General features: G+C 38.9%; 3 long non-coding RNA genes and 6 other non-coding genes across 10 annotated transcripts; 2 read left to right on the top strand and 7 right to left on the bottom strand.

Annotated features, from left to right (window-relative positions):
- Positions 1 to 2,705: 2,705 nt before the first annotated feature.
- On the bottom strand, positions 2,706 to 2,821 carry LOC135771995 (U5 spliceosomal RNA). The gene has a single exon (XR_010543193.1). It is a non-coding gene; the product is annotated as a U5 spliceosomal RNA (small nuclear RNA).
- A 1,010-nt stretch (positions 2,822 to 3,831) lies between these two features.
- trnag-ucc (transfer RNA glycine (anticodon UCC)) lies at positions 3,832 to 3,903 on the bottom strand. Its single transcript has one exon. It is a non-coding gene; the product is annotated as a tRNA-Gly (tRNA).
- Positions 3,904 to 4,101: 198 nt separating this feature from the next.
- On the top strand, positions 4,102 to 4,173 carry trnad-guc (transfer RNA aspartic acid (anticodon GUC)). Its single transcript has one exon. It is a non-coding gene; the product is annotated as a tRNA-Asp (tRNA).
- A 2,770-nt stretch (positions 4,174 to 6,943) lies between these two features.
- On the bottom strand, positions 6,944 to 7,059 carry LOC135771975 (U5 spliceosomal RNA). The gene has a single exon (XR_010543176.1). It is a non-coding gene; the product is annotated as a U5 spliceosomal RNA (small nuclear RNA).
- A 1,013-nt stretch (positions 7,060 to 8,072) lies between these two features.
- On the bottom strand, positions 8,073 to 8,144 carry trnag-ucc (transfer RNA glycine (anticodon UCC)). Its single transcript has one exon. It is a non-coding gene; the product is annotated as a tRNA-Gly (tRNA).
- Positions 8,145 to 9,234: 1,090 nt separating this feature from the next.
- LOC135771994 (U5 spliceosomal RNA) lies at positions 9,235 to 9,350 on the bottom strand. Its single transcript, XR_010543191.1, has one exon. It is a non-coding gene; the product is annotated as a U5 spliceosomal RNA (small nuclear RNA).
- Positions 9,351 to 42,030: 32,680 nt separating this feature from the next.
- On the bottom strand, positions 42,031 to 45,073 carry LOC135770521 (uncharacterized). 2 transcript variants are annotated; one of them, XR_010542670.2, is made up of 5 exons: positions 44,650 to 45,073; positions 44,003 to 44,062; positions 43,805 to 43,895; positions 43,626 to 43,705; positions 42,031 to 43,242 (listed from the first exon to the last, which is right to left on the bottom strand). It is a non-coding gene; the product is annotated as an uncharacterized lncRNA (long non-coding RNA). The 2 variants fall into 2 exon arrangements; XR_012337175.1 differs by lacking the exon at positions 44,650 to 45,073 and having other exon boundaries at positions 42,033 to 43,242; positions 44,003 to 44,624.
- Positions 45,074 to 49,071: 3,998 nt separating this feature from the next.
- LOC141282486 (uncharacterized) lies at positions 49,072 to 50,694 on the top strand. Its single transcript, XR_012337174.1, has 3 exons — positions 49,072 to 49,121; positions 50,095 to 50,231; positions 50,555 to 50,694. It is a non-coding gene; the product is annotated as an uncharacterized lncRNA (long non-coding RNA).
- LOC135770520 (uncharacterized) lies at positions 50,637 to 51,393 on the bottom strand. Its single transcript, XR_010542669.2, has 3 exons — positions 51,046 to 51,393; positions 50,860 to 50,963; positions 50,637 to 50,749 (listed from the first exon to the last, which is right to left on the bottom strand). It is a non-coding gene; the product is annotated as an uncharacterized lncRNA (long non-coding RNA).
- Positions 51,394 to 72,089: the final 20,696 nt, after the last annotated feature.

The following is a 72,089-nucleotide window of genomic DNA, read 5'->3' as shown; positions in this document are numbered from 1 at the left end:
GGGTTTCAGAAGTTTGTCTACAGTCCTAAATAAGGTTTTTGGCCTGGACAGGGAGGAGGTGATGAGTGATGAGTAGTAGTTTGAGCGGGCAGTGTTGAGGGCATCCCTATAGGTCTGGGTATGTTCAGTGTAGAGCAAAGAATGGATTGTAAGGCCAGTTTTTTTATATAGCCGTTCAAGACGGCGGCCATTTGCCTTTAGATGCCTGAGCTCAGGGGTAAACCAGGGACACCTACGGTTTATTGGGACAAGCCTAGACCTGACAGGGGCTAAGCCATCAAGCAGGCTGTTCAGGGAGTCATTATACATTTTAACCAGGTTATCCGGGGATGAGTTCTCATCCAGGGCAGATAATGGTGAGGCCTGTATGGAGGCAGCTAGCATACTGTTGTCCATTGACCTGATATTACGACCAGTAATAGTTGTTTTCTCAGAGGAGGTTGAAGTTTTGACAGAATGAAAACAGCATTCAATTAACTTATGGTCAGATATACCAGAGAGGGAACCAGAAACAGAGATGTCATTAATGCCAGAGGAGCAGAGCAGATCGAGAGTGTGGCCATGGTTATGGGTAGGAAAATCAACATGCTGTGTTAGATTAAAACAGTCCAACACAGAGTTAAACTCAGAGGTGTAAGAGCAATTAACATCCACATGTATGTTAAAATCCCCTAACATAATCATGGCAGAGCAGAGAGATGAGATAACAGTGAGAAGTTCATTCAATTCAGACAGAAAATTAACAGATGGTTTTGGGGGGCGGTAGATTAACAGTAGTAAAATGGGTATGGTGATAACAACCTTCACAGCAATGTATTCAAAAGATGTCACTTCGAATGGCCTGAGTTCTTTAACAGTCAGATCAGAGCGGTGTACTACTGCCAACCCGCCTCCTCTCCCTACCAATCTTGGTTTGGCTATATAACAATAGCCAGGGGGAGTCAGCCTATTTAAATGAATAAAATCGCCAGGTTGCTGCCAAGTCTCTGAGATACAAAGCAAATTCAATTTTTTCTCAAGGATAAGATCATTTATTATGGATGTTTTGTTTGTGATTGATCGCCCATTTAGAAGAGAAATGTTAAAGTTCTAATTTGACGTCGAGGGAGCTGCTGACAGTCTGGTGGGATAACGCAGGTTTTCGAAGTTAATTCCACTGTTCTTATGCTGGTGGCGCCTACAGCGATCGGGCGTGAACGTAGATGGAATGGGCGCATCATGTCCATAAATAAGAGTCGGTCTTCTTTTACCGCGATGAATATAGCGTGGATGACGAGTAATACCGAGCGAGCTACAGAGTTTATACAGCGTTGAATCCAAAGGGGTGTAGCAGCGTAGAAGTTTGAGAGAAGTGGGGGTGTAAACATGCTCCATTTCCAAATTGTAAAAAATACACACACACAGTATAGAGCAAGCTGAGAGGACTTTAGTACAAGTGCCAGCGGAGAACATGACAGCGACACGGCAAAGTTTCCACAAATAACTCTGCAAACGTAAATGCTACAATGCTAACATGAATAGCTCACAACACAAACAGTAGGGTTTACACAGGCAACACAACCACAACCCGCTAAAGCTACATGTTAGCCAACCAGGCTCACAACACACACCAGTCCGCGAAGTAATCAGCATATAGTAGTACGCAAACCACAAAACAGACCGGGGACAACAATGAGACAAGTGGGTCACAACACACTTACCACAAAGTAGTCGCAGTGAAGGGAGAGAGGAAGAAAGCTCATGCAGAAAAGGAGCCGGTGTGCTGGTCCGTAGCAAAACAGAACGAGTGTGTTTTCAGGTGTGTTAAAGTTTGTGGCAGAGGTCCACGGATGAAAGTTTGTAGCAGTAGTCCACAGATTGGAAGTTTGTAGCAATAGTCCACGGATTGAGAGTTTGTAGGAATAATCCACAATAGTCCACGGAAGGAAAGTTTGTAGCAATAATCCACGGATTGACACAAGCAGCGATGCTTCCGGGAAAATTCGGGATGAGCTGAGAAAAGATACGATCCACAAGAGTAGTTCAACAAAAAAATAAAAAATAGTCCAGCAGGGCAAGAAAGCCCCGGTTTATAGTGGCAGGCACACGTAGATAGATCAACACAACGAAGATCAACACAACGAAGTCCAACAGAAGAAAATAGACGAGAACAGTAGGGACCGGCGAGCAGCGGCAGACACACACGCACAGCGTTCACTCAACCGGAAATGACACACAACAAAAGCGGGCAATGAAGCGGGTTGTGATCTTTCCAAAGCATTGGATTTTTAGTTTTATTTAGGGCAAACAAATCATTAAAACTATCTCCCCTTTTAATTATGCACATTTCTGTCATTAAATCTGTCTATAAACAAAAAGTAAACAAAATGGTAGTGTTATTAGTCAGAAGGATGCATGATCAAACTGACCCGAGTTCACCTAACCATATTAGACACTGGTCATTTGTGACCAAGTCCGCCTAAGCGGTGAACCATCGGATTTCCGCAACGTTTCCAAACGGTTATTACGCAATGAAGCCTCTTTTGCTAAAATCACGTGACTTGGCCAGTTTGAAACACGCTCCGCACCAATGATTCGAAAACAAACGCTACGTAAAAGTCTCGAGGCCTCACGAAGAAGTGCTGCGAAAGCGACCAACACGTCTGAACACCTCGCGAGAAACTAAACCTTAATGAAAGACTTTCTAGAATTGACAAAAGTGAGGCAGCTCTGCTGTGAGCAGAGCATCCAAAAATACAACAAACTCACAATGGTTCCCCTCCACGGAAATCTTTAGTAAAAGGCGAAAGATTTATGCGTAGTTGAAGGAAAACTTGAGTTACGCCCAACAAACCTCGACCCAGTGTGCTCCCCTTGCCACACCATAATGTTCAAAAAGGGTAATTTCTGGATCAGGATCCACCCAGACCTTTCCACCTGGGAGGAGCAAAAGAAGTAGAAATGCCATCCTGCGCAAAATAAAGACACAGGCTACTAACATGTCACAGTGAGATCTTTTGCTGAGAGGTTTTGGGGAATGAAACTCTGCACATTGCACAGAGGATGCACCGGCACAGGTTACCTACAATCTACATCCCTTAGGTTCTCAAATCTCAAAAAATATAATAATAAAAGCCACCCCAAAAATAACAGAAGAGGAATTTTCTTCCAGGACTGGGGAATCGTCATTAATTTCCATAGCCTCTAGAAAAAAAGAAAAGATAGGGCCCCAACAGAAGAACAATGTCTAAGACCTTCAGCTTAAGAGGTAATTTTCACTTCAAAAATTCTTCTTGGGTTTATGATAGCCGGTGTTAGGACAGGGTGTAGTTTAGGGTTCATTTATTTCAGATAAATAGTAAAAAAGCAAGGGGAGGGATTGGGTTAAGGTTCACAACGGGATAGGGTTGTCCTTTTAAAGGAGCTATCTAGGGGGGTTTACTGATTTTGGGGTACGGATGGTAGTTGGCTGGGGCAGTGGAAGGGAATGCTTTTTTAAAAAAGAAGGTAAAGAAACTGTTTAAAATATAAACAAACACACAAAATAAACAAAAAACAAGAGGAATAAACAGGAAGGCTGTCCTCACAAATGGGGAGTATGTGTGTGTTATAAGCTGCGGTATGGATCGGCGATTCGGCTCGACGACTCCGCTCGTGCGCCAGGTCCTCGTTAGTATAGTGGACAGTATTTCCGTGTCACGCGGAAGACCGGGGTTCGATTCCCCGACGGGGAGATCTCCTTTTCGTTTGACTTCTCAAACAGCTTGGACGCGCCACCTTTGCGCATCAAAATCGGCTGAAGAAGTGCGCTGCGTTGCTCTCGTTCTCACGATGGCGTCGAGCAAAAAGCAATGCGTTGGCCGGGAATCGAACCCGGGTCAACTGCTTGGAAGGCAGCTATGCTCACCACTATACCACCAACGCACTCATACGGGTGTTGCTCCACAGGACTTGTGGATGTTCTGAACAACTGTTGTTTCAGTGCTGCACTGAATTGATCACGGATTCAGTCGTTTTCTTTACATGCCTCCTGCTGGTGTCTGTAAATTGATAACCACAGAATACCAAGAGTTTTCTTTCGAAGGGCAGGTTGGCCGGCGTGACGCCCGTGCGAGTGCGAAGTCCTCGTTAGTATAGTGGACAGTATCTCCGCCTGTCACGCGGAAGACCGGGGTTCGATTCCCCGACGGGGAGGTTTACTTTGTCTCTGGACTGCCGACTGAAATGCACGAGCTGAACACTGCTGCCCCTTTGCCGTTTTCGCACCTCTTGCCGTCCCTATGATGGAGTTACCCGGCACCTTTGTTTAAAGCCACTGAACACTAGTGAAGGGAGAAAGCAAGCTTTTAGAAGCTTCGAATCAATTGAACCAATTGCTTCGAAAATGTATTCAGTTTTTCTAAGCGTTCGTAACACCACACTCGCTGGCGACACCTGCTGTTCAATATAGTGTAAAAGCAGATCTGTCCAAACATTTTACACTTCATTTTACAAAGTAATAGCAAGATTTTTATTAAAATATGTTTAAAAAATGATTTAACTTAAGAAATAATTAAAAGTGTATTATGTGTGATTTTTAGTTTTATTTAGGGCAAACAAATCATTAAAACTATCTCCCCTTTTAATTATGCACATTTCTGTCATTAAATCTGTCTATAAACAAAAAGTAAACAAAATGGTAGTGTTATTAGTCAGAAGGATGCATGATCAAACTGACCCGAGTTCACCTAACCATATTAGACACTGGTCATTTGTGACCAAGTCCGCCTAAGCGGTGAACCATCAGATTTCCGCAACGTTTCCAAACGGTTATAACGCAATGAAGCCTCTTTTGCTAAAATCACGTGACTTGGCCAGTTTGAAACACGCTCCGCACCAATGATTCGAAAACAAACGCTACGTAAAAGTCTCGAGGCCTCACGAAGAAGTGCTGCGAAAGCGACCAACACTTCTGAACACCTCGCGAGAAACTAGGGATGGCTCCCGCGAAACTGACATTTCGACACTGTGTCGAGATCCCGAAGCGTAAATGTTTCGAAACACTGCTCCGAAATGTGATTCGAAACACCCATGTCACGTGATGAAGTGATTCGAAACACCAAGCGGTGCATTTCACAAGTATTTCGAAAGGTGGCGTACCTGTCGAATCTGCTTCGAATCTTAAACTGACAGGGTAGGAAACAAAACTGACAATACCTCATAGATGCGTTTTTGGCAAGATCAAATACTATAAATTACTGAAAAGAAGTAAATTTTCCTCATAGGTATGTAACACTTAGGCTACTTACAAAAAATGCATGCCAGCAAGTGTCCCTTGTGTGAGAATGTTTTCAAAGGCTGGAGAAATTATATGTAAAAAAGTAGCTGGTTGAGTTTATCAACACAGAACAATTTATATATTTGAATAAAGATCTTTATATGTAAACAATGTGGCATATTATGGCTTGATATATTTTATGAATCTCTTATTATTTATTCGGTATATCTCTATTCTATTTATTTTTTCATTAAATAGACCCGAATAGCCTATAGTTATCGACAACTGTGAGCCTAAAAGCTCATGTAGTTGTCAAACAGATGTTAAAACAACAACAAAACTATTTTATTATGATGACGTAGCACATACATTTCCCAGGTTCGATCCTAAGATCTACGAATGAGAGTCGAGAGCACTATCCACTCTCCCATTCTATCACTTGTGTGTCAATTAAACAACATGTGGGATACAATTTGTCAGCGCTCGTCTAAAATCTTGTCAATGCTGCTTCATGTAAAGACATGCAAACGACCGCTAGGTGTCACTGTGGAGGCGGTTTCGGATTGATGTTTCGAAGCCTCGAAACATACGGCACAATTGATTCAACTGTTTCAGTGTTTCACGAAGCCTCGCTCTGCCCACCACTACCTAAGCGTAGGGATGGCTGACGCGAAACAGTCGTTCCGAAGCTTTGCGAGATCCCGAAGCGCAGATGTGTCGAAACACTGATCCGAAGCGTGATTCAAAACACCCATGTCACGTGACTATGACCAAACGAAGCCTCGAAGTGTTTCATTAAATGTTTCATCAGGTGTGGTCTGCCGAATCAGCGTTTGATTGGCACGGTCGGGAACAGACAACACAATCGCACATCTGTATAAAAGTGAAATAAACGCATATTGACCTTGTGGGTTTTTGTGAGAGGAGTTTTTCAAAGGCTGGAGAAATTATCTGTAAAAAAGAAGTAGGCTAAGTCCTTCCACACACAGCAGATGTGACATGGTGGCTTGATATATTTTATTAATTTTTTAATGTTTATGTGGTATTTATCTCTATTCTATTTATTTATTAAATAGACCAGCTTATAGTTATTGACAAAGATGAGCCTAAAAGCTCATGTAGTTGTCAAACAGATGTTAAAACAACAACAAAAAATATGTAACTTAATTGTGACGACGGTAATAACAATGCGTTTCCCGGGGTTCGATCCAAAGGGCTTTTGCATGAGAGTCTAGGACACTATCCACTCTCCTACCTGATCACTTATACCAATTACACAACATGTGGGATACAATTTGTCAGTGCTCGTCTAAAACCTTGTCAAGGCTGCTCTATGGCAATACGTGCAAATGACCACTAGGTGTCACTGTGGAGGCGGTTTCGATCCATGTTTCGAAGCCTCGACACAATTGATTCAACTGTTTCAGTGTTTCACGAAGCCTCGCTCTGCCCATCACTACCTAAGCGGTGAACCATCGGATTTCCGCAACGTTTCCAAACGGTTATTACGCAATGAAGCCTCTTTTGCTAAAATCACGTGACTTGGCCAGTTTGAAACACGCTCCGCACCAATGATTCGAAAACAAACGCTACGTAAAAGTCTCGAGGCCTCACGAAGAAGTGCTGCGAAAGCGACCAACACTTCTGAACACCTCGCGAGAAACTAAACCTTAATGAAAGACTTTCTAGAATTGACAAAAGTGAGGCAGCTCTGCTGTGAGCAGAGCATCCAAAAATACAACAAACTCACAATGGTTCCCCTACACGGAAATCTTTAGTAAAAGGCGAAAGATTTATGCGTAGTTGAAGGAAAACTTGATTTACGCCCAACAAACCTCGACCCAGTGTGCTCCCCTTGCCACACCATAATGTTCAAAAAGGGTAATTTCTGGATCAGGATCCACCCAGACCTTTCCACCTGGGAGGAGCAAAACAAGTAGAAATGCCATCCTGCGCAAAATAAAGACACAGGCTACTAACATGTCACAGTGAGATCTTTTGCTGAGAGGTTTTGGGGAATGAAACTCTGCACATTACACAGAGGATGCACCGGCACAGGTTACCTACAATCTACATCCCATTAGGTTCTCAAATCTCAAAAAATATAATAATAAAAGCCACCCCAAAAATAACAGAAGAGGAATTTTCTTCCAGGACTAGGGAATCGTCATTAATTTCCATAGCCTCTAGAAAAAAAGGAAAGATAGGGCCCCAACAGAAGAACAATGTCTAAGACCTTCAGCTTAAGAGGTAATTTTCACTTCAAAAATTCTTCTTGGGTTTATGATAGCCGGTGTTGGGACAGGGTGTAGTTTAGGGTTCATTTATTTCAGATAAATAGTAAAAAAGCAAGGGGAGGGATTGGGTTAAGGTTCACAACGGGATAGGGTTGTCCTTTTAAAGGAGCTATCTAGGGGGGTTTACTGATTTTGGGGTAAGGATGGTAGTTGGCTGGGGCAGTGGAAGGGAATGCTTTTTTTAAAAAGAAGGTAAAGAAACTGTTTAAAATATAAACAAACACGCAAAATAAACAAAAAACAAGGGGAATAAACAGGAAGGCTGTCCTCACAAATGGGGAGTATGTGTGTGTTATAAGCTGCGGTATGGATCGGCGATTCGACTCGACGACTCCGCTTGTGCGCCAGGTCCTCGTTAGTATAGTGGACCGTATCTCCGCCTGTCACGCGGAAGACCGGGGTTCGATTCCCCGACGGGGAGATCTCCTTTTCGTTTGACTTCTCAAACAGCTTGGACGCGCCACCTTTGCGCATCAAAATCGGCTGAAGAAGTGCGCTGCGTTGCTCTCGTTCTCACGATGGCGTCGAGCAAAAAGCAATGCGTTGGCCGGGAATCGAACCCGGGTCAACTGCTTGGAAGGCAGCTATGCTCACCACTATACCACCAACGCACGCATACGGGTGTTGCTCCACAGGACTTGTGGATGTTCTGAACAACTGTTGTTTCAGTGCTGCACTGAATTGATCACGGATTCAGTCAATTTCCTTACATGCCTCCTGCTGGTGTCTGTAAATTGATAACCACAGAATACCAAGAGTTTTCTTTCGAATGGCAGGTTGGCCGGCGTGACGCTCGTGCGAGTGCGAAGTCCTCGTTAGTATAGTGGACAGTATCTCCGCCTGTCACGCGGAAGACCGGGGTTCGATTCGCCGACGGGGAGGTTTACTTTGTCTCTGGACTGCCGACTGAAATGCACGAGCTGAACACTGCTGCCCCTTTGCCGTTTTCGCACCTCTTGCCATCCCTATGATGGAGTTACCCGGCACCTTTGTTTAAAGCCACTGAACACTAGTGATGGGAGAAAGCAAGCTTTTAGAAGCTTCGAATCAATTGAACCAATTGCTTCGAAAATGTATTCAGTTTTTCTAAGCGTTCGTAACACCACACTCGCTGGCGACACCTGCTGTTCAATATAGTGTAAAAGCAGATCTGTCCAAACATTTTACACTTCATTTTACAAAGTAATAGCAAGATTTTTATTAAAATATGTTTAAAAAATGATTTAACTTAAGAAATAATTAAAAGTGTATTATGTGTGATTTTTAGTTTTATTTAGGGCAAACAAATCATTAAAACTATCTCCCCTTTTAATTATGCACATTTCTGTCATTAAATCTGTCTATAAACAAAAAGTAAACAAAATGGTAGTGTTATTAGTCAGAAGGATGCATGATCAAACTGACCCGAGTTCACCTAACCATATTAGACACTGGTCATTTGTGACCAAGTCCGCCTAAGCGGTGAACCATCGGATTTCCGCAACGTTTCCAAACGGTTATTACGCAATGAAGCCTCTTTTGCTAAAATCAAGTGACTTGGCCAGTTTGAAACACGCTCCGCACCAATGATTCGAAAACAAACGCTACGTAAAAGTCTCGAGGCCTCACGAAGAAGTGCTGCGAAAGCGACCAACACGTCTGAACACCTCGCGAGAAACTAAACCTTAATGAAAGACTTTCTAGAATTGACAAAAGTGAGGCAGCTCTGCTGTGAGCAGAGCATCCAAAAATACAACAAACTCACAATGGTTCCCCTCCACGGAAATCTTTAGTAAAAGGCGAAAGATTTATGCGTAGTTGAAGGAAAACTTGAGTTACGCCCAACAAACCTCGACCCAGTGTGCTCCCCTTGCCACACCATAATGTTCAAAAAGGGTAATTTCTGGATCAGGATCCACCCAGACCTTTCCACCTGGGAGGAGCAAAAGAAGTAGAAATGCCATCCTGCGCAAAATAAAGACACAGGCTACTAACATGTCACAGTGAGATATTTTGCTGAGAGGTTTTGGGGAATGAAACTCTGCACATTGCACAGAGGATGCACCGGCACAGGTTACCTACAATCTACATCCCTTAGGTTCTCAAATCTCAAAAAATATAATAATAAAAGCCACCCCAAAAATAACAGAAGAGGAATTTTCTTCCAGGACTGGGGAATCGGCATTAATTTCCATAGCCTCTAGAAAAAAAGGAAAGATAGGGCCCCAACAGAAGAACAATGTCTAAGACCTTCAGCTTAAGAGGTAATTTTCACTTCAAAAATTCTTCTTGGGTTTATGATAGCCGGTGTTAGGACAGGGTGTAGTTTAGGGTTCATTTATTTCAGATAAATAGTAAAAAAGCAAGGGGAGGGATTGGGTTAAGGTTCACAACGGGATAGGGTTGTCCTTTTAAAGGAGCTATCTAGGGGGGTTTACTGATTTTGGGGTAAGGATGGTAGTTGGCTGGGGCAGTGGAAGGGAATGCTTTTTTTAAAAAGAAGGTAAAGAAACTGTTTAAAATATAAACAAACACACAAAATAAACAAAAAACAAGGGGAATAAACAGGAAGGCTGTCCTCACAAATGGGGAGTATGTGTGTGTTATAAGCTGCGGTATGGATCGGCGATTCGGCTCGACGACTCCGCTCGTGTGCCAGGCTCGTTAGTATAGTGGACAGTATCTCCGCCTGTCACGCGGAAGACCGGGGTTCGATTCCCCGATGGGGAGATCTCCTTTTTGTTTGACTTCTCAAACAGCTTGGACGCGCCACCTTTGCTCATCAAAATCGGCTGAAGAAGTGCGCTGCGTTGCTCTCGTTCTCACGATGGCGTCGAGCAAAAAGCAATGCGTTGGCCGGGAATCGAACCCGGGTCAACTGCATGGAAGGCAGCTATGCTCACCACTATACCACCAACCAGGCAGACAGGTGTTGCTATGGAACGAATTTTGTGCCAAAATCTTACAAACAAATCCAGCATTTTGCTAACAAACTCAATCTGCTTTGCAAAGGGAAAACTTGACTAGCAAACAAACAGAAAACGCTTTGCAGATAATAAAGGCGATTTGAGAGTGTGAGTGTGTGTGTGTGTGTGTGTGCGTGTGTGTGTGTAAATAAGTGTCTTTTTTTCACTTTTCTCTTCGGTAAGTGCAAGTAATTTGACATTACAAGCCATTAAATTAATAAACAACCAATTTATTGAAATTCATTTTACAGTACCAGTAAGTAAGGCAAATATGTGCATAAGCAGGGCAACGTGATAATTACTAATTAACTATAAATATAAAATTTACCTACTCAGGTTATTTCATGGACATGTAAAATAATAAATGGGTAAATGCAACTGATTAATAAAAACCATTCCCATTACAGAAAATATTTTAAAAGACAAAGGGCCCTATTTTAATGATCTAAGCGCATGGTTTAGAGCGCACGGTCTAAATGGGCGTGTCTAAATCCACTTTTACTAATTTAACGACGGTCAAAAGGGGTTGTTCCTATTCTTTTAATGAGTAATGGGAGTGTTTTGGGCGTAACATGAAGCAGCTCTTTGTGCCTTCTAACGTCTAATAATCGGTCCTGATTTATGTCCAAGAGACTCAATAATAATCTTTTATATTTGAATGCTTTACTTTTTCATATTTAAAAGCGTTTTTCTGCTGCTGCTGTGCATCCATGTGTGTGATAAGCAAACCCGCGTTGTCGCCCCGTTTATAGGTGCATATCTCTAACATGCTCATTAAATAACAAAAACACTATTGCGCAAAGTTGTCTATGAAAGCAGTGGGTTTATGTCAGGTGCAAGTTTGTATTAGCCAACTTACCACCCTAAAGAAAAACATGACTTAATTTTATATTCTTTCATTATGGCTTATTCAAATCTTGAACATGACAGGCAGAAATATAGTTTTTTTAAGCAGATTACCGTTTTTTCCATCATTAGGCTAATTGACACTCTGAGACCCATGCGGGTATAAATATAAGTATGCCAGACTGCTTATGATGGCAAATGAAAATGATCTGGTAGCATCAGCTGTAGAAACATCTGGCAAATTTGTACCAAAATAGAAAAGACTGATGCATCGGTAAAGTCAAGAGATTTAATTGTAAACTACTCTGTGGATGAATGTTTGTTGGGAAATGTTGTATTGTTTTTGAGATCTTCAAGCATGAAGAAGTTTTGAAGTCTCCGACAAAGTCTGTAATCCCATGTAGCAACTTGTAAGCAATCATGTTTTAAAGAAACTTTAAAGCTTTAAAAAGTTACAAGTGGGGTATTACTGGTGTGCTTTATGTCATAGAATAAAACTTGAAAATGCATTGGGCTTATGTTAACCAAAAATCTTAAGTTTAAGTAAAACCCCATAAAAAACAATTGACTTGGGGATGATGAAACCAGAAGTCCTAAAATGTAAACTCGCTTATAGGCTTTGCCTACAAAAATACATCATCTCTGCGGCTAGTGGCTGCTGGTGATTTCTTTTTAGAGGGCGCATGATGCGAAGGGTTAATAATAAATGAGACGCTCACGTTTGCCAGATACTCACTTAATCTCATGTGTAATAAGAGTTTAGTGTTAAGTTACTGTAGTGTCTTTTTCATCTGTGGGTAACTGATGTTAAATTAAATGACTCTGAAGGAAATAAGTCTAAATATACTTCAAACACATCAAGACTTTTAATAGTTATTCTCCTATTTATCGGAAATGTTGAACTCAATCCTGGGCCTAGTTTTAATATTTTTTGTCAACTTTGGGAATATTGCATTTATGGGGACTGTTTGCATATGCAAACTACAACAGACTTGTTACTGCTACATCTCAACTCCCGTGTATGTTTTTATCTACAACTCAAAATGATTTACCCTATTCTAGAATTCCAGTTCCGACTCTTGCTCCTTCATCTCCTCCGACTCTGCCTTTTGTAACGTCTTTTGCCAGTCCGAAAGTTAAAAAAATTGAAGCACAAAGAAAAAAACTCACTTCAATAAAGCCCAATTAATTTAAGATTAATTTAAGGCTTTAAGATTTGCCATTTAAATATTCGAAGTCTTGTTCCCAAAATAGATGAATTTAAAATCATGCTTATGCAATCGAAGGCGCATGTAATGGCAATATCAGAATCATGGTTGACTCCTAGTATCCCTGACTCCTTCCTTTCCATAGAAAATTATAAAATGTATCTTAAAGACCGTACTATTAAAACTGGCGGAGGAGTGGTTTTCTATGTGAGCCAAAATTATGTACACCAAATATTAAAAGCTGAGACTGAATCTGAAACTTTAAAACTTCTAGTACATTTTACCCCACAACATGCAATAACTATTGTTGTGACTTATAAGCCTCCAAATGTTACTACTAGTGCTTATTTATCTCAGTTTTCTAATATAATTAAATCTATTACAACCAAGGAGTTTGTAATTCTGGGCGATATTAACCTTGACTGGAATGACGGTTCGTCAAAATCTCTAAAAGACATTGCAATGAAATACGGACTTAATCAATTAATTAAGGAGCCAACAAGAATTTGTAATACTCGTAACTCAATCTTAGATCTTATTTTTACAAATCAGCCTTCAACATATGTAATGTCTGGTGTTAAAGATTTGGCTATTTCAGATCATTTTTTTAATTTATACAGTTAGGTCAATTTTAAAACCCTCAAAAACTCATGCTCCTTATTATGTAGGCCTACCAAAAGTTCCAACTTCCAAACTACCGCAATTTAATTTAATGCGGAATTTAGTGCTACTGACTGAAGCGATGAGATGTCAATGGAAAATCCGAATCAAATTTTGACGCAATTCCACACTAAATTTCAGACATTACAAAAGAAATAAATAACTACCAGTAAGGTCCGACCTTGGCAGTGCAAAATACCATGGATAAACACTGATATATTACAACTCCTAAAACAGAAGGCTTGTCTTTTAAAAATATAAAGGTTAAAACGAACAACGGAGAGTAAAAATAATTTTGCACAAATTAGAAATAGATGTACTGCTGAACTGCGTAAGGCTAAGACGGTCTATTTTCAACAACAGATTGTTTTATCCGCCACAGATCCAAAGGCGTTGTGGCAGACCCTCAAAGTCATCACCGGTGAAAATGTGAGGAAAAAGAATGTCAATATTCAAATTTCTCTACAGGGTACTCATATCAGATTCAGACAAGATTGCAGATAGCACATGTACGTCGCGGAGACGTCTGCTAAATATCGCTTCATCTTCTGTAGATCGGCTGCGAACATTGAAAAGTAAGACGTCTGCAATATCTCTGCAAGACGTCTTGGCGAAGTCTCGAAACATTCGAAATCTTTGTGAGCTGCATGCATCTTCTGGAGATCTTGAATCCGAGCAAACGCAGACGAATCAGCTGACCTCAATGCCAACTCATTTCATTGTTAACACTTATTTCTTGTTTAATTGTATTGAACACAAACTAAAGATGAAAAAAACCCAGCTGCATATAATTTGCCAGTTTATTAAGAGTTTGGCATTTATTTTGCATTCATAAAATATAATTTTTATATACCCTACCTCGTATCACGTGTAATATAGAAACCTAATATATGAAATCATACCCGTATGTATACTGTATGCGTTTAGTCCAGTTTCACTTTCATATTTTGCAGTAAGGACGAGAGGACTCCTGCATTTAAATTGCGTTTATGCTTTAAGTGCAGAATAAAACACATAAAGGTACTCAAAGAAAGTACCTTGTGCACGAAAATAATCTCACTGGCAACATTTTAACAAATATACTGTAACCAATAATAGCAGTCTCTGCACCGTTCTCTAAAGCCCTATTCGGACGGGATTAGTTTTACAGGGGTAGATGGCGTAATGTAATTTTACCACAGGACGTCGGTAATATTAATGGTCAATTCGGACGGGATTAGAATTCTCAGTAAAACATTCAGAAGTGGGAGGGGTAACTCGTTTGCGCAGCGCGTCACCTCTCATCTTCATGTGCACGTTACCTTGCCTCTTGATATCAGATGTGCAAACAACATGAAACAGACAAGGAAAACGCGAAACACTGTGATTAATTTCAGTTTGGGGAGAACGTCAGTTTCGTACACAGTTCCGCGAATCTGAGAAGTGAATTTGACTTTTTTTTTTTAAGTTTGTGTCGTGTTTTATTCAGAAACTGACCTGCCACTGACTTGTTTCCCGTCTAGAACGCAAGTAAATGCTTCTTTAAGCGCTTCTATATTTAAAAGAAACCCGCAAATTGAAAGGAAATGACGCGATTTACGTGGATATTTACAGCTGGTCTATTCGCACTGGATTAGTATTACCTGAGGTAATTTCTCCGGACCTTTTTACAGAAGGTAAAAGACGCCGTAATCTTTACTGACATTGTCCGTAATGATTACTGACATAGAGCATTCGGACTGGACTAAAATCACTGAGAAGCTCTGATAAAAACTTGCTTTACCCCACCTCCCTATGTAAAACTAATCCCGTCCGAATAGTACTTAACAGATGTCTGTATAGATGAAGAAACCTTATACAATGTCGAAACACATTATACATGTATTAATTTGACCAAGTATTATCCAGCATCACAGCATGAATTGTTCTGACAAGTTTGTTTACCAAATTAAATTTATGAAACCTATGTGCTGAATGTTCTTTACATCCAGAGCCTCCTACCCAATATACTGCAAAGCTATGACATTTACTACCTGCTCTTTTAATCACTGCACAAGACCCAGAGCAGATCATGACACTTTACATTTTAGACTTTGCATGTTCTACATAAAGAAGGAATTCTTTAAAAATGAATGAATTTATAATAAACCTAAAAATTAAAGCATTAAAAACACTGTGATGTAGTAAGTGCTGAAAGTACCATGTGACACTGTGCATATAATCACAAATATTGGAGACTGTTACACAAGACTTTGATGCGACTTTAATTACAATACAACATTCAGTACACCAGGGGATTTTATTTAAACTGTGGGTCAGGAGGACCCACTTGTCGGTCACACAGTAGGTTAAGGTGTGTTGCACACCTTAATGATGCAACAATAGTTTGGCCAATTAATAATTAACAATGACAATGTTTTTGAAAGAATATACCATAAAATATTTGGTATTGCAAATAAACTTATATTTACTTTTCAGTGGTTCTCAACGTTATTCCTCGAGGCCCACTGCCCTGCACATTTTGTATGTCTCTCTTATTTAACACACCTGATTCAAATCATCAGCTCATTAGAAGACATCTCAATGAACTGAACCGAGTCTGTCAGATAAAAGAGACATACAAAATGTGCAGAGCAGTGGGCCTCGAGGAATAACGTTAAGAACCACTTCTTTACATTATGAAATATTATGAAAATAAGATGACACCACTGAAAGAGAACAAATGTGTTTTAAAAAAATGTATATTTAAAATATTTTAGTAGGTCTAGAATAGATTACACTAGTCTAATAGGTTTTAAAATGAAAAGTTTGGAAACCCCAGCTTTACACAATACTAGTCTCAATTAAAGTTAATATTAAGTTGTAATTTTCATGACTGCTGGGTGATCGATGGCTGTGTGATATCTGTGTGTGTGTGTTAGTGATGTTACGTTCATGAACGAATCGTTCTTTTTGAACGAATCTTATAGGTGAACGAATCGTTCTCGTTCACGCCATCCATTGACTCATATTTCTCATTCACTGAAATTTCCCTTCCTTCTTGAGGAGCACGGACAAATGAAGCGCGGCTTTCTTTCTCCCTTCAAAGAGTGACAAAAGTACGAGCCAATGGCAATCGAGTATAAACTGTGGCCGAGCATATGATTAGCTTAACGTACTGAATGAATACGCCCTTCACTGACCGAGCCGCTGTTTCGAGTCTGAACGAACGAGAGAGAGAGAGAGAGAGAGCGAGAGAGAGATAGATCGCGTTTTTAAAGAAACTGAATGACTGGTACAAGAAACAACCTAATGAATGAGAGGGATCGTATAGAAAGCGAGTGCAACGTAATAATCTTGTGAAAGAATCATGTGGTTTTATTTTAGTTAAGTTATAGTAACCATGTTTAGGCGGACTATTTACCTTAATACAAATGATAATCAAGGTAATTACTGTTGAAAAATTTGGTATTTCTGTTTAATACTGTATAGTTATCTATATAGTTTAATCCACCCTTTCACTGAACTTAAATCAGTCATCTGCGTCTGAACGAAGTTTTGAACAACATGACTGAAATTATATGATTCGTGAACGAGGATCTGATGACTGACTGAACCAGAGGAGGCATGCACGGGAGTCTTTATTTACAACAAATCCAGATTAGATGTACTATAAATGTACGTGTGTCTTAATATATTCTTTAGCTTGATAAAATTATGCTTAGTATTTCACAATTTGAGCTTTATTAAAAACTAATGAGTTTTTGCAAAAAGTCTTTCATTGTCTTATAACACATAATGACACACATCTTCGCCACCTATTGGCGTATTTATGTAAAATTAAGAAATGGTCACTGAACGAATCAGTGAACGAGTCTGAACGAATCATTTTGGTGAACGAACTGAAAATGAACGAGTCACCTAAATGAACGAAAATTTCCATCACTAGTGTGTGTTGTTTACCTGTGGTGCCGGTTCCTCGTGTGTTCACTAACTCCGCCCCCTTGTTTCGGTAATTGTTCACCGGTGGTGTCTCGTTTACCTTTTCCTTTATATTGCACGTAGTCCTGTCTTTCGTTGCGCGCTCATTGTTTTATCACAGTCCTGCTGCCCTGCCTTGTCTTGTCAGTCGCTTTCTGTCCCTTCCTCTTGTTACCCCAGGTTTGGTTTTCGGCGTCCGGGGACTCGTCTTCGTCCGGACCGCTCGCTTGTGGATTACTGGAACTCATTGACTTTGTTTGTCTCTCAGAACAGCTGGTTCGCTTCGTTTCTAGGCGGTACACCAGCTGTCTCTGTTTCTCATCGGTTTGCATCATCACCCGTGAGTGGAGTACACCTTTTTACCATTGTGGATTACATTGACTCTTATGACTGTTGTTTCTCGGAACCGCTGGTTCGCTTCGTTTTTAGGCGGTGACCAGTTGTTTCCGGGTGGCTTCATCTACATCAGGATTTCACAGTGGATTACCCGTCTGAGAACTTGGATTTTCCACCTTCCATCTCCGCCTGTCATCCACCTTCAGGGCGGCGTGTTTCATCCCTCTGTTGCGTGTGGTGACTGTGCTGGTGTTCTTGACGGAGTGCGTGGGTGGCTCTCTCTCTCCCTTCGGATCTATACTGGACTATCGTGTAGCGCCGACTCACTCTCTCCTACTGTGGGAGTGCTTCATTCCCACAGTAGTGTTGTCATCCAGAGTGAGTCAAAGGGTGTGTGCCGTGTGTGGTTCTACCAGTGACTTTGCTCTCCAGATCTCTCATTCTATTTTCAAAAAAAATATTGTTAACTTGCACTTGACTCCGAAGTTTTTCCTGACAGATGAGCGCGCCACTAATGGAGTCAGCAAGTTTAGAGAGTCTGGAGGTGCAGACCGCCCTTCACCAGCAGGGGGCGGCCATCAATCAACATTCCTCATTATTGTCTGCTGCTGCCAGAGATTTCAGTATTTTGTCTGAGCAACTTAAGGAGCTCAGTAATCGCTTTGACCAAGTGACTCCTCACTATGAAGCTCCAGCCTCATCCGGAGGAGCCGTTTCGATTGAACGGGAGCCACACACGGCAACACCTCCCACCTACAATGGCGACCCCAACACCTGCAGATCCTTTTTGCAACAGTGCTCTCTCGTCTTTGCGCTCCAACCCCGTCGATTTTCTTCATCCACTTCCAAGGTGGCCTATGTTCTGACGTTACTCACGGGAAAAGCGAGAGACTGGGGTATGGCCGCCTGGGGGGCTAAAACTCCATTTACATTTTCATTCGAGGCTCTTGAGGAGGAGATGTTAAAATTGTTTCATCGGTCACTCAAGGGAGACATGGCAGCGGCTGAGTTGGTGAGATTACGTCAACTTAATGACTCCGTTACTGACTTTGCTATCAGATTTAAGACTCTCGCTATTTGCTGCAACTGGAACGACGCGGCATTAAGAGCTCAATTTCTCGAGGGTCTCACACCGGGCATTCAAGACGAGATTGCACTGAGGGAGCCACCCACGTCACTGGAAGCTGCCATCGATCTGGCTCTGAGGGTTGAGTCTCGCCATCGGCAGAGAGATCTGCGTCGCTCATTTTGCCATCTGATGTCGGAACCAGGGGAGACCGCTTCAGAGAAGCCCTCCAAGGAGCCTATGCAGCTGGGCAAGTTTCGTATCTCTGCTGGTGAGAGAAGTCGTCGTCTGTCAAATGGCCTCTGCTTATACTGTGGCAAGCCGGGGCATCTGGCGGCTACCTGTCCGGTAAAAGCTCACGCCCGCCGATGAACCTGGGAGTCTCGGTGGGCGCATCGTCATTTAAATCTCCCGTAAGCAGCACTACATTAGCTGTTATTATTAACTCTTTCCCGTCACAGGCGTTGCTGGATTCCGGTGCGGAGGCGTGTCTTTTGGATGCTGGGTTGGCCAAGTCCTGGGGTATCCCATTCAATCCTCTCTCCTCTCCTTTGTCTGCCTGGACATTGAAGGGCCAGCATATGGCTGTGATCACGCACCGTACACCCCCTGTGAGTTTGTTTGTTTCTGGCAATCATCGTGAGGAGATCGAGTTTTACATTTTAGAAGATTCTCAATCACCAGTCATATTAGGTCATGACTGGTTATCCAAACATAATCCTCACGTTGATTGGCAGAACAATGTTGTGTTATCTTGGAAGTCTTCGTGTTATGTTTCTTGTCTTGGTCCTGCTCCTTCTCTTGTCTCTTGTTCTGTCTCGCAGGTTCCGGCTGTCGATCTCTCAGGGGTCCCGGCGGAGTACTCGGATCTGTATCAGGTTTTCAGTAAGTCCCGGGCCACTTCTCTGCCTCCTCATCGGTCGTATGATTGCGAGATCAAACTACTTCCCAACACTTCTCCGCCTAAGGGTCGCATATTTTCCCTAGCTAAACCAGAAAGAGAGGCTATGGATAAATACATTAATGACGCTCTTAAAGCCGGTCTCATTCGCCGCTCCTCGTCTCCAGCTGGTGCTGGATTTTTCTTTGTTAAGAAGAAAGACGGGTCCCTTCATCCGTGCATTGATTATCGAGGGCTGAATGACATTACTGTTAAGAATAAATACCCCTTGCCATTAATGTCATCAGCATTCGAGTTGTTACAGGGAGCGCGCGTATTTACCAAGCTAGATCTGCGCAACGCTTATCACTTGGTATGAATTAAAAAAGGGCGATGAGTGGAAGACAGCCTTTAATACACCCTCAGGACACTGGGAATATTCCGTTCTGCCGTTCGGTCTTTGTAACGCTCCGGCTGTCTTCCAGACCATGGTCAATGAAGTTCTGGGTGACATGATTAACAGATTTGTCTTTGTGTATCTCGATGACATTCTCATCTTTTCTCCCTTCATGCAGATACACACTCAGCACGTTCGCATGGTATTACAACGGCTTTTAGAGAATCAACTATTCGTTAAGGCGGAGAAGTGCGAGTTCCACAGGAAGTCGGTTTCGTTTCTGGGTTTTGTTATTGCCGAGGGAGAAATTCGTCCCGATCCCACTAAGGTTAAGACGGTTGCCGATTGGCCAGTACCCGACACTCGGAAGGAGCTTCAGTGATTTCTGGGGTTCGCCAATTTTTATCGGCGTTTCATCAGAAATTTTGGTCAGATCGCTAAGCCTCTTACTGCTCTCACTTCACCTAACGTATGTTTCCGTTGGAATAGAGAGGCTCAGGAGGCCTTTGATGTGTTAAAGTCCCGGTTCATCTCTGCGCCTGTCCTCTCTATTCCCGATCCGGCTAAACAATTTATAGTGGAAGTGGATGCATCTGATGTCAGGGTAGGCGCCATTTTATCACAGCGATCGTCTATTGATGTGAAAGTAAATCCGTGTGCTTTTTTCTCTCACCGGTTAAACCCAGCAGAACGTAATTACGACATAGGGAATCGTGAGCTGTTGGCGGTTAGACTCGCTTTGGGTGAATGGCGTCACTGGTTGGAGGGAACCTCGGAGCCCTTTCTGGTCTGGACGGATCATAAAAATCTTGAATATATCCGTTCGGCCAGAAGACTAACATCTAGGCAGGCTCGTTGGGCACTCTTCTTTGATCGTTTCAACTTCACCCTCTCGTACCGGCCTGGCTCGAAAAATACCAAACCTGATGCTCTCTCCCGTCTGTTCGAGAAGTCCGATTCGGAGAGGGCGGAGACCATTCTCCCGGAGGGGAGGGTGGTCGGCGCCCTCGTATGGGGAATCGAACAGCGGGTGAGAGAGGCCGGCCGGGACGGGGAAGTTCCGGAGGGGTGTCCAGCGGGTCGCCTATGGGTTCCTGAGCGGTTACGTTCCGATGTCATCCGGTGGGGTCACGAGTCCAAATTTGTCGGCCATCCAGGTATTCGGAGAACGTTGGCTGCCGTCCGTCAGCGTTTTTGGTGGCCTTCTATGTCCACTGACGTCAGACAGTTTGTACTAGCCTGTTCGGTTTGTGCTCGTAATAAAGCATCTAATTTACCACCCGCTGGTCTGCTTAAATCTTTGCCCGTGCCCTCCCGCCCCTGGTCTCATATAGCCCTTGATTTTGTCACTGGCTTACCGGCATCTAATGGTAACACTGTTGTTCTAACTGTGGTGGATCGTTTTTCGAAGGCGGTTCATTTCATTCCCCTGCCCAAGCTACCTTCTGCAAAAGAGATGGCTCAGGTTTTGATTAATCACGTCTTTCGGTTACATGGTATTCCGACTGACGTAGTGTCAGATAGGGGTCCTCAGTTCATCTCTCGTTTTTGGCAGGAGTTTTGTAGACAAATTGGTGCCACGGCCAGCTTGTCTTCTGGTTATCACCCGCAGACCAATGGGCAATGCGAACGGGCTAATCAGGATCTCGGTAGAACGCTCCGCTGTCTGTCGTCACAATATCCGAATTCCTGGTGCGATCAGCTCCCGTGGGTTGAGTATTCTCATAATTCTCTTCCCGTTACGTCTACCAATTTATCCCCGTTTGAACTTTCCATCGGTTATCAACCTCCCCTGTTTCCATCACAGGAGCCCGAGGCAGCGGTTCCGTCTGCGTTAGCTTTCGTACGCAGGTGCAGACGCACCTGGAGGAGAGCTAAGACACTGTTATTATCTAATTCCAGACGAACCAAAGCTGCAGCTGATCGTCATCGGCGACCCCCACCCCGTTACGTTTGTGGTCAAAAGGTATGGCTTTCTACCAAGGATATGTCTCTCCGTGAGCCTTCTCGTAAGCTAGCTCCGAGATTCATTGGGCCATACAGTATTTCTAAGGTCATTAATCCGGTGACGATAAAGCTTAAGTTACCCCTTTCTCTTGGTCGGGTTCACCCTGTTTTTCATGTATCCAAGGTTAAACCTGTGATGTTTGCTCGCTATAACCCTCCTGTCTCTGCCCCTAATCCCCCCGCCCCTCGTCTAGTGGATGGTGCCCCTGTCTATACTGTTAAGAGGTTACTAGACTCCCGCCGCAGGGGCAGAGTATTTCAGTATTTAGTGGATTGGGAAGGATACGGTCCGGATGAGAGGAGCTGGGTTCCGGGTCGGGATTTACTGGATCCTGGGTTGATCGAGGACCTCCGTCGGCGACAGGGTGAGTCTCCCGGTCCGTCTGGTGCCGGTCGTGGAGGGGGGGCTACTGTCATGACTGCTGGGTGATCGATGGCTGTGTGATATCTGTGTTTGTGTGTTGTTTGCCTGTGGTGCCGGTTCCTTGTGTGTTCACTAACTCCGCCCCCTTGTTTCGGTAATTGTTCACCGGTGGTGTCTCGTTTACCTTTTCCTTTATATTGCACGTAGTCCTGTCTTTCGTTGCGCGCTCATTATTTTATCACAGTCCTGCTGCCCTGCCTTGTCTTGTCAGTCGCTTTCTGTCCCTTCCTCTTGTTACCCCAGGTTTGGTTTTCGGCGTCCGGGGACTCGTCTTCGTCCGGACCGCTCGCTTGTGGATTACTGGAACTCATTGACTTTGTTTGTCTCTCGGAACAGCTGGTTCGCTTCGTTTCTAGGCGGTACACCAGCTGTCTCTGTTTCTCATCGGTTTGCATCATCACCCGTGAGTGGAGTACACCTTTTTACCATTGTGGATTACATTGACTCTTATGACTGTTGTTTCTCGGAACCGCTGGTTCGCTTCGTTTTTAGGCGGTGACCAGTTGTTTCCGGGTGGCTTCATCTACATCAGGATTTCACAGTGGATTACCCGTCTGAGAACTTGGATTTTCCACCTTCCATCTCCGCCTGTCATCCACCTTCAGGGCGGCGTGTTTCATCCCTCTGTTGCGTGTGGTACGGAGTGCGTGGGTGGCTCTCTCTCTCCCTTCGGATCTATACTGGACTATCGTGTAGCGCCGACTCACTCTCTCCTACTGTGGGAGTGCTTCATTCCCACAGTAGTGTTGTCATCCAGAGTGAGTCAAAGGGTGTGTGCCGTGTGTGGTTCTACCAGTGACTTTGCTCTCCAGATCTCTCATTCTATTTTCAAAAAAAATATTGTTAACTTGCACTTGACTCCGAAGTTTTTCCTGACAGTAATATAAGTGAAATAAATAGCATTTGCAATTGACAGACATTAAATTAAACTGATGGCAGATGAGGTGTGGGGATGATGCTGGGCCAGAGTTGAATCTGTGCATCTTAGTAGATCAGGGTGGTTCATCCTTAAGAGCTGCATAAAAAAAGAGATAGGATCTAAAAAGAAAAAGAAAAAAATATTTCTCTCAAATCAACATTGGACTATCAACCCCAATTTAATAATAATGCAATAACATGCAAACAAACCTGTCAACCGTCAATATATAACAGATACTACACACCTGTGTCCAATACATCAAGATTCTCACAACATTTTAGGGCTAGCTTAATACCACAGTTTTGGCTATTCTTCATATTCTGTGTGGTTGTTAGTTTGCAACTGTGACAAAAATGAACTTTTCATTAACAATACTATTTGTTCACTTAAACTGACTTCCAAGAGCACAGTTATCTAACACAGTCTACTGTTAAGTGTTTTTTAACATTAAATATAGATTTCTTTTTTCCTTTTTTTTTTGAGAGATACAAAGGACAAATGTCTCTGCTTGCCGCCTTCATCCGTGTGACCAATCAATGGTTGTGTTAAAAACATGGGAGGATAATCAGGTGATGACAATTAGGTGAAATATTGTGCAATGTTACAGACAACTCGGATTTCTGATGTTACGTCATTAAATATCCTACCTCCGACCTCAATGCATTCCAGTCAATCACGTATCACATTGGCGTGTTTACCACATAATGAGAAGCCAGGAGAAGTTTGTGCTCTTGTGCCAATTATGGCAGAAAACGGTTACTGGATAATTTAACATTCATGTTCATAAATATTATTTGCTGTAAAAATAGTTTAAAGTTTGTTTGCGGTTCATGTAAGGCTGTGAAGGGCTAGCCACCACCTTGTCTGCAATGTCAAATGACGCATCTTGTTGAGGTCGGTGTTGATCGATCTGTCCCAAGTTGAGAGGTCGGATACTCAACTTTGTTTGCTGTTCCAGACTTCTTACGGGTTTGAGGTCAATAATATCCAACATCCAAGTTGTCTCGAACACAGCATTAGTTCACAGACTCCAGTTCAGTTCTATCTGTAACAATCTGTAACAACACAATGAGAACATCATCACATCAGAGTATTTCATTTATATAAATTGCACCCAAAGAAAAACCAAAATATTAAAAAACATGAAAGATCAAAATCTTCATTTAAACCCAAAGGACTAGCGTGGTAATACCATTCTCTGCTACTTTGCTTGAGCGGAAGTACGAAGTCTGACGTAGTCAGGCTAAACGGGGACATGGTCTTTAAATAAAACACCCAAAATGACTCTTTGTAAGAGTTTTCACTATCTCCACCACAGTAAGAATTCATTTCTTTCTCAATACTTAAACATTAAAGGTCACGTTTTTCCTGATCCCATATTTCAAACTTTAGGTAGTGTGTAATGTTGCTGTAATAGCATAAATAATACCTGTAAATGATAAAGCTCAAAGTTCACTGCCAGCCAGGCGATGTATTATCTTTAAGAGAATTCCCCTTTTCAATACAGTGAACGGCCGGTTTGGACTACAGCCCTTTACTTCCCGGTTGAATGACGTCAAAGCAAGTGTGTTTGACTAAACTCCGCCCTGGCTAAGCTAAGCTGCTGTCAAATCACAACACACTGAACCAGTGGTTTTCAATTTGTCCTAGGGGACCCACAGCTCTGCATATTTTGTTTGTCTCCCTTAACTGACACACCCAGTTTTGTTCATGGATCTGTCCCTTAATGAGCTGATCATCTGAATCAGGTGTGTTAGATAAGGGAGACATGCAAAATGTGCAGGGCAGTGGGTCCCCTAGGACAGTGGTTCTCAACTCCAGTCCCCGGGACCCACTGCTCTGCATATTGTGCATGTCTCCCTTATTTAACACACCTGATTCAGATCATCAGCTCGTTAGGATAGATTCCATGAACTGAACTGAGTGTGTCAGATATGAGAGACATCCAAAATGTGCAGAGCAGTGGGTCCCGAGGACTGGAGTTGAGAACCACTGGCCTAGGACAAGATTGAAAACCACTGCACTAAACAAGCTACACAATCAGAACTCGTTACGTATTTCTGAAGGAGGGACTTCATAGGACAAAGAAGACATCAGCCTGTTTTTAGGACAGTGAAAGCACTATATAGATAAGTAGATTGTGTGAAAAATACCGCATGTGAAACATGAACACATGTTATATTGCGCACTGTAAACACAATCAAAGCTTCAAAAACACAGGAAAAACGGGACCTTTAAAGTTGTTCAGTATTATGGTTGTAATCAATAAAATGACAGGCAATTTTATTTAAAGATCATATCCCCTTTGGGTTTAAATGCAGATTTTAATCTTTCATGCCATGAAGGCAATAACGCCGAAACATCTGTCCTTGTATTGTTTGATTAGAAAAACAGGTCTAAGCACCAACAGCTGGGAGAGCATGGTGAGGGTGTTGATTGAACTAGATCTATTGACCCCCATTGATCTCATAGACTATGTTTACACTGTCAGTTTAAATCTGATTTTTGTGTATATCCAATTTGAATGACTGACTGTACACACTGTGTATGACAACTCTTTGTGTTTGATTTGTGTGACCTGAGGCGCATTATCTTGTATCCAAAATAGCTGCATCGGTTTATAGTTCATGCAGCAACAACCAGTTGTCATAAATGAAAAATAAAATAATGTATTTTTATCCAATTCATCCGAGAAATCATTTGGTAATTAAAATAATGTACCCTAAAAAAACCTTTCATTTGTAAGACTGCATTAATTACTTTACTACATGTGGGAAGAGACTCATAGGTGGAGGCAGAGTTTGGTCTACACTTTACATAGCTGGTGCACAGGGATTGTGGTAGGCTAGTGACACAATTTAAGAAGACTGGTTCAAAATCTGCTTAACAACCAGAGGTTGAATTAAACTTTCTTATTGGCTGTCATTTTGACAGATAAGGCTGTAACAAATCTGTCATAATCAATCAGGACTAAAATATCAACAAAACATTTAGAAAATGAACAAAACCAACTACCTGAATCTGTTTGAACTCTAACCTTGAGGTCTGGATAGACAAAGTGAGTGTTTATCTGTGTAAAAGTTAAACCATCATTGAAGACTGATGCAGTTGTCATTAAGGCTGATTTAGTCAGACCTACCCCAATGCCTCTACACAGTAGGCTATGCGCCACTTTTCATTTACACGTTTGCGTCGTTGTTCGCATCGATGTGCATTTACACATGCAGAACGCTAGTAGCCAATGTCCATAGGCATTTACCAATGTAAAATACAATATCAAGGCAAATGCTGAAAAAATAAAAAGCGGCAGAAAAAAACCTTGTTGGGGGCCAATCACACCAAATGCGTTTTAAAGATGTGGAAACGCAAGCTGCACCTTGATTTGGTCACTTTATAAAAAGCAGTGCAGCTTTTTATATTGCTAGGCAACCACCGAGGCAGCTGTCCTGTCAATCAAATGTTGAAGCGTGAGCGCTCTTTTGCTGTTAACTGTCATATAAGCAGAAACTTTAAAAAGAGGATGCTTGCACTGACTTTGAACGAAGGTGAGTGGTGCATAAACACACAGGAGACAGTAAGTGACTGAAGTACGGTTGTTTCAAATAACTGTAAACATCGGTCCCTACAACGAAAGGCCCGCCTCTCCCCATATTCAATTGGACAAAGGAAAGACACAAATGACGTCGGGTGCTTTTCCGCTCTTAGCGCTCCTTAAAATACGCATGTTGCAGGAGAGGGCAAAAGGCATTCAGTGCGCATAAACCGTGCACATAACGCTCAATGCTGCAGTTAAAAAAGATTTACCTCATAGTAAAGACCACTGGATCTGCAGCGTAATGATGGTCTTCAGAAGGCCTCTCATGGTGGCCTTGATTCAGAGGTTTGAGAAGACTACCAAGCACCAGAGCCAGCTAACAGGTGGACCAAACATCAAGCCAGAATTCTGCATGAGTCAGGTAAGCAGAATAAAAGACACTGTAAATAAACAATAATAAAAGATGGTCATTTGTGACTTTCATATTCATGTTAATGCTTTGAAAATTATCTTATTTCTTTCAGAATCTTTTGATAATATTGCCAAATTAAACAAATGGAAAAAAGCATGCTTTATGACAACCTCAGCAGCAGAACCCATGACTTTCTACTGGGTAGACCAGAAAAAAAAGTTTGGTATCAACACCCATCTAACAATTAAGGTAAAAGATAAAGTTTTTTGATCCCTGCATTCAGGTTAGAGTATGGGGTAAGTTGATCGTTCTATGGGTGTTTCTCAAATGCAAGGTTGCATCCTATGGAGGCTGCGTCCATCTTAGACCTGTCCTTCTGAGATTTCGAGGTTAGAAATAGCCAGAATGAGATGGTTTAGTTTGAAGTCCAAGGCAACGTCATGGTTTCCGCCCCAGTGGTCATGGCATGAAAACTTTAAAGAGAGAAGTTGAAAATTAGCAATGCATCACCAAAAAAAATCCAATACTGTACAGTGAATAAAAGTCATGTATCAACTGTCTTTACAACATGGACAGTTGAACATTTTGTAATTAAATTAAAAAAAAGAGAAAACAAGCAGATTGAGATGTCCCTCGACGATGCTTGATGACGTGGCAGCCGAGACTTTTTTTTATTAAACAAATATTCATGTACAAACAATAAGGCAATAATAATAGTTGTTAACATAAAACGTACAAACCAGGTGCAGATGTTTAAAACAACAATACACTTACACAAAAATATAAATAAATATAAAAATTAAATAATAATTAAACGCAAAATAATAATAATAATAATAAGGGGCTAGGGTTTTTCTTCTAAATCATATTCACATATGATGGACAAAAGACTAGTTGCATTTTTCTTCTTAATCACTTTAAGGGCTTTTATAAATGAAACAAATTCAGCATGAAATGCATAAAACGTGGCAGCCGAGACATGCAGCCTTCTAGGACGGAGCATTTTTCAAAAAAAAAATAAAAAAATAAAAAAAGGACGGAGCATTATTTATTTTTATTTTATATATGTATAAGGGTACCCCTGACTGAACTTGTATTTCTTATTATTTAAAAAAAATAATATTAAAAATAATTTTAATAGGACGCAGCTGTGCGGTTGAGAAACGACCGGAAACGACTTATATGTCGCGAGGCCATCACGTGACTACAATATTTACCAGAAGACCGTTATTTGCTCGATTACCCTCAACTTTTTTGTCGCAAATAACATCATTAATAACCTGTAAATAATCAAATTTGTACACATTACGTTCCTCTTCACTTTGTAATAGTATGTTTTTGGTTTAATAGTCGGCTTTTAGTTAGTTTTTCTGACAGTTTGATCGTCAAAATCTTGGTAAGTAGCTTGTCATTCCTGGGTTTTAATTGTTAGAAATACGAATTAAGAACAGATATAACTAATATAACTGAGACAATTAATAAATACAATTATCGAACCACTCCAATAGAACAATGTTAACGGTTTTGAGTGGTTTAAGGTCTGACTGACAGTAAGGTTATCCGTATAAGGGCCATTTTAACGTAACGTTACAGGGCGGGAAAGGTTTGAGACATTTAATAACTCTATTAAACTGGCTGGTTTATCCCCACCAGTGCGTAACATATAAAGTTAACGTTCCAACGTGGCTTCGGGAATTCGCAGCGGCCTGAATAGCATTGTATTGGGAAACGTTAATAAGCTTTTAATCGCGTATAGAACGCGATAATTAAGACGATAATTCTGTAGGTCGACTAACTTACATGCATGCATAACATATTTTCTGTTTAATGGTTAACTTACATTGACACTGAAACTCCGTCACTGAAGCACTGTTGCTTCACCCGTTGGAACATCCTACTAGTTTAGGGAGTTAAAAATCGAGTTGGAAAAGAACAAAAAATCGTTCTGTGATCGTTCGACACGACACCCAGAAGCTGCAAAAACCGATTGAGGTTACACTCTACTGAATGATCGCAACGTTGAGTGCAGGCAGCCCACACATCTTTCAGATGTGTTCGACTTCATGCTGATCTACGCGCAAACCGATCGTGACATCAAGTACCGCGAGTTCAAACCTTTTCCGGGGCTTTCCCAAGACTCTCGCGGTACTTTGATGTCATACCACGTGCTGTCTGCGCATCTCGGTGTTGGCTGCACTCCCTTTCACTCAGTGATGTAGGTGTAACGAAATAATTGTATTAAATTGATATTATATAAATAAATATTGTAATAAAAATTATTAGCTGTCATTAATAAATTCATCTTTGATTTGAAACATCAGTATACGTAAATTTCCCTCAAGTTATGAAATGCCTAAATAAGATCAAAATGGTGGAAATACAACAATGTATATTTGAACAATCCAGCATTTATTAACTTTTGTCTTTTTAAATTGACTTCAGAAAGTTATCTACAGCCACACATCCACTGTATACCAAGTTATGATGATCAATTATGAGAATGCAAAAGGATTGATAGATTAGTAAACAAGCAACAAAAAGGTAATGTCTTAATATATTTCTGCTTTTGTTACTTATTCATGTATTTTAATTACATAGTTCAAAATCAAACGTTAATAATTATAGGGTTTCAACTTGTTGCAGCTTTACAAAAAATGTAGAATTTGTAGGAGCATGGACAAATTAGTAACAAAGTCATATTATGCAGATGGGTGCTCATGGTGGCCTCCAAATAAATACATGGACAGGCTGCTAAAGAGGGTCAGGATGATGGAGATGCAAGAGCCAAAGACAGCACAGACCAAACACCAGGCCAGAATTCTGCATGAGTCAGGTAAGCACAATCAGTTACACTGTATAAAATAATTAATTGACAGTACAATTAATAACACATTATTTTTCATAGCTGTAAAAAACAAAAAAATGAAACAGTACCTGCATTTTAGTTTCCAGCCTTTTTCACAAAGTTTCCGACAACTGGAAGAATGTCCCAAATTGCTGCAAAAAGAAATTCAGTAAGTCCTTATAAAAGAGACAGTTTAAAAAGTAAAACAGCTTCATTTAACTTCAAAAATACCCCTAAATCCTTAAAGGAACACGCCCACATTTAGGGAATTTAGCTTATTCACCGTATCCCCCAGGGTTAGATAAGTCCATACATACCTTTCTGATGCAGCTCCCGCAAGCTTAGCACAAAGACTGGAAGTGAATGGCTCCAGCTAGCATACTGCTTACAATAAGTGACAAAGTAACGCGAACATTTTCCTATTTATGTGTTGTGATTTGTATAAATTCACTACCAGTCTTTTGAGTTACAGCACGCACGGATATAAGAATTGTATGTATGGACTTATCTAAAGGGGATCGCACACCGGCCGCGCAGCTCAGCGTCGTGCCGTGCCGCATTGAGTCGCGTCTAGGACAACTCTGAGGTATTGTAAACCGGAATTGCACATTAAATAGCGCGAGCTACGTCAGATAGCGTCTACTTCAAAATGCAAAATATATGTTAGCAGCCAATGTTAATCGTTAATGATTTGGGACAAATATGATGTTATTTAATGTTAAACTATGTGAGTGGCGCTGTGTGGCGCGACAGGGATTTGAGCAACTTCCTGAGTCACAGCTGGGCGGAGCGGACAGGCGCCACCTGGCGGCGCCGGTGTGCGTATACTCATAGAAAACAATGTGTTCAGTTGATTTAGAACAGCGCTGAGCGGCGCGGCCGGTGTGCGATCCCCTTAACTCTGGGGGATACGGTCAATAAGCTAAATTCCCAAAATGTGGGCGTGTTCCTTTAAAAATCAGCACCCCTAGTTAATTTGGATGCTAAAATGTCCAAGCCTAGGATTTAGTGTGTTTATTTGTAAATGTAAAAAATGCAGCTAACCATTCCCAGCTCCAGTGGGCAGGTTAAAGAGTGTTTCTTAATATGAGACAGAAAACAGAAACACATTTTTAATGGCATTTAAAGACAACATACCACTTCATAAAACTACATTTTCTGTTTAATCCATAGATTAAGTAATTTTCACTCTAGAGACCCTGGGGTGACCACCAAGGACGAATGCAAAGTAAGTGACCTACAAAACAAAAACATTTATATTTTACAACTGTTTCGAGATAAGTACTCTTCATATCTATAGCAATATGCAGATTCTTGAGTAAGAATTTCTCTCAGACAATATAGACCATATTTGTAGTTTAACAATATCTATCATGTTAAAGTTCTCACACAAAAATTGCTAGTCTAAGAATGCTACAAGAAACCTTGCCCCCACAAAGGCTTGATGGGTTGTGCAACTTACCTGCTTCCCATTTACAGCTCCAGTGAGTGTCTCTAAGGTAGATCCTAATGCAGATGGATGGAATGTTGATCCGCCTAACATGCAAGGTAAAAGGGCATTTGATAGTGGATGGAATGTTGATCCGCCTAACATGCAAGGTAAAAGGGCATTTGATAGCATAGTGGATAAACAAATAGCTTTTTTCATTTTCACAGCATTTTCAAAAACAACATAACACTTGCTATTACATTGTTATATATTACATGACAATATCTAACTCTGATCCATACAAAACAGATTTTCTGTACCGAGAACTTTGGATGACCATCAAGACAGTACGTTTTCAAAAATCTGACCTCAATTTTAGAAACCATTTAAGGTTTGTTTTTCTTTTAGGCTATGTTTACACGTGGGCGGTTATTTTCGTAAACGAACATTTCAACCTCTCCGGTTTCAAAAATAATATCGTGCACACATGTCTGTTTTCAGAAAAGTGTTTATTTACACATACCCGTGCATATTTGCCGTCAAGAGACGCTCAAGCCCACGTAAGCCAATCACCGGCAGCGCTGGTGGTGACGTGAACTGGTTCTTCATGTTGGAGGGAGGAGTTGTTGCAGTAGGTGATTGATGACGTCAACGTACAGCGAGAGCGAGTTGAGGAATCACACGTAGAGGTCTAATTTCGAATCGCTCTCGCGGTACTTTGACATCATCCGTTGCAGAGCCGCATGACCCTTACGAAAATTAACCATGGTTTTATTGTGGTAAAAGTGTAGTAACCATGGTTTTTTGGTGTATTGATTACTATCAGCAAAACCATGGTTTTACTACACTAACTATGGTTTAACTATGGTTTTTGAAAACCATGATTGTCAAAACCATGGTTATTTTGTAGTTACTATGGTTTTACTACAGTAACCATGGTTTTTTGGTTTTAACTGTAGTAAAACCATGGTTAATTTTCGTAAGGGGAAGTCAAACACGCGTAAAATTGCTGACCTCAGAGCACTCGTCTCTGCTCCTCGACATAATGGAGCAGCAGTATTTGCAAATACAAGCACACGAAACGAGTTTGCACGAACATAAATGTGATCTTGGAAGCGTTCAGAGTAGTGATGGGCGGATCGATCCTAAAGTATCGATATTTCCGATCCTGCCTTTGTATCAAAAGGATCGATTCTCAAGTACAAGTATCGATTCTATATGTTTGTTTGTTTGTTTTTTAACAAGTGATTTTAGATTTTTAAGTAATAGTTGGACGCTATAAATACACTTAAATTGTAACGTCAGTGGGAACTATATCTTCTTCCGCTGTATCACGCGTTCGCTCATTCAGTCCCAGCTCCTTCCGCTGTATCAGTATTACAGCGTTCATTCGCTCAGTCACTACCAGCAGCACACTCAGTAAGCGCAGGCAGATTTAAAAAAAGGGGTTTAAGTGCATTGTTGCGGTCAGTTAATAATGCGAAGCCTCGTGTGACATTTGTCAACAACAAAAAACACAACTGTGGTAATACCACAAATATGACAAAGCATCTGAAAGCAAAATACCTTACAGATCATGACTAAGTGCAGCCTCACAGTCATCAGCCTCACAGTCATCCCTGGTTTGATTTTCAGTGCATCCCTTTTATCAGGGTTTTAATTTATTTTTAAAAGCAGTAGAGTTTATCAGTCAAAAAAAAAAAAAAATAGGCTCAAAAGAGGAAAATGTTAATGTCAGCATTCACTTGTTTTATTATGAAAACGTATACTGTAAAGGGAAGAAATCTTGTAATAGTGTTCAGTGCAAAAAGTTGTCATGTCTATTTTATTTGATATTAATAATGATGGCTATCAAAAGACCCCATAAAATCACTTTAATAAACTTTAATATATACATAAAAATATTTCATAGAAGTATCGGAATCGGTATTGGTATCGGTGATACTTGGCTTAAAATACTTGGTATCAGATCGACAAGAAAATAACTGGTATCGCCCATCACTATCACAAAGGATAATTTGACATTGTAGAGGAGAGAGCGAGCGAGCGAGCGAGAGAGAGAGAGAGAGAGAGAGGTAAGAATGGTGCCCACATCGAGAAAACTTAATAGAAGACTAGAAACGTGTAAAGAATTAAAGTATTTGTCACTCATTTAATATAACTCATTGTATAAGCATAGTTTAATAAAATAATGTATTTTGATTACACAAATCAAACCTAACTACTGTATATGATTGTTTTAGCTGCTGACCAGCATAGGGAATCTCTATGGCTAATTTATAAGACATGTAAGAGTTTTTTTGGGTATCTTATGCCTAGAATTATTCAAGGAGGTTAGTTCTTTTAACTTCCTTTAAAATGTGATCAATTGTGCATAATGACATGTGGAACAGATGGATATAGGGTGTCAAACTCATAGATTTGCATCATTTAAAATTCAGATGCTCTTTTTAAAATATTTGGGGTCAACCTCTGGCACAGCTTTAAAGCTGAAACTTATCAAATCCTATCAGAGGTCCAGAATGTCATTGAAACACACCAGTGGCTTTGCTGTCATCAGTAGGGGTGCAACGGATCACAAAACTCAGGGTTCGGATCACATTACGGTTTTTGAGGCACAGATCGGTCATTTTTCGGATCAGTAAAAAAAAGTATGGGAAAAATCTAATAACAAATCAAGAAATTACAAACATTTATAAAAAAGAAAAAGTTGCACATTATGTAAGGTCTAAAATCATTAGGTACAGAAATCAATTGAATAATAACACTGCATTTATTGTATTAATTAAATTATTATATTATAAATGAATTATTATTTTTTTATAGCTTCAGAAGTGATTTTCTCTTTGTCTTAGGTTGTTTGATTAACATTAATGAGACAGACTTAAGTAGGTCAATTGAGCTTACTGTCTCTTTAAGACCAAATATGCACAGACTGCATCTCTCTCTGTGTGTGCACTACTGACTGAGTCCCCTTAAACGCACGCACACACACACAGACAGAGGGCGAATTACAAACGGCGCAGCATAAACAGCCGTCCCACATAAAAACGTTACGTTGTTTTTCATTGCTCTATTAGCCAAATGTATTTTAATACACTACAGTATGAGAGAGTGTAGCGCAAGTTCTGATCTTTGAAGGATGATCACGTTGGACTCGAGCTGGACCGGACGCATTCAACCGCATGTGCGTTGAAGTAAACTGCTCACTTTAGCGCCTTTTTGCAGTTAAACAGTTTAAAATCACTTGAATGTTAGCATTTGCAAACCTTCAAAACCCTTACAAATGATAAACTTTCCCTATTTAAATTTGCGTATTAATCCGCGAATCACATGCAAGCCGAACCGTGGGTCGTAATCCATACGGATCACGGATCAACTGCGATCCGTTACACCACTAGTCATCAGTATTAAACATGTTTCCCATCGAAGTACCCCTCCCCGCAGAGCCCCCCCACATAACAAATCCCAATTTAACCTAGGTGTATGTGTGTGTGTGTAGTCATAGCAGTGAGTAACAAAATGTTGTAGTGTGCTGTCACCAGCAGTGTTGTTTCATATGTTATGGTGCGCTGTCACCGATGTTATGTTTTTGTTGTGGTGCGCGTAGGCTATTTCTGATTTTGTCAGTCATCTCATGTCTCTATAATCCTGTCCTGTCCCATTCATTGTAGCCTACTTGTGGACATTGCATCATCACGTGCTGTAGTAAAGGGCCCGCCTTGATAATCCTGCTTAGGGGCCCGGTGTTGGTTCTTTATGCTACTGTTTGAAACTGAGGTTTTGTTTTAACGGTTAATGTTACAAAACACTGCTTAAAAAATTATGTCATTTTAACTGCGTAAAACCCCACGCGGAGTGAAGGCTGAGTCAAATCCTTGGTAATGCGGTCGTTAGTACGAATTCAGTACTGTTTGATCTTACAGAAATTATAGTATAGCAAATATTATACTCTAACCCCAAACGCAAACAAAGTTGAAAGTTTGAGGACATGACAAAGTACGCTATTGAACAGACTCGAAACACCAAGTAAGAGCCCGGAGCGAACGAAAAAACATAGGCTATAACAGACTGCATGGTCGGCATTTGAATATTTCTTTATTTGGTTTGACATGTTTTTATGAAGAAAGACAACCATATTTAGCCTACTTGCTCCGGTGAAGCCTGTTCTTAATGCCAGCGGAGAAAACTCTGCTTAAACAGGCATTTGCAGTGCCGCTTCATTTTCCATATAGAGCACCGCATATAATAAATGTTCACCGTTTAGTTTTCCATGTCTGTCTCGTTAAGCTGTAATAACAAAATAAAATAAGCCATAACAAGAAGCTAACAAATTTCTCATGATGCGCGCTGATGCGGCGGAGAAGCACGTCTAAATTAAACCTGAGCCGGTGGACAAAAACAGACAACCCGGTGTTAAAACTCTAAATACTTAAATTAGTCTGCGATCCGAATTGCCAAAACAATCAGACGTACAAACAAATAAATTTTCATGTATATGTAATTTATATTTGATGTATATTTACATTAAAGACTGTAAAAGACAATACATAAAGTGAAAACATTAAATGCTGTCAGTGCGGTGGCGCATTAAAAACAAACTAATATTCCAATAGCATCTTTTCCATTAGAATTATTATTGCAGATCAAATATTCGACCATTCGTGCACATCTCTAATTTTACACACAATAGTGTTGAAAGTCTGTTATTCTGGATGTTAATCTGAACCAATGTTTTGTATGAGCATGCATTTGTGTACAGTTTTCACAAGCTCTGAGAAAATCCGCGGGAGCGGGCGGGAGTGGACAAAAATATTGCGGGCGCGGGCGGTAGTGGAACACGCAGGTTGCGGGAGCGGGCGGGACTGGTCATAAATTCAGCGGGTGCGGGCGGGAGCGGGTTTAAAAAAACAGTCCCGCGCAGGGCTCTAGTCCAGAGTGTTGCAACTGTGACTGAAGGACTACTGTGGCGTGGAAAGTGCAGGATGGTGAAGTCGGTGGGTAATATCATCTTCTGACAGTGAGAGGAAAAGACCAAAAGCACAGATGGCTCTGTCCTGTATAAATATGAAAGTAGCTGTGTTACAATTAACCTTGCGTTAGTTTTTGCCCCACTCACCTCTATAGTTTAGAATTGAAGTATTACAAGCTAAACTAATCTACTACTAACAAAAATGAATACCTCATAATATGGCCTGGAATGGAATACTGCTTATTACATTATTTATTAAAAAATTACTCCATGTAACTTCAAATGCTTCACCCTAATCTATATTTAAAAACTGCCATGCTTTGTTGTTCTTTGCTTTTCTGTGTTTTCTTTGTTGCTTTTTCAGGTGAAACTGCTTTGGTAAGATGAACAATTGTTAAAAGCGCTAAATAAATACATTTGAATTGAACTAAACAGAATTAAATTAGCTGTCCAGTCCAGGACTCAACAAATACAAAACCACATTAGTAGAGAAAGAGAGGAAATTAAAATGAAAGACAAAAATGAGAAATCATAGGGAAGAGCAGGGCAAAGGTACAGTTTGTCAGAAAAAAACGTAATTTTGAAAAATATTGTTTTGGACAGAGATATATTGTTGCTATGGTAAAATAGGTGGAATTTTGTACAAATGTAGAACGACTTAAAGGCGTTCTAAGCGAATCTGCGAGAAGTTAGTTTTTGTTGACGTTTAAATTGTTTTCAAACAGACGGAGCGTAGCTAACTCCTCCCCCTCCCTTCTGTGCTTTCATGAACGCGCCCAACCCCCACCCCAAAATCCTTTTTGTCGTTTATTGGCTGGAACACTTTGTTTTGTTTTGTTTTGTGATGCTAGGTTTGGCCACTATGTTGTTATTGCCGTTTGTGAAGCCTGGGCTGTCTACAGAGATCGCGTTTTTTTACAGTTTGATCAGCGGACAGGCAGCAAGCAGATAGTGAGGAGATGTTTGCTGTATGTAACAAAAAAAATTTTATGGTCTAAAACACGTCAATTCGCTTAGAGCGCCTTTAAAGGTCACATATGGTAAAAACTGAAATTTTGTGGCTTTTTTCATGATAACTGAGGTCTAGGGGCTATGTAAGTACCATATAAGTTTCAAAACAGTCATTTAAGAGTCAAATTCACACAGCCTGCTTGAAGTAGCTGTGAGCTAAAACGGTTTGTTTGTACTTCCGTCGCCGCCTTCAGTCTCCACCCCGAGCACTCTCCACCGTCCACTGCCCCACCCCCTTGTTGCTAAACAAACTCCTAAGTTATTCACACCACGTGAGAAAATGCTGTTCAATTGATGGATGTCAGGAAACTAAATCATTGCAAAGGCTTCAGGGCTGCACGATAACTTGCACGCGATTGTCACGCGAATCTCGTCGTTAGTAGTAAAGCGGCATCACCTGCTCTCAGAACCGGCTGCCGCTTTTGAAAGCAGCTGATGGTGATTTACTTCTAATCAATGAACCGGCTTTACTGAAGAGGTGAGCGAGACAATCGCATGCGATTTATCAGCAGTCCTAACTTTTAAGTTACATAATGGAGCCAGAGAAAACTGAAATGATATATTGTAAACAGTTATGCAACGCTAACGTGTTTGTTAACTAGATGCTAAAGTGTTGTTTTGTAAAGTTAAAGTCTTTGGTAGCCACCAATTTTGATAGAATATCTGTTGGAAATCAGATGTTGTTTGTATTCTTAAGTTACAGACACAAGCCCTTTTGGTGTCTGTTTGATAATTGAGTTAAACATGGTAAGGTTAAAATCTCTTAGTCTCTGTGTCTATTGGTTTCTAACCTAACATTTAGTGTCCAGAAACTAACACTGTTTACACTTGGTATTAAGATGTGTTTTCATCGATCGGATCACAAGTGGACGAGAGAGACATTACATTTACACCTGGTATTTAAATCCGTCTCTTTTGTCCACTTTCGACCGCATTTGTCCTGAATACTGTGTGGGGGGACGGTCCGTGAGACGGTGGGCGAGTCTCTCTGCTGTCATTCAAACGCGAGCGGGAGTAATGATGAGTTTACATGGACACAAACTAATAATATATCGGAGTCCACTGCTTGTTTAGCAAGTAAACACGCTGCACAGAGTTTTGTACGTTTATATGTTGGAGCTTTCTCTGAATTTTCAGCGCAATTGATGAAATAGGATCGCGCAACTTCACGCTTTCAAAACGAAACTACGGAGAACACCCGCAGTAGTTTTATCAATGAAAGACTAAAAAATAGCGCTTGTTACCGTATGTTCACGCCAGAAGTCAAAAAAGGACGTAAAATGTGTGTTTAATACCTCAGATTAGATAAATGGGAGGAGAGAAGGCGGTCGCGTGTGGCTGTTCGAACACATTCAACCACATTGCGTTCCGCAACTCCAAAGCGATCCGATCGAAAGTGGTTTCGACTACCTCTGGATGTGGTTGAAAGTGGTCGAAAGTGGACGCGTTCAAAACGTTTTGAACACCGTTTACACCTGGCATTAACGTCGTCCACTTGTGATCCGATCGAGGAAAACGCATAAGTGTAAACAGCCTCTTAGTGTAATTCCATGGGTAACTTTATTTCAACTGCGTATTTCACTCATAAAACAACAGGCCTATCAGAAGAGAGGCTCATGAATATTACTTATTACAGGCCAAAACTACCTGTTTTTAGCAGAGCTCCTGAAAGAGGAGCTGTAAAAAATATGTAGAGATATATATATATTCAAATATATATTCTTAAGGACATCATAACCTAAAATAAAACTCTAGAAAGCTTAAAAATATGTGACCTTTAAATTTATAGTTGTTTTTATGGCTGCAACAACGAATCGATTAAATTGATAACAGTCGATTACCAAAAGAAAGTTGGCAACAAATTTCACAATCGATTAGTTGTGTCGTGCGATGCAGAAACGTTTTACTATTTAATAAAAAAAACTTTAGTGTGACTAAAAATGTTTCTCCATAACAAATTCATTGTAAAAATATAGCTGCAAGCAGCAATTGCGGGGCCAAGCACCTTCAGCGCAATGAGCACCCAAAGCACAGCAAAAACCACACGACGCAGCAAATGCGCAAAGCGCAGAAAGCGCGCAATACAGAGGCCGAACCCGAAGCAAAGCAAATGCAGAGCAGAACCACTGCAGTGCGGAGCAACAACAGTAAAGATGGCAAAAATATAACACGTGTGGAAAACCAGACAGGTCGAGAAGAACGTGTTAAAGTGAACACAAAAGGAAATCTCAATAAGTGAAAGTAAGAGCTGGGATTCAAACCCATGACCTCAGGTTCCCAAAGCACAGCAGTTACCGCATGCGCCACTGAGTGAACGATTAAACCGCTGAGTTGGTGTGTCCAAGCTATAGAATAGAGATTTAGAGCTGTAAACATTGATATCCAGCAATTACCAAAAGTGCAGAAATTACAACAGAGAGCACAAATAACTGAAATACAATGTATAGTATGAGATTCACAAAACTTAAGTGAGAAAAAAGTTAAGACAAAATATCACTGCACATGGGATTCGAACCCATGACCTCAGAATCTCATGGCATGTGGTTAACCAGATGCACAACTTAGTTAACACAGCTCAAAGGGCAGCAAAAAAACAGCTTAGGTGCTGCAAGGATTGATATGTGCCAATCAACACAGATGCAGAACTGACAGTGCAGAGCAGAACTAACAGAAATACAATGTATATGAGAATCAAAAAGCTCAAGTGAGATTGAAGACAAGAAGATCATTCTGTATAGTAATGCTATACAATGTAATATACAGTCACATTAATTTACTATGACAAATAGACAATGTCACAGGCACGGTCAACTTTGGAGTGGTATTTCTAAGAAAGAGAACAGAATATCAAAAATCTGTTCGGTCATTTCTGTGTGGATTGCTCCAAACATTATACGAGCAGTACCTGGCATAAAATAAACAAAATTTGTAAAAGGAGTAGCGAAAAAATCATCTACCATATGCTTTACAATAACACATGAACAGAATGTTGGAAAATGACAAACGAGGTATCGTTGCAATCGGCATAAACCAGTGAATACAATTTCACAAAGAAATTAATATCAGACAAAGTATTCAGAAGTTATAAGCAGTTCCATAAGAACTGTTATAGTTTATAACCCCTAGGTGGCGCTGAATTCTGACTTCCCAGGTACCTTCAGGACATCATGTCGAAGCTCCTTACTAATTTTTGCGCGGATATGTCCAATAGTTCAAAAAATATAACAAATTATGTGAAATTTCAAAATGGCGGACAGGCGGTTCGGTCAAACCCGGCATAATACACATCGACAGATGCGGCATGAGGTAAGCAATCCATAGACATCAAGATCATAATTTTCTGACAAACAGTTCAGAAGTTATGGGCAAAAATAGCCTATTTTCATATCTCATGACCCATAGGTGGCGCTGTCACCAAATTTGGCATGAACTCCAAGTTCATGGTCCACATGAAGTGTACCAAATTTCATTTCAATTGATCAAAGAATGGCCGAGCTACAGCTTCAGAACCATTTTTGCGTCAACCTCGTTAAGTTTGCGCATTTATTACTTTTGAAAAAAGATAAATATCAAAATTCTGTTCGGTCATTTCTGTGCGGCTCACTCCAAAGTTCACCTGTGCCAAATTTCATAACAATTGAACCAAATTTGAAGGAGGAGTAGCGAATAAACGGAATACTGTACATTTCAAAATGGCCGCTACTGTAATGGGTGGAGTTTTACTTTAAGGTATTAAAAACAACAAGCATGAGGAGAGCAATCACGTGTACTAAGTAGAATTTTCATAGATCAAGCGGATCAGCAGTTATAACCATTTGAACATTGAATTTTTGCACTGCTGGTGGCGCTATAGAGTTAGGACTAGAGACCCCATTTTTGGTCACATGACTTTTTAAGACCACCACTACAACTGTGCCAAATTTCATCATTTTCCTACGTACGGTTCATAGGGCTGCCATAGACTCCCATTGGGGAAGATGAAGAATAATAATACTCACTGCATGAAAAGAGGTGTATCCGTACTAGGAAACTCCTGTAAACACCACTGATTTTCGGATGTATCTACTAGTTCCACTGAGGGTAAACTTCTAATTCCACCAAGTTAGGAAACTCCCGTAATGATACCAATTCGGATGTATCTTGCTGATGGGATATTCCTGTGGTATATGCAGCCATTTGTTGCCATGGCAAATAATCCCATTGAAGATTTTGTCAGGGGACATTTTCACACCTGCAGAGGTACTGGGATTTCACACCTTTGCACTATTCTAGTGTCTCCATTGGTGTTTAATCTCAACACTGATTGGTTGCTTTTAAAACCCCCTCCCAAAACTCTGACAACTATTGGGACACAACTTTGAAACTTTCCAGTTGAGATCATTTGATTGGTTACACTTTGTATTAAGCCCAACCCAAGCCCTCATAGCTTAGTGACTTGATTGGTTATTTGCCTGCTATGCAGATAGACTACAAACCCCCCCACTATATATATATATATATATATATATATATATATTCATATTCATATACACCCCAAAACCCTTATGTAAAATAAAAAACTTGAATTGAGTTTGAAATGTTTATTTAATAAAAAACTGAACAATTCACAATTGTCACAATAACAAAATAATATTATACACAAATATTAAAAGTTGCATACATAAACAATACTATTTAAACTCATAAATATACAGACAAAGAAAGCAATATTAGAGTAAAATAAAACAAAATAAAAGCAACAATGAAAATTACATTCAAAGCAGTACAATGTAATGTAGCAGTGGCGGCTCGTGACTGCTCATCCGAGGGGTGCAAATTCAAAATAAGTGTTCGGAGTGTCATGTGTGTTGCTTGTGTTTTTAAAATGTGTTTGTTGCTTCATGTAAACCATGTGCATCACGGGTTTAGTCAAAACACGTGATGCACATACACGCAGAACACATATTTTGAACCACACAAATGACTGGCTATATACATGTTGTGACAAACTTTGCATCGAGTGCTCACAAAAAAAGAAGACACCAGCTGCCACTGTAATGTAGTAAATATCTAAATAAAATAAAGCAAGATCAATATAGTTGTTGTTCAAGAAATCAGTCCTACACTGCAAAATAATGACTTTCTTACATAGTATTTTTGTCTCGTTTTCAGTAGAAATATTATTTAAATAAAATGCTTTTTCTTGATGAACAAAATGACCTAAGAAAATAAGTCTAGTTTTAGACAAAATAAATAAATGCACACAATTTAAGTGAATTTGTGCTTAAAACAAGCAAAAATATCTGCCAATGGTGTGAGAAAAAATCTTAAGTTTTCTTTTTTCTTAAAAACTTAATTCAAGCACAATTTTCTCAACTAGACATTTTCTTAGGTAATTTTGCTCATCAAGAAAATACATCTTGATTTAAGAATTTTTAGTTTTTCTACTAAAAACAAGATAAAAATCCTAAGTTAGAAACTGATTTTTTGCAGTGTAGATACAATTGCAGAGCTCTGTCTTGGAATTATTCAAGAATTTCTCACTGTAAAACCTAAAAGTTAACTAAACTCAAACCATTTAAGAAAACCGGTTGCATTAAACCATTTAAGTTTTAAAACACATAGATTTGAGTACTGTGAACTTAAACAAATTGAGTCACATGCAGTTATGCACTTATATTTAAGTTCACACCAACTAAATATAAGTGCATTATTGCACAAGACTTAAGTTCACAGTACTCAAATGTATGTTTTTTTTTAAACTTAATGGGTTAAGGCAACCGATTTCCTTAAATGGTTTGAGTTAAGTTAACTGTTAGGTTTTACATTGTAAAGCATATACTTGTCAGCAAAGGTAACGTTGATGCACCCTCATCTGGACAGACATCTCTTTGGAGCCCTTTGGAAATATAAAAGTACATATAAGTATTTGGCATAATACTAATACACATACACATACACACGACAAATCAAATGACATAGAATTAAAGTTGTACATTTTAGAAAGTTAACATTAAACCAGTGGTTCTTAACATAATTCCTGGAGGCCCACTGCCCTACATGTTTTGTATATCTCTTTTATCTGACAGACGTAGTTCAGTTCATGGAGATCCCTTCTAATGAGCTGATGATTTGAATCAGGTGTGTTAAATAAGAGAGACATACAAAATGTGCAGAGCAGTGGGCCTCCAGGAATAAGGTTAAGAACCACTGCATTAAACTGTACAAAGATACAACAATATATGATCAAAGAACTTCATAATACTTCATTAATCTTCTTACTTCATTTTCTGTGTTGATGTCCTCAGAATCTCTGTGTTGTTCTGCAGCTTCATTACAGTAGGCTACTTCAATATAGTTGTCTATCAAACACAGAATAAAAAAAATAGAATCACATACATAATAACACATCTATTTACGATTTAACCTCTTTAATTTAATAATTTAATTATTAAACTTACATCATTTTGGCCAGATTGCAGTGACATCAATTTCTTCAGTGTCTGGATCAGTCTGATGTTTTAGCTTTCACTGTTACTTCATTATATTTCTCTGGCAAACACAGAATTAAAAATCAAAATCACATATCACAATACATCCGTTTACTATTTAACATGTTTGATTTTAATTTAATGTAATCATTGAATGATTAAACATACATCATCTTTACCCAGAAACCTCTTCATCGTCCACAAAGTTGACCACAGTGTACATGACCTCTGTAAACACAAACATGAATAGACTTCATATTTAAAAAGATGAAGAACAGCAAACATATAACGTTTAAATATATTATGACTCCAAGCTTCTTTACAATTAGCATCTAGGTTCTCTTAAAGTGAAGCTGGCTTTGTTACAAATCAATATAAAGCTATTAAAACAGTCTTGAAAAATAAGCAGCATCTACCAGAACTGAATGAGCTTTTAAAACAACAAAAGATCGTCAGTACCATTTAAAATAGCAGAGAGACACTTGCTAGCTGCTAACATTTCAAACAAACGAGTTACTGTTGTTTTGTTTGTTTTAAGCAAATAACGTCTCATCTTGGCTTCTTTAAAGTTTTGTTTTTAAAAATTTAAACATCGAATTGATTCTTTTAACAGCCCGGTTTGAATGTTACTTCGCGTATTTTTAACCTCATGTTTACCGCTGTGTACCACGTATAACCTTAATGTTTTACTGTTTGTGGTTTAAATTCAAACAGTTCTAGTATAAAGACAAAAACGAATCATAGTTAATAACATAATATGAACAAATAGGCAACCGATCAGCGCGATGCAGACAAATTAATTAAATCAAACTTACCTTACTGTTGATGAGCAAACAAACAAATAAGAGACGGAGTAGTCCAGGCAGTAACGGTTCGCGATTTTGAATTTTCCCGTCAAGCCCATAGGTTGAGCAGTCGCACCTGAAGGGTGGGGGCAGATGAGTAGGTGCAGGTGCATTCTGGGAAATGTAGTCATTTTCTTTAATATACTTTTTATAATCCGCGTTTTCACACTATGCATTGTTCTTTATACTTGATTATTAATAAAAAATAAAAAATATTTTTATAAAGTTTATTACGTTTACAAAACATGTTTAGTTGACAAACATGTTAACAGTTATTTGGAATGATGCTCAGATTTTCTTAAATATAAAATCTTTGTGAATCAGCAGCACCTTCTTGATGAAATACAAAACTCTTTAAACATGCCTCAGGAATTATCTCTGGGTTTAGTGGATTAACTGCTCATCATTGGAAACATTGAATGTATACCTAAATGAATTCTTACTTAAATATTAGTAAATATAAACTAATGCTGAGTTAAGACATGTAACTTACTGAACTTAACTACAACATGAACTCAAATTAATTTATTGTAAATGACTGCATTAACTAACAATGAAAAACATGTCGTAGTTAATGATGACTCTTTAATAGTTTATTATTAGGATATGCTGTAACTCAGCATTAGTTCATGTTAAAGTAAAAATACATGTATGTCTTTTTTCACTGTGATATATGGACCCTTATTATATTATAAAGTCCCCATCTCTTTTGTTTAAATTGATTGATTGAAGACAAACATTATAATATGTGGTCTGACTTTGTGCAAGCATGCATTATCATATGCTAAAAAGTTACCTCCTCAGCTAGACTAGAACATTCATTGGTGCCCGAACATTTTCCTTACAAGGGCCAAACCTGACTGAGGGCCGTGGGCCAAAAGTAAATGTTTTTGTGTTATATTAAAATTAAAGTTGCCCTGGTAACCCCTAATTTATAATTTTCTAATATTTTAAAAATAAATAAGCAAACATTACTCTGTTTATGCATAACTAATGCAGTTTTATTTTCCAAGGCTTTTTGTAGAAAAAAAGAAATCGTTTTGCCAATCAATTTTAAATATCCTTTTCTCTGTGTGCCACTGCCGCAACCTCTTCATTTTTAGCCTATAGTAACAGAGTTCATTAGGTTTCGTGATCCATTTTATACACCTTCAAGTATGCATGAAACATAAAAAATTAAAGGTCTTTTGTGGGCCAACTTTGGGCACCTCTGGACTAGAAGTACAGTAGCTGACAGGTATCTGCAGATATGTTTACCCGAGTTTGTCAGTCTGTTTCACCCAACATGTTTTGCATCCACATGTGAAAGACTGTCTTTTAGATTATGGACCTGTCTATTGATATTTTTGTTTCTATTTTAAAAGATTTAATGAAATGTTAGGGTAGAATTATAATAACAATAGAAACAGTGAACTTCAAACCATGAGACATCAGCAAAAATAAGCAGCTTTACATTTCACTGACTAATTTATCAACATCCTAGCTAGCAAAAATGAGTTACATGATGTCATTTGAACGGCTTCTTTTAAACGATGTATGCAGCATTGAGAGATACGTTCACAATATTCTGACCTAGGGCAGTTGGAGACATGTTTTCAAAGTGTTGGAAATATATATTCTGAAATAATATTTGTTGCATTTCTCTTGAGTCAGAGACATAATTTTCACACATTAAAATGGTAATTGTGTCCATTGAATTTTAGTTATTTTGAATGATGCTTAGTTTCTTAAATAAACTAATTAAATTATATTAATAATAAACATATTTAGAAAACACAGTTTTTATGTACCACAATACTGTATGTGCTGTCTTAAAGAGACATGGTTAACCCCCACCCCACTCAGCTCTGAAAACAAAGAAGACACCTCTACCTGTGGGTCATTAACATATAAAAAGCCGTTCACACCTCACACCCACCGCTCCTCACAACCAGCTGTAAGGATTCCTGGAAACTTCCACCAGTTCCTTTATACATCCACAAACGTAAGGTTTCTGGATGTTTCACGGGTTTACTTTGGTGTATTACCTTTCCAAGCACTCTGCCTCAAAAATCTGGCAAACCTAAAGTTTAGCAGGGATTTCCCATTCCGTATTTGTCCGTATACAGCTCTTTTCATGCAGTGACTGACAGTTCCAATAGGTGCCTCAGCACCTTCGGTGCTTGGCCCCTAATTACTAATCTTACCAGCTCTATTCAAATCCCCTCTGAGCGGGAGTCCATCATGCAAGTCGAGTACTCCAAAGGCATGGGTTCCACACCAGTTTTACACATGCACTTGCGAACCTCCCTTAGCACCCCCCCCCCCCACACACACACACACACACACTATTTTAGCAAAAACTATGAAATTGGTATGCCCACACTACAATGTTTGATGCTAAACTATTTGACACTAGACACTCTGCAAGAAGACACTTAGGACTTTATATTCCAAATTTAAGAATAAGGACAAGTTAAAGAAGCAAAAGATATACATGTTTGAATATAGTGGAACTGAAATGTTATGCACAAAACTAATATAAAAAAATATATTATATCATTGAAGTGGGATCTATATACTACTCATCTTAATAAATGACATTATGTAAAACATACTTTAACCAGAGCCCAGTTACCTCCAATGTATCTGTCTTCAGGGGAAACACAGCCACTCCGAATTTATTGCTGGAAGTCAATGTTTGGGAAAATAAAAAAAGTGTATTTTATCAAAGAAAAATGAGTACTGTACATGAACGTTCTTTTAGTGTCATACAGAATATATTTTAAGGGTTAAATCTGCATAAAATCCCCTCAGTTTCTCTTTGCAATGAGTCATATCCCTGAACTTTTGCTTCTTTATTTTATCTGTTATACATTAGCTGTGGTCATTTTCTTCTTTTGATGTACAATCTAATGTACAATCTTGCCCCAAGTTCTTATCTTCTGTCTATCCATCTCTTTTTAATAGATTTAGAATGGAAAGTCTAATATAAACATGTATTTCAAAAGCGTGGGCAAAACTTTCTTCATGAATATTTCAACACATAATGAACTTATAACAATATAAATGTGTTATATTATGTTGAATGACAATCAGGTTGAGTTGTGCTGATGAATAAAATATTTTCCTCCTGCCAAAGAAAATGATAAGCAATAGAAAATAATAAAACAACCAAATAAAATGAGAATCGTCACTGTGACATACTCAGCTTTCAGAGTATACTCAACGCGGTTGAAGCGCAAATTTGGCAGTACAAATGTTTTGTTTTACCCCTCCTGGCCATCAGAAGGCAGCCCAGAGTCGCATCCGTGTACAAAACATGCGTAAAATCAGGATAGAAGAAATAAAAGATAAATTTGCTACTGCATTACAAATAACGTACAATGGTTTGCCAACCGCCAATAAACTATAAAGAAGAAGAAGAAGAAATAACGTACAAAAGAGAGAAACAGAGAACAACAGTAAAATAATGGAGGAAAAATGCTTACTGTTCTTGGAAGAAAAGGAACAGAATAAAAGATTGACAGGCAATAGTGTGCGACCATTAAATGAGAGAAGGCCAGCAGATGGTGAGTTTAGAGCTTTGCTGTAAGAGATGCAGACTATTGAACCCAAAAAACATGATCAATATTTCCGAATGTTTACATTAAGGTTTGACAATTTGTTACGTCCCACCCTATCTTAAAAAAAACCCAACACATTGGTGCGGCGGAAAGGTTAATAGTAGACGGTTAGTATTATCGTTTAAAATGTAATTATCATTACAACCGTGTTTGATTACTGTGATTTTGAAAACTCGCGGTAAATCCTGTCCAGCCAGAATCAGCTTGACGCAGGCGCGCGCATGTAACATTGGTTTTTGAACGAGAACGGCGTGGCGGAAGGCAGTAACAGGTGCACTGTGTTTTAATGCGTTGCTAATGTGTGCATTTGATGTTATTATTTAAAGAGCACCAATTATGCTAATAAATTAGCACGTTAGCACGTTATTGTAATATCCCATAGTACATACATGTTATTAAAACTTGAACTAATGCACTGTGAGTCTTATAAATTGCTTACATACCTCACCGATTTCTGCATGTCTGGAAAACGCTCGGATTTAGTTCCTGTCTCCGCCTCCCAAAATGTCTAGTGTATTCGGATTGGTCAGATGACTACTCAACTGTTATTGGTCACATGGGTTCGGCGTGTGTTTGAAAGGTTACGCCCCTGACTACGCGTGGGTTTTCCGGTTCTGACTGAGAGTCACAGGCAACGTAAACAAGCGCTATATTTCTCTATAAACGATGGTGTCTGTACTGCCTTACCACTTCAAGCTCGATCCAGAGAGTTCAGACGGCCGTTACGATATAAACGATCTACGTCAATGAACGCGATTGGATTTAACTTTTTTAGGTGTCCTTAGAATGCCAGAATGCTAAACGAAGACGAAAATGTGTTGCAAAGACATCCAAAAGGTAATTATAACGTACTACATTACTTTGCAAACTATATGGAAACACCAAATGTAGCACATAGAAAGTATTTTTTGAAATGATTATAAAACTATTTCACTTATTAACATTATTTTACTATAGTAAACTTTATTATAAAAGCCTGCTTACATACTATATTACTGTGCAAACTATATGGAAACACCAAATGTAGCACATAGAAAGTATTTTTTGGAATGATTATAAAACTATTTAACTTATTAACATTATTTTACTATAGTAAACTTTATTATAAAAGCCTGCTTACATACTATATTACTGTGCAAACTATATGGAAACAACAAATGTAGCACATAGAAAGTATTTGTTGAAATGATTATAAAACTATTTCATTCGTTAACATTATTTTACTATAGTAAACTTTATTATAAAAGACTGTTACATACTATATTACTGTGCAAACTATATGGAAACACCAAATGTAGCACATAGAAAGTATTTTTTGGAATGATTATAAAACTATTTAACTTATTAACATTATTTTACTATAGTAAACTTTATTATAAAAGCCTGCTTACATACTATATTACTGTGCAAACTATATGGAAACACCAAATGTAGCACATAGAAAGTATTTTTTGGAATGATTATAAAACTATTTAACTTATTAACATTATTTTACTATAGTAAACTTTATTATAAAAGCCTGCTTACATACTATATTACTGTGCAAACTATATGGAAACACCAAATGTAGCACATAGAAAGTATTTGTTGAAATGATTATAAAACTATTTCATTCGTTAACATTATTTTACTATAGTAAACTTTATTATAAAAGACTGTTACATACTATATTACTGTGCAAACTATATGGAAACACCAAATGTAGCACAAAGAAAGTATTAATTGAAATGAATGTTCTACATTATTTCACTATGGTAAACTTTTTTATGAAAGACTGCTTACTTATAAGTGCTATGTTTTTACTTATTAGGTTTTAAGGAGAATGCAACAGGTTCCAGGGCCTCTTACCTGCGTGATTCATCATCCAGGTTTTGCACAAATTGTCTAAATCCCTACACACAGAACATTTATTGTACCGACTATAAGCCTTTGAGGTGCAGGACTAGAGTAAGTTTTATTACATTTTTAAACCAATAACACTAAAGGATCATTATAGTAACAAAGTACCCAAAAGAACAAAAGATGTTACTTTAAAGAAAATATAATAGTCAGTCAAAAGTTTTTTTTATTTATTACAAATATATATTTAAATGTTAAACAATATACAAATAAACATACTTTAGTAACCATATTGTGCTCTTGTTTCAAAAATTGTTCAATTCATTTCTTACAGCTATCTATTCAGATAAATGGCATATCAAAGCTTTGTCAGCTGGTGCTATTTAAGACGACACTGTAAGGTTATCATCCTGTCGTGTGTTGTTCTCCAGATACGCTTGGAGCTTCCTGATCAGATCGGTCACAATTTTGGCTTTCGACGACCCCTGCACTGAAGATGGCATGCAATCACGTCCTCCTTTGAAGGTCTCTCAAACTGTGATGCCAGGTCCATTGGAATCAGGGCTTCCTTCAGCTTATCTTCAAATACCTCATCAAACACAAGCCTGATCACATCCTTCACATAACTGTAGAAATATTGCAGTCAATAAATCCTTTGTTTTGATCATTTATTTCCCTGCTTCATACATTAAGTTTTTAATTATGAATGTATTTGAAATAAAACATTACTGCTTACGGTATGTCACTTGTGTGTTTTGGGAACATAGCTTTGTACTTTCCCTCTCCTGCTTTTGTTACGGCTTGGTGACATTGTAATGGATGGCTGCAAGGTACAAATAACTGTAAAATATAAACAAGCAATTAATTTATTGTAAAAGTAAATACTACTTTATTTAACACAGTTACTAAAATACTTAAATACCTGCACAGCATTCCAATAAATGAGAAAATCAAATTTTTTTTGCTGCAAATCTGAAATCTCAGGCTACGGACGGCAAAGGCATCCACTGATGATGGTGATGGAAACATTGTGAAACGATGCTACTGCCTGGGTTCCTATGATTATGCAGAGAAAAAAAACTTTGTCATCATCAGTTATACATCTAAGACTGGTAGTGGTTTCACTAGCTAAATACATCATATGTGTGACACACCTTTGCTCCTCATATGCCAGTCTGACTCCTTGTACTGTGTGTAATGATGTTGCATGTTTGCATACAGTGTAGAAGGATGTGTCCAGCTGTGAATCTAGGATATAGACAAATAAAACAAACATGTATTCAGTCAAAAATACATATTATAACAATAGAGTACAACGACTATAACTCGTTAGACTATTCATTAAAACGTTATTGTATTACATATTAAATGGCCCAACATTAGCAACACACATTACGTGTTTACTTCGTTTCAAAATCTAAGAAAGCTTAAAGTAAATACAACAGTAAAATACATATAACTTTAAACAAATCATCTGTACTTAGAGTTTCTTGAGTTTGATCATGAGAACAAATTTTACTGGTAACAGTTTGGCTGGCATTTGTATTTGTATTTAGCTTAGCAACTTAGCAAGTTTGTAAACATGTCTAAACCAACATAGATAAAAAAAAACGATAGTCTGCATAATTCAACATACACGTGTGTAAATATGGTACGTTGTTTATGAAATACAGTATTACAACACAAAAACAATTAGCTTGCAAGCTTAGCTCTACACGCACATTATGTTAATCTCCGGTTACTGGTTACGTAACGTACAGTAAAAGGCAAATAATAAACGTGAATACTTACAGCCTGTGATCCAGAAGTGCACAGTAATCCAACTTTCAAGAGGAGACATCGCGCAAATCCAGCTTCGGTTCATGAGAAGCAGTTATTGTGAAAACTCCGTGAACAACTTCTGACTGGATTTTTCCGGAACCGTATTAAACATGATGTCCTCTGTGGAAGTCCATAAAGTGCTATTTTGCCCTCGCATCTAAAGAGACAGCGTCTACTCGAGAGATTTAATCGCTTAAACAATGAAACAAGAGTTTGCAAACAGAGTGAAAGCAGGGACTCACAACCTCCGCCATTTTAGCTCTCTTCTGACTCGGCGCTCCCCACCCCCGTCTTTGAGGGCGTACCCAAGCAAAGCAGAGAGGGCTGAACTATGATAATGTTGGTCTTATCTACGTCACTAATCCCAGGAAGTAAACTGTTGCCTACAATCCGAGTGTTTTTTGTAGTCCTCGAACGTTAGAGACGATAACTCGCGTCATCGTTTTCTTTGAGGTATGTACTTTTTGAATATCGTTAGCATGTACTAATGCACACTTACACACAAAAGGATGTTTAAAAACGTGTATCCCATAATAGGTGCTCTTTAAGGTACTGTTCGTTAAAACAGGTTCATACATCACAGGGCTCCATGTTAATGTTCATTTAATGCAGGGGTGTCCAATACGACCAGTCGATCACAAATGCAATGCCGGTAGAATACACATACGTTAATAACTGTGTATGCTGCTCCACGCATCCACGAGCTTCGGAATAAAAAAGCGCCAAATTGGCATTATGGTCTTAGAAACAAGTCTTTTTGAGTTGCTGCGCATAACTTCTCAAGTGTGTTTTTATAAATCTTATGCCTGCCCGCTGCAGCGGAGTCGTCTAACTTCTGAAATTTGGATGCACATTCTTGCCTTCATGCAGGAGTTGATCCACACGCACGGTGTATGTGCGCGCGATCGATCGACCGACCGACCGAATGAGAGAGATGCTTCTGATAATGTTGTCATTTTCTAGTTTGTTTCATCAAAACCGCATCTCCGCTATTCCGCTATAAGGAGTACTCGGCATGTACTCAAGGATTTTTTTTAACTCCTCAAAAAGAATGGAGTAATGGTGAGAGCCCTAAATTCAACGTATAGATAGTCCTCCTAACACACATTTAAACTGTTATTAAGAATGTAACAGTGTTTTGTTAAAAAAATGTTTTTTAGCAGGTAGGTCTTGTCGGCTTTATCATTTAAAAAGTAGATTGCCAAACAAAAAAGGCTGGACACCCCTGATTGAATGTTTATGCTTAAAAAAAGTGCATATAGCTGCTAATTGTATTTGTTGTTTGCTGATTTTCAAAAATAAAACTTGTAAAATGTTTTCAGTGTGTGTATCAGTTCTTTTTGAACATTTCCATCTCAATTTAAGAAAACCATGATAATATTGACCGTGATAACTTTGGTCACTATAATCATGATATGAAATTTTCTAACCGTCCCATCCCTAAAAGTGACAGTTGTAAATTGAATGACTGTACCTTTATCAACAAAATATTATGTTACAATAGAGGCAGCGCTGATGTGCTATTTTATGTGCAATGTTTCTGCTGTTTACTTTCTCCTAAGACCTAAATGCTCGTGTTTATATGAGAATATTTGCAAAGACGGGATTTTTGAGGCATGTGTGTTATTTAAGGCCAATAAAGCGGCAAAAATACAACACAAGCTCAATGAGAAACGAATACGCGGCTTGCATACTCCTCTGACACAGAAACAGCAGGCGAATTTAGCACTGTTGTTTGTGTTTGAATGGCTTAAAGGGACACTTCACCCATTTGCATTAATCTTTGTATAGTTAGAACCCCAGTCATGTGTTTGAATGGTCGTGCATCATTTTCTCAGTTGCCACTGAGACAGGAGAAATACAGATTTCAGTGTTGCACTTCCTTCTTTCAATGATGTAAAAATCATCATTTTGCATCATTGAAAGAAGGAAGTCCAATATCTTTGTTGAGATATATATCTTTTCTCTGTCAAATAGGCACTAAATTCAAAATGTGTTACATTTCGACTACAAATATGACACACTTTCAATAAAGATTAATGTTTCTATGGGTGAAATGCTCCTTTAAAAGCACTTGTTTTTAAAATGCGGTGCTTAAATATATGTACAAATGTTACGTTTTTGTGACTACATGCAAATGCAACTGCAAGAACCGACAGGTGGATGACATCAAAGTCCCACGAGAGCATTTCGGAAGCAGTCTCCTCTTATGATTCCTCGTCAATCGCTCTCACGGGATTTGGATGTCATCTGCCTCTTGGTTCTTGTGGCGCCACATGAAGTTTACCCACGAGTTTAACAAACCAGTTGTATCAGCCACTGGCTAGATCAGCATAGCATTAAAAAACGTGACGCGGATGATCACGTACGTGAGAAATCATTTACCCCCAAAATACAGGACCCCAAACGTTAGTCATACTGTTCAAATACAAGCAAGTTACCTGGCTGTTTGGTTTTCTTAGCCCACAAACTGAAAGGCTTGCCAATCTTCATCATTTCGCAATCTCCATTGATCTTTTACTCCTTTAGCGATCTTCAATTTAACCATGCTAGCTGAAATAAAGTTTTACCTCAGCTTAACATGATAGTTAGAAAACCCGGAGTGGATCCGGTGCGTAGTGATTACAGAACGCTTACAGTGGAGAGAGGAAAGTGATTTGGCTCCACTCCAGGCTTTGATCACATCCCAGACACGAAAGAGCTTTGATTATGTGTCCAGATATGCTAAAGCCCATATTTAAACGAACTAACGCGAATGCAGATAGAATTTCAATCAGAATAGGACACCTGATAGTCTGAAAAAATAATACCTAATCTGAAAAAAAAATCCCTCTGAGACCACATTTAACACTTTTAATGGCCTTAAATTTGACAAGTTTGATTTATCACTTTTTAATACTTTTAAAAACCCCGCGGACATCCTGTATTTGGAATTGTCTGCAGCCCGAGTATGTTGCTGTACCATCGCCAGGACACTAGCTTAACATTGCAAATGACTTCTAGCGAATTTGAAACTTTTCTCTGTGCGTTGCTGCTATAAATGGAAAGCACATTCAAATCAAGGCCCCTCCAAATGCACACAGAGGCACACAATTGTATTGTATTGATGGCTGCATGTGATGCACATTACTGTTTAGTAATGGTGGACATTGGTGCATATGGTCGTGAAAGTAACGTTGGTGGCATCTTTAAAGAGAGCGAGTTTGGCTTGAAGATTCTTGATGAAACCGTGGGCCTGCCAACGTCAGCTATCCTGCCGGGCACAAACATTGTAAGTGCCTATACCTTGTTGGAGATGCAGCTTTCCCACTACATACAAACCTGATGCGACCATATCCTGGTAAGTTTTAAACATTCAAGCATTTACAAAAATATAAACATAGTAAAAACGTGTAAAAACTTAAAGTTGTGTTCAAATCCCAGTTATAAATTCTACTTTTTGATTGTCCACAGGTAAAAACCTCACCCTGGAACAACAGATGTACAACTACTGCCATTCCAATTCCAGAATAATTGAAAATTCTTTTGGCATATTGGCATCACAGCTCTCCTGATTTTGCCAAGTAGTTTATGTTCTCAGGGCAACATTATGTTGACCCTGGGACAACATTTTATTTAACCAATCAGATTTCAGAAATAAGTTTACAGTTTGTTTTAAGTTTAAGCTTACAACCAGGATTAGCTGTTTTGAGACTTATGTTTTGTCACTTATCATGTTCCTCTGACTTTAGGGTTTGGTTATTGTTATGTTTATTCTTTTATAATAAACACGAGCTTCGGCATTAACTCAGCTTTTTATTAGACAACCCCAACGTCACTTCTAACACACTTGACTACAGCCTCCTTCCTCAGTTGGTGTTCCCCCTCTTACCGTCCGGTTGGGAAACATACAAACGGGAACTACTAACATGTTATCAGACATAACATCACATGTTCTCCCTTTTAAAAGTAAATAACTTTTCTTTGCAATATCAAAATAACTACATTATAGCTGCATTCTTACAACAACATAACACTTTAACAATTTTTTTTTTTTTCATTTAACAAGTTTCAATAAGCCTTTCAGGAGGCCTTACATTACGTTTTGGCCTGCAATCAGTCCCAGGAGACACAGTGATCTCTTTTGTTAGATCAGAGCCTGTATTGTCCAAAGAACTGTTTAGAACTTGTTCACCAGTAGCTATATCAGACCTCCCAAAGTCATTTGGTTGTGAATCTGTTTCTTCAATAGTCACTTGTGGTCTTAAGTCTACTCTGTTCCTCCTGAGTGTTGTGCCACACTCTGTTTGAATCTCATAGGAGCGTGGAACTATTTCTCTTTCCACATGACCTTGTTGTGTCCAGGTGCCTGTTGCATGATTTAGGATGCGGACTTTATCTCCAGGTTTAAGTTTTTGCAAAGCTTTTGTTTTCTTGTTGTAATGTCCCTTTTGCTTGTTTTTATGGATATGTTTTGTGACTTTAATCTTGTCTGTACCAGCAGGTGTTAATAGGTCCTGATGAATTGGCAAATTGGTGCGTATCCGTCGACCCATCAACATCTGAGCTGGGGATAAGCCATTTTGTAGCGGAGCACTCCTGTAAATCATTAAACTCTTGTGAAAGTCTGTTTTTCCGTCTCAACTTTTTTTCATGAGAGCCTTCACTATTTTCACAGAACTTTCTGCTAGTCCATTGGACCTAGGGTAGTTTGGGCTCGATGTGGTGTGTTGAAAGCCCCACTCTTCAGCAAAAGTCATAAACTCCCTACTGGAGAACTGAGGGCCATTGTCAGAAAACACCTCGCAGGGGACACCATGTCTTGCAAACACTGTTTTAAGGAAACCAATTACGGCTTGACTGGATGTCATCTGCAGCGTTGCTACTTCTGGATAATTGGAGAAATAATCAGTAACTACAACATGGCTCTTGCCATTGCAGTCAAACAAGTCTACATCAACCTTTTGGTATGGGCGATCCGGCACTGGATGAGGCATGAGTGGCTCTGCTTGTTGTTTAGACCTGTATGTGAGACATATTTCACATGAAGCTGTAGCCTGACTGATGTCATGGTTCATCCTTGGCCAATACATTACCTTCCGTGCTCTGCGTTTACATTTCTCCTCACCAAGGTGTCCCTCATGTATTTTCTGTAACATTTGTTTGCGCATTGATGTGGGAATGACAAATTTGTTTCCTTCGAAAATGATTTCATTCACTACTGTAAGCTCAGCCCTGAATGCCCAGTAGTCTTGAATTTGCATTGGACAGTCACTTTTATTTTCTGGCCAGCCCTTAAGTATGATCTCCTTGAGATGTGTCAGTGTTCCATCAAGCTCAGTTGCTTTTCTTATTTGCTCTGTTATCTCTTGAGACACTGGCAGTGATGTCATGACCATGTCAACATATGCTTGTATGTCTGTACTATTCTCATTGTTAGAACTTTCATGCTTATCAACAGCTCGGGAGAGAGTATCCGCTGCGAACATGAATTTTCCTGGTGTGTAGATCATTTTGACATCATATTTTTGAAGTCTGATGAGCATTCTTTGGATTCTCATGGGGCAGTCGTTTAAGGGCTTAAGCGTTATAGACACAAGAGGCTTATGATCTGTTTCCACTTCAAACGACTGACCATACACATACTGATGAAATCTTTCACAGGCATATGTGCTAGCCAAAAGTTCTTTCTCTATTTGCGCATAGTTAGACTCTGCACTTGTCAAGGCTCGCGATGCATAGGCTACTGGCTGCCATCTCTCATCATGTTGCTGCAACAACACAGCACCGAGGCCATATTGGGAGGCATCTGCTGAGATCCTAATGTTCTTGTGTGGGTCATAATATCGAAGTACTGGCTCCTCTGTTATGATGCGCTTCAGATCTTGAAAACATGCCTTCTGCTCGTGAGACCACACCCACTCAGTCTTTTGCTCCAGGAGACATCGAAGATGCACTGAACGTGTGGACAGTTGTGGAATAAATTTTGCCAAATATGTGACCATTCCAAGGAATCTTCTCAATTCCTCTTTATTTTGTGGCTGTTCCATGTTAACAATTGCTGAGGTCTTTCTTGGGTCTGGCCTGACGCCATCCTCAGACAGAACATCTCCAACAAAAGTTAAGCTCTTGACTGCAAACTCACATTTCTCTTTGTTCAGTTTCAGATTGGACTGTCTTATCAAATCCAGGACCTGCCTCAACCGTGCATCATGTTCCTGACGGCTGGAACCCCACACAATTATATCATCCATCATAGTCTCCACACCTGTTAAGTGCTCAAAAATCATGTGATTTGTCTTGTGGTAAACTTCTGGCGCTGACAAAATGCCATACGGTAGACGGAGAAACCGATATCTGCCTTCTGGTGTATTAAAGGTGCATAATTTCGAGCTTGCCTCCTCAAGCTTCATTTGCCAAAAACCAGATGATGCATCTAGCTTACTGAACCACTTAGCTCCAGCAAACTGAGACATAATCTCCTCTCTGGTGGGCAGTTTATAATGTTCACGTTTTATGGCCCTGTTGAGATCTCTCGGGTCAAGACAAATCCTCAAAGCTCCATTTTTCTTCATAACAACGACTAGTGAACTCACCCAGTCTGTTGGTTCATCAATTTTCTTTATAACATTGAGCTTCTCCATGCGAGCCAACTCCTCTTTAAGTTTGCCTCGCAGTGCAAATGGAACTTTTCTGCATGCATGCACCACAGGTGTCACTGTCTCATCAACACTTATTCTGTGCTCACCAGGCAGGCATCCAAGTCCTTCAAACACATCCTTGTACTCCTCCAAAAATGAGTTTTCGTCTGTTTCAGACTGTGACGTCACTACAAACACTCTCCTTACCAAGTCAAGTTTTTCACATGTACTCAGTCCTATAATTGGCTGTACACTTTTCTCCACTATCAGCATTTGTGTCTTTAATACCTGTCCTTTGTGTTTCAGGGTCACCAGGCATAATCCCTTCACTGGAACATTCTCACCAGTGTATCCTGTTACTTTTAATTTTGCTGAGTGAATTTTGCTTTTGATTTTAAGGGTTTTGTAGTCATCCAAAGACAAAAGGTTAACTTGAGCTCCAGTGTCTATTTTAAATTGAATTATTGTTTCATTCACAGTCAATGGTACAAGCCATTCAGCTTTATCTAATGTGTTTGTCTGTACAGAATCAACAAAAAATTCCTCTGGCTGTTCTTCGACCGTATGTACTTTTTTCTTTGCATAATCAGCTTTGCAACATTTTGCAAAATGATTGTTTTTTTCCACAACTATTGCAGATTTTTCCATAAGCTGGGCATGACCTTGGCATGTGTACTCCACATCTGCCACATTTACTTTTTGAAGCATTTCCTTTTTGTTTCTTTTGTTTTGCAAACTGTTTTGTGTGTTGCTCCTCTCTTTTTATTGCATGCACAGCAGCGCCATCCCGGTGCCATCCCTTAGCTTGTGCACGAGTTATTTCAGCAGCTCTACACATATTGACAGCTTTTTCCAGTGTCAGTGCTGGCTCTCGTAACAATCTTTCCCTGAGAGCATTGTCGGGAATCCCACAGACTATTCTGTCTCTCACCAGTGAATCTCTTAAGTTTCCGAATTCACAGGTCTTACTCAAAGTGTGCAGTTCAGCGAGGTACTGGTCAAAACTCACTCCTTGTTTTTGGTCAGCAGAGAAAAACTTGTATCTCTCGAATGTAACATTCTTACTTGGCACAAAATATTCCTCAAATTTTTGCATTAGAACAGTCAGTGTTAAATCAGCATCGTCGAGTTGAAAGCTATTATATATATATCCAGTACATCTTCGCCCATCACGTGCAAACAGATGGATGCTTTTAGCTTTTCATCATCTCCGCCGGCACCGCTCGCAGCGAGATAAATGTTGAATCTCTGTTTAAAACGTTTCCAGTTATCAGCAAGCTTGCCGCTAAGCTGCATTGGTGATGGTGGATTTAGCTTTTCCATGACGGCAAACACTCAAAATCTTTCTCTGTTTGTTTTGACGCCGACTCTTACAACTGCTTATTTTTTTATTTATTTTTTTTTTGCGTTGCTGCTCACCTGCACTTGGCTGGTCCCTTGGCGGCTCACGTGTGCATGTCCAATAAACAAAGCTTTTAATCCGTTTCACTCTCCGTGGGTCTGGTTGCGCTGGCGATTTCATCACAAACTCTTTAGTGTAACGTTACGCCAATCCCGTATTCTGACACCATGTTATGTTTATTCTTTTATAATAAACACAAGCTTCGGCATTAACTCAGCTTTTTATTAGACAACCCCAACGTCACTTCTAACACACTTGACTACAGCCTCCTTCCTCAGTTGGTGTTCCCCCTCTTACCGTCCGGTCGGGAAACATACAAACGGGAACTACTAACATGTTATCAGACATAACATCACAGTTATGGTTGGGGTTTTGGGGTGGGTTTAGGTTTTATTTAGAAAAATGTTGTCCTTGGGTCAACACAATGGCCCTCATTTATCAAAAGTACGTACACCAAATTTCCAGCGTACACCTGCCGTACACCCAAAACCACGGTGACTTTGAGATTTATCAATATGGACGTTGGCGTACGGCACGCTCAAATCCTACGCCAGCTCAGGAGGTGGTGTACGCAAACAATTCCTAAAACCACAAAACGCACTGACAAACTAAAATATGATATATTATGATGACCCACTGTAAAAAAAACAAAAACATAGTAATTATAAACGTCAGTGTTTATTTTTATGCGACATGAACTTCAATGTTTAATTTGTGAGACTTTACCAAAGCATTTGATTTGAAGGCATATGTATTCCTTCAGTTGAGAGCATGGGCGCTTTACCTGACGTTTCAGGGCAAAGCATGTGAGCAGAGCGGAGCATTGAGCGGTGCGGTAATATTACCATCAAAGCGCCTCTCTAAAAAGTCCGCTCGCTCAGCACCGCTCGTTGAACCCAGAACGCCCTTTAATAATTTGCTAGTACGAGAATCTGTAAAAACGTCTACAATAAGTTATGGAATTCAAGCCTTATACATAAATGTAAAGTAAAAATCAAAGTTAAGATTAGACTGGAAGAAAACATTGAAAGGAAGTGCGGAGAGACTGTAAAAGTTAGCAAATATTCATCCTGGAATCTGAAGCGGCACATTGCAAGAAAGCACAAGGATGTGCTACGAAAACATGGTAATAATGCATCAAAAGGTAAGCTAGTTACATACCATTCGATGATAAATAAATACAGATGAGGTAAGGTAAAATGCTTGTGTTGAATGGAGCCATAAATCCGATCATGACGACAAGCGGACAAAATCATGGCTACGAATTATCTTTTATGCTACATTATGGACACTTCTTTTTCTTATTTAGTCTAAAGTATGGCCATAAATATAAAATTTGTTCCCAATATTCAACAGTTTGTTCCTTGGAATTAATTATTATAATATTTCGTAATTACTATTACAATTATTATTACTTCAAATTATGAATTAGCCTAGTTAAACATGTGGATGTCGTGGAAACAAATTGTTAATTTGAATTAAATCCGGAGCTCCGTATCAAACTGGATCTTAGCTAACAAACAATTGTATGTAAATACAGAAAAACACACTACAAAAGTTACTACATCATTTAAAATATGATTTAAAAAAAACTTAACCGAACCATTAAGCAGACATATAATTTAGATGTAGGCAACAGTAAATAATAATAATAATAATAAATAATTATTCTTCTAAATATCAAATAAGCGTCATTATTAATAAAAATAATAATACAAATATTACAAAACGTCATGCAATTATTAATGTCTCTTTAATCCCAGTCTTTAAACTCCCAAATAAAACAATTTTGTTTCTTTCCACTTCCCTGGTTTCTCTTCTGTGCCGTCTTCCATAGGGATGGGTATTGTTTGGGTTTTTTTCGATACCGGTGCCAAATCGATACTTTTAAAACGGTTCCGGTGCCTAAACGGTGCCTAAAGCGATACTGTGAAAAAAAGAGTCACAAAAAGATGGTAGATGAAAGTACAGCATAAAACACAATGAAAATTCTTATCTGTTTGTCATAATTTGTTTATTAATGATTTGCCTAAAGCACCATCATCTTTTAACACCTGCATTCTTGATTTCTTCTTTATAAGATTTTTGATTTGTGAATTAAATAAATCTTCTCAACACTCCACTTTGAGCTCAGAAAAATGTTCTATGATTGGTTGTTAATAATCTGTTCAATGATTGGTTAAAGCGGCTGCCGCTCACAAAAAGATAAAGGGCGAGTTCTAATCGAAAGTGATCCTCCCTATTGTCCATTGTCTGCTACTGTATGTATTTACTGTTTACTCCTAACTGTTATTGTGAAGCGTACTTGAGCTATGGAAAGGCGCTATATAAATTAAACTTATTATTATTATTATTATTATTCCCTTCGAAGATCAGATCTCTTGAACTCTAGAGAAAGTTGCGCAATTGTGTCTCATAGTGTGGCTAATTAAACACACTTGGCAAATAGAGCAATAAAATACAGCGTCTTTTTCTTTTTATTTGGATCGACTGTTCATGTGACATCCTCTTCGTGAAGTGCCTTGACGAAAAACGGCATTTGGCATTCACCCCAAATATTTTCTCGGCTTGTGAAACCATTCACGTTTTGACGCTTTCTGCTTGTCTCCGATGAACTTGACACCCGTGACTGCCGCGGTCCATCTCAGGCCGATATAAGCCGAAGTACTAATAAAACATTAGTGAGGTAATACGTTTTACCAAATGAAGAAATGAAGAAATGTTACCATATTAGCAAAATAAGCTGCCGTCAGATCAATTGCGGCATTCACGCGCTCCTCAGAGGATCTCATTTTCCAAATTGTTCTTTAAAGTCAGAATCAGTGGCGAAGCTACGGGTGGGCCTGGCCGGGCCTGGGCCCGCCCACTTTGAGTTGTGGCCCACCCAATCAGAAGGCCATTTTCCAGAGAAATGTGTAAATAATTTAACAAAAATAAATACTAGTACTACGAATATACGTCTTATCACACTATAATTTCATATATGTAATACAATTATAAATATAATTAAAATATAAAATTTAAGTGCAAGTTTGCATGTTCAGTCAGTTTCGCAGTTTTCTTTTACCCTATTGGTGCACACGCTTGTCAACATGAAACGTTGAATATGATTCGTCAGTCATTGTTAGTTCCGCCTACGCGCGATTGAACTGAATTTGAAAACAGCGAGTCGCAAATATCAAGTTTAACAACCTTTCCACGATGACATCTGCTTATGCCTGTTTACTTTTGGAGACGGAGACTATTACATCACTCGTGGAAATGTTGGATTACTGAGGACATCTTTTCAAACGTCAACAAAATGAAACGAGCACGTATTACGTTGATGACTTCATGCTGTGTTGAAAGACTGTTCTTCACCACATATTGTATAAAAAACCTATAACGTTACGCTCATCGATGATAAATGCTCGTCTGAGAAATGTATTTCTGCTTTTCTTTGCGCGAAGGGACATTATGATCATATTGGACTTTGTTATTATGAACCAGAAGCCCCGTCTCAGACTACAGGACATGTAATGGTGAGTTTAGACATTTTCTTAATGTTTATAGTGGTGTCATTATTATTTACAGTTTATAGTCAGGAGTATTACTCCAATCAACTATTTAGGGGGCTGTATGATTTAATGTTGTTGGAATATTTACATTTAAATGACAACACATGCAATTTTGTATTGCGCCATGTTGTTTGATGCCCATTGTCTCATTAAATAACTATCTTTCGAACGAGTTCTTTAGTAAAATCACTACCTGTTGAATCTGTCGTAGCCTATGACGCTTTCACGTCTTGCATTTTGCTGAGGAGGAATGACATATTGTTCGGATCTACGTTCACGCAACGTAAATAACGTAAAAACTAATTCCGTTACTAATTCAGTTTATGTTGAGTTCTGTGTTTTCAAGTGGATTAATAATTTGGTGGGGCACTGCTCATAGACTGTATAAAACAGGCACAGCCTCACCTGCCCATATACTGTAGACAAGCTGGTTGGTTATTTAAGTTGTTTTATAAATTTCCCCTTAAAACATTGTGCTGCCTGCTGGCATTAAGGTAACTTGGCTTAGGTAGCGTGCACCAAAGCTTTTAAACCTGGCTGAAAACGCCTGGAGGATGCCAAATGCCAGCTGTTTTTTCAGCCAAGCGCTTTGGTTGCTGTGATACTTGAGCTGTGAGCCGGTTGGTTGTTGTGATATTAGTCCCGCCCTTTCACCCACTGTAATTGGACGGCTGTGTGAGAACTTACATTGACAAGCTAAGCTTTTCATCCAGAGTTGAATATTTTTAGACCACAGCGCGGAAAAAATGGACAGCTGCTGGCTGTTTTGAAAAAAGCCGCACTTACATTGGGGAAAAAAATATACGCCGGCCATGGGCGTAAACACTCCCAATTTATGTACATTCTATGCTTTGCCCACCCTGTTTTATAAAGGCCCACCCACTTGAACATTTCTGGCTTCGCCACTGGTCAGAATATAAAAATAACCTGGACATAACGTTGTTTTTACAAAATTTGTTCGTTTTGTATTATTAGGGATGTGCAGATGAGGATTTTTTCACATTTTAAACTTATTAAACACAGCGCATATTTTAAATGAAAATTTATTTGGCAAAGTTCAAAAGTTGGCTACATTTAATCTTTAACATTAGATTATTTAATATTTACATTTATTAATAAACTATTTTTTTTAATGTTTGTTCATTATTACTCTTGACAAAAAACTCAACTCCAATAAAATAGTAGCTCCAATTACAAACTTGCTTATATTGCTTGTTTATTAATAAAACGAATTCAACGGATGGTATCTGCGTTAAAACAAAAATAAATGTAAAATTTAATTGACATAATTTTTCATTACTACGAATGCTTATTTGTTCATTTTTTTTTTGTTAAAACAGAACAACAATAAATTAGTAAAATGACTTGCTTATATTAAACAAAACATTTAACAAAAACGAATAGACGGAAAACATTTTACCGGCCCTATAACATAAATAAATCTAAGATCCTTAGATTTTTCAAAACACATTATTGGTTTACATTTTTTTATCAATATAAAGCTACAATAATGTAAAATATGAACAAACTCACCTAAGTTAAGCGAAGAAATCAAACTTGATTCCTATGTATTATATCAAAGCTTTCCGACTTTCACATTCACGTGAATTTAGTAAGTCAGGAAATTATTTACACCATATGAGTGTACTATAATTTAACTAGCGATTGTGCTGTGCTTGTGTGATTATGCTTTTTGCGCTACAGAGAGCAAAATACTTCAGTCAACTGTTCATGCATTAAAGAGGCACCGAAATGAGGCACCGAAATCTGTGTTCTGATTCGGTCCGGTAGGAGGGTGGTGTTTGGCACTATAACCCTATCTCGCCTGCAAATTAAATAGGTGCAAAACTGGCCGCCATGCTTGCACTAAGTGTGGCCTTACTTGCCTATTCACGTACTTTGTCACTTAATTTTACTGACTTGCACTAGAAGAAACTGCAATAAAGATTTTTTTATCTTTGTGATAAGTTTATCCACCAGTGTTTTGTCTGCTTTATACCTAAAACTTTTTCTTTAAAATGTACCTTCTCAGATGCAGTTATGTCAAAGCACTCGTTTCGGCTGGCAAGATTGGAACAGAACCTGAATGGGAAGATGGCAGAGCTAAGACTGGCAATGTCCAGGAAAAATGTTAACTAAAAATGAGTGTGTTTTTTCCCAGGCGAGTGAGTTTGGGAACGTTTTAAATGTGCCTAGAAGTTTAAAAAATGTAATACTGAGGGAAAAAATTGAGCGCTTTGAAAAGGCTTTAAAAAGAAAATAAAGTCTGAAGTTAATGTTAAATGAAGTTAAAGTTTTTACTTGAAAAGTTTGTACTTGTTTGTACTTGTCAAGTCTGTGCTGAAAAAAATGCAGTAAAGTTTGTATTTGAAAAGACCTGGAATTGTGTGTTCTGTAGAATGAGTACAAATATATGTGCAGGCTGTATAAAAAAACATAGTTGTGCCACTAATGTAAGTGAAAGTTCATGGTGTCATCATATTAGAAGCATATTTGTATCCCTAATATAAGTGAAAGTACATGGTGGCATCATATAAGAAGCATATTTGTATCCCTAATATAAGTGAAAGTACATGGTGGCATCATATAAGAAGCATATTTGTATCCCTAATATAAGTGAAAGTATGTACAATGGAAATAAGTACATATATGCATGTATACATATATGTGTCTTACATATATTTCACATGTATGTCCATATATGGGAAAATATATGGCACTTACATGAAAACGGCCATTTTTGCTATATTTTGAAATATATTTTTCATATATGTCTATATATTTTACATATATGAATTTTGCATATACTTTCATATATGCAGCAGACATACATGGGCACTGATATTATATATGTAATTTACATATATTGACATATATTACATTTCTGTATGGGGTTTGCTTAAAGTTCTGTAAATGTCACTATTCATGTGTGGATGACAGCTATGCATTTATTAAATCCTCAGCTCAAACCTCCAGGAGACAGCGAATCTCTGCAACAGACCAAGATTGCCCTGTTTGTTGATTACCCACAATATAAGCGAGTGGATTGTTTTGTTGGACAAGGAGCGAGTGAAACCAATACTGAAACTAAATGCAGCAAATGGTTGTGCAGCACAGTGTGAATATTTTACCGGAAAGCAACAATCACGGATCATTCTCTTCCATGAAAGCCATGTAAACGTGTGGGAACATATTAACATTTCAAAGATTTATTACTTTTGTGGACTATGAATGCAAGTTCATGTCATACTGGGATTGCTTGGGAAAGATAATTTACAAACACGAGACCGCAGGGCCGGCCCTGGGCATAGGCGGAATAGGCAAATGCTAAGGGCACTGCACACCCCTTGGGGCGCCCATGCGCCCAAATTATTATTTTTATTATTATTTATGTATATATTAGGGCCGGGACTCGATTAAAAAAATTAATCTAATTAATTAGAGGCTTTGTAATTAATTAATCTAAATTAATCGCATTTTAATCTCATATAAATATTTGACCTGAGAACATTAAGAAGTAATTTTTACATGGATTTTTATGAATAATGACTGAATACATAAGCTTAACAAAATATTGTTTATTTTTGTTCAACCATGTCGTTGTACCCGGAGTCGGGCTAATGTCCACCCTAGCTGCTGTATGTTTTGCATTGAGATTATACTTGAGGCTCGATGTGCTGCGGTGATATGTGAATTCCTTGTTCCATATCTTACACACAACCATGCTCTTATCGACGCTTACCAGTGATGCGCGGGTCAATGTATAAACAACCCGCCCGCAACTCGGACCGCAACGAAAAATATATATATATTATACCCGACCCGCTTCCTGGCCCGCATTTCTTAAAGTAGTTTGTTTAATATTGCAGGGTTCGGGACTTCTCAGGTTTTGACTGTCTGTGTTCTGGTACCTATGTGCGCGGATGCCCCACCTCGCGTATAAAAACAACAAAACATAATATACTATATATAAAATATATAAAAATGTGCATAATATATTTTTTAAGTTGCACATCGTTTATAGGTTTCTTAAGTGGGATTCGGATGTGAAAAGCGCTGCATAATGTACGCGCCTTTAGTGTTACCATTGAAACTTAACTAAATTAAAAAAAATAAGAGGTGATATATAGCTTTAGCCTACATAAATGCTTATTGCTTTAATGTTGCGAGTTCCTCTTCAGCTTTTCTTGCTGTTATGTTTATAATAGTTCATTGTTCAGAGTTCATATTGATGATCTTATAGTCAATTTAAAAATGTTCTTACAAACTGACTCTATTCGTTTAACTTTTTTCCTTTACCTGCCGTCGCTGTTCTCTGTGCGTGTCCTCCGTCAAAGTAGCCTATTAAAATTAATATGAAGTTGATTTTTAAAAGTCTTAAGCACACCGCAAATCAAACGTGCTGCTACAGTATGCTCTAAATGCGCGTGTAAATTTAACTTCTGGGCACTGCCAGGCTGATTTTTTGAAAAGTAAGTGATATAGGCTACTCACTGCATGTTTTGGCATTCGGTAGCATATGCATCAATGAGATGCACGGTGTTGCTTTTAATGTTCTTTTTAATTTATATTCACAAAACCTAACAACAAAACATTGTTTATAATTACGAGACAAATTATTTGAAACGAAATTCGTTTTAAAGTAGCAAACAAAACTTAAATTAAACTCGTAATAAACTAATTAAATTGAAACAAAACAACATCACAACAATATTTAAACCCAACAATACTCAAACATTAACATATAACAGACATTAGGATACATGTTAAAATAATCTGTAGTTTGTTGGTAGATGTTTATTGGGCAAAACCTGCGTTGCAAACCTCCATTTACCAGAATAAATCATTTTTACTTTGAAATTGATGCGTTGTCACGTTAAAATCAGCTGTTCGTTTAGGTTCCGTCTACTTTTATTTACACTGCATCACAACCCCGGAGTTCTCGAACTAAAACAGGGTCTGCAGCATTTACGAATGACTCTATTAATAAGTGCGATTAAAATGCGTTAAAATGTTTAACGCGTTATTTTTTGTGTAATTAATTAATCTTAATTAACGCGTTAAAGTCCCGGCCCTAGTATATATACATTTAACTTAAAATATTTAATATTGTACAAGAAAACAGGCTTTATTATGAATTATTAGAGCATATTATGATGTCTCGGGAGATTGTGCTCATAAGTTAAATAGCTCTGCGGCTATACTGCACTGAATCGGCAGTTTAAAATATAAACCCAGAATTCAGCGAACGTCAAGAAAAAGAAAACGGAAACAACAATCAGACAGAGATGCGGGATTTAGGCTACATAACGTTACATAGCCCATGTTTAAATTTCGACTTGTTCACTTTGTTTGGTATTATAAACTGTGCATTGGAGTGCTCCTGGCTGCTCGCCGCGGTGCTGAAGACCAAGGCCCGCTCGGACGGAGTACTGGTGGCACATATGCACAGATATTCACATGCAACCTATTGGAAAGCGCCCAACCCAACCCTAATATACGACGGTTTAACGTAACGGGGTATTTTAATTATTTGTTATTATAAAATTATTATTTGTTATTTTCTATATTACTTCAACTTAAGAAGAGTTCTGTATTTATTATTTTAATAAAATAATCTCTTTATATAAATATAATTTCTTTATATAAATACTATTTTGTACTTAATGCTATAATTTCGTCATTTCACTAACACAATTTCATCTGCACATTCCAATAGGTTGATGTAAGGGGAAAAAGTATAGCTTTCTTCCAATTGAGAAGAGTTGTGCACTTTTAAACACTTTTTAAAAAAACATCTCTTTACATTAATATTTATTCTTCGATTAAAAAGCCATAATTTCGTTATTTTACTAACCCAACTAATTACTCATCCATTGTTTCCAAAAGGAATCGTGAATTGCACGTGATTATCTGTGCATATGTGCCACCAGTACTCCATCCGAGCGGGTCTTGATCTTCAGCACCACGGCGAGCAACCAGCAGCACTCCAATGCGCAGCTTAATACCAAACAAAGTGAACAAGTTGGTATTTCTGGCCAGAAACATCGACATTTAAACATGGTCTGTGTTATGTTATGTAAATCCTGCGTCTCGGTCTGATTGATATTTCCGCTTTCTTGTTCTTGACGTTCGCTGAATTCTGGAATTATATTTTAAACTGCCGCTTCAGTGCAGTATAGCCACAGAGCTACTTAACAATGAGCACGATCTCCTGAGACACTACAATATGCTACTAATAATTCATTAATAAGAGCTGTTTTTTTCTTGTACAAAATTAAATATTTTAAATTAGATGTACAGTGTTAAAACTTGTAAAAAAGAAGAGATTCTAACAATGTCAAGATCAAATGCCTGAAAGTGTGTGTGCGAGCGCGTCCATTAGAGCTGCAACTAACGACTATTTCTTCTGTCGACTAATCTAGCGATTATTCTCCCGATTAGTCGACTACTCTAACGACTATTTTTTATTATTAATACAGTGTTCTTTTTTTATTAGCTATTTAATCTGTTGGATAATCTCTTTTCTACTCTGTCTGATCTGACAGCCATTGTTTGTTTTATTGTATTTTAACACAACTGAATGCTATTTTCACATATTATCTGTTCTGTTGTCAGACATATAGGGGCGGTTTCCCAGACAGGGATTAGACTAGTCCTAGACTAAAATAAATATAAGAGCTGTCCAAACTGAAAACATCTTGCACTGACATATCTTAAAATCCATCAGTGCCCTTAGTTTGGCCTCAAAATCCACACAAGCAATGTTTTTAGTAAGGCATGTTTGTTTAAACTAATTATATTTCTTAATTAAACTAAGGTCTAGTCCTGGCATAAGCTAATCTCTGTCCAGGAAACCCCCCCAAAGACTATTAAAATAGTGACTAAACATGACCCAATAACCTTGTGTTTAATCCAACCAGCTGTTATTTTAACTACTAAGTTACTAAAATCTTGATTTATAAACGCGACATCGCAGACAATTCGGCGCAAATTAAAAAATTGCCATCACACAGAGTTACTACAGAAGGCATGCGCGGGCATAGGAGAGAGAGAGCTCGCGCACAAGCACATAGAGAACCAGTGTGTGTGGGAAAACACTGCTAAACTTTCATGATAAACTCGAATCAGTCGTCTTCTCTGCCAGTAACATCTGACGTTTACGTGAAAATGCAAGTACACAGAGGAATCCGCATGGAAAACACAGCTAACTTTCTTTCACTCAGTGTCATGTATGAGAGGCGCTGTCTAGGGGCTTCACGCAGAGAAAGAGAGAGAGCGCGCGTGCACGTGCACAAGAGAGGCACCACCGAGCGCTCACAACAATAAATGAAGCCGTTTTAAATGAAAATAAAAATGTAAATGTTGCGGCCATTGTTGATTTTGTGACGCACACAAACAAATCAATGTATGGATAACACTGCCAGGAGCAGAAGCCGCCATTAGGCGCAATTAATGTAAACAGCGACGCGTCGACGCATTTTACGCATGTCGACGTATTTTCATAGTCGACGTAATCGATGACGTCGACGCGTCGTTGCAGCACTAGCGTCCATGTGTTTTCTAAATATTTTCAAAATAAAGAACAGGGTTCCCGCAGGGTCTTAAAAAGTCTAAAATTCAGCAAGTTAAATTAAAGGCCATAAAAAGTCTTAAAAACGTCCTAGGTCTTAAATTTAATTAACTCAAGTCTTAAATTTCTTACCTCTGTTTATTCCCGAAAAGGGTTGTCCGCAAAAATAAAATAGTAACTGAATCGCACTTCAATCCAGTTTTTTAATCATTATTTTTTAAAGAGGATACAAATGTATAGCCTGGTAGAACCATCCTCTGCTATTTTGCTTCGCTTCATAGACAGAGTCTGGCTGGGCATAATTGACAATCGTTTTCCTTCTCATGGGAGGGGCTTGTCTGAAGTTTAAAATCATTGGTCTAAACGTAAGCCAATCACATAACGTTTGGATATGATGTGCGTTATGCGCCAGCTCAGCCGCATCAAATTTCTGCTGTAAAACACACGCATGATGTGAAAACAAACCCATCGAGCGAAATACCGAAGTTAACATGGCTATGAACGACTTATGCAGATTATGTAAAGTAAATCGGGCCAGAGCTAGTTGAACACTATCCTTACGGTGTCTTTCCACTCACGTCTAAGTGGAGGAACGCCCCTCTCTCCTCTCAAACTTTTCCACCAGACGGCCATAACCATATGTAAATTAAATCTTCCTACCTTTTTTTCTGGTTAATCAGGAACGTCACCAAAGAATGTTTGCCCACGCGTCCTCCACCATTAACTGTGAACAATGAAATTTCCTTCCATGATATCGATTGTTGTGCACGTCAAGCTGTGCTGCACACAGTTTCTCGCTGACGATCGATAATAGTTGATAAATTAAACTTTTCCCAAAACCTGTCGGGAGTAGGGCAACAACATAATCTCCATTCAAAATGTTTAACAAACACTTTTCTTGTTCGGGATTGAGTTGGCAAGTGCCGGTTCTCCACAACAGAGCAAATAGCTTTCTGTGCCTCCATGTCCACTACAAACTACAACCGTACATTC

This window comes from Paramisgurnus dabryanus, chromosome 8 (assembly GCF_030506205.2).
Source record: "Paramisgurnus dabryanus chromosome 8, PD_genome_1.1, whole genome shotgun sequence".
Taxonomy (NCBI): Eukaryota; Metazoa; Chordata; class Actinopteri; order Cypriniformes; family Cobitidae; genus Paramisgurnus; species Paramisgurnus dabryanus.
The sequence above is the reverse complement of the archived record's forward strand: the minus strand, read 5'-3'. Positions and strand labels throughout refer to the sequence as shown.